Raw genomic sequence first — 72,089 nt, forward strand, 5'->3', positions numbered from 1 at the left:
ACTTTTTTTTTGTACAGATTAAGACTATACAAGTATAGGAATGCATACAAAACTCGATCTCGTCCCTTTTACAGCCTACATGAACAGAATCGTTTTCTGAGCCACGCACCCTGTGTATCGTAGCTGACCTGCCAGGATAGAAGTAGTGCCCATTAAGAATCTCTTACTAAGCGAGGAGAACCTACTACCCTACTCAAATCAAGCTCCAGAACACCAAGAACTGGAGGGAAGAGCATTTGTTTTATAACCGATACCACCAGAATCCATCCCGTGAGTACCTACACCAAGAGCTTTCACTACACTTACTTACTTAATTTACAGTCTTTTAAATTTGCTCTGCAAAATTGGCACGCACTTTTTTTTTTTTTTTAAAGGCCCCTTTAATTTTCTGAAGTTCAGCAGAAGCTTGAGGTCCTGCTTCAAAAGCTGTGCTTGCCTTCCCCAGGAGGGCCAGCCCCTCTGAGTTAGCAGGACAGCTCTGTGTAGTGAGCACATCTCCCACCACTTCTGTGAACAGCCAGGTTTCTAATTCAAAAATAATAAATTTGCACTGCTTGGTGAAAAAGGTCACTCGTGTTCCAACTCTAAAAATGGAATAAGGTGGTAAAAAGGAAAACAACCATGCAGTAATCATACACCCTTCCTTCACTGGAAGTTCCTTCACTGACTCACCCGGTGCCTGGTTGAAAAGCAAGGAAGCCCGTAGTTGGCACCAGCCCTTCCTGGTGAGGTCTCATCTCACTCCCTTGTGCCTTACCACGTATGTCTCCAGCCTCCTCTGACTACACCAACATGCCATCGCTGTCCACTGAGAAAAATACACAAGCATGCATACAAACACGCACACACACACACGCAAAACTTGATTCAGCAACTGTTGTATTTGTTACTGTGTCTGTGAAAGATCACAAACTGATTGCCCACTCCCCTCTCTTCCCCTACGGCCTGCAGAGAGCCATCATCTGCAGTACCACACCTATAGAAAGCCATGTCAACAATTTGCAAAAATACACTAAGGAAAAGCCACACCAGCCTTGTACTACTCGAAACAATCTAAAATGGTCAGCTATGGCCGCGGTTGTTTAGAGCAGACAGGAGGGTAGGGCTGCTGAGAAGAGGCACTGCCACGTGAGCCAGAAAGGGATGGTGGAAGGCCATTAGCAGCCGCTTGCCTTGCTCTCTTGTGCTAGGAGGACAGTCCAGAAACTCAACCAAAAATTCTTTTTCTGCTTAGGTCTTCAGTTGCATTTCCTCAAGTGTTCAGCTCGCTGAAGAGATGTATAGGATTTGTTGTAGTTTTGCCATGCAAGAACAGGCTTCCTTAAAACACTGCTGCACAGGTTAAGAATCAGTAACCAGTTAAGAGTTAGTTTTTGGGAAGGAAGGGAATGTAGGGAAAAAGCTTTTCATTCTGCAGCTCCTAATAAAGGCCTATTTTATTTTTTTTCTCCAAAGTTTATTCAACAGAATAGGACCCTAACCACTGGAAAACTGAATGCAAGGCATCTGGTATTGGATTTATGCATCAGGAGGCCGCTGCTGCCACCTCACAGTTCAGCAAAGTGAGAAAGGTTAAAAACCCTAAAATCTGGTAATAGCCAATTAATAAGAACCTAACTCACATTTCAGTTTCACTTTGAAGTGAAATTGTCATCTTAAGAAGATGACAACTCTGCCAACTATTAGTCTAGTCATTACTAAGGTAGGAAAAACGGCTTTTGGGTGTCAGGATTATGAAAGGAATTAATTGCTAGGGTGAATAAAATGCTTTAATTCTTGCAATGAGTGACAAGGAATTGAGCTTGTATGCTTCTTTTTGGCTGTTTTTAAGGCATTCCTCTTCAAAACCACCTGTTCTAATTTTATGTTAGTAGCAGGACATACACTGCTAAAAATAGGATTTAAGCACTTAAAATAGAGTCATGTGCATTACAGTTCAGCACATTTTCCATCACTTCTGGTCTTCATCACCTTCAGATCTATGGCCATGTAAAGAAAAAACAATAAGCAGTGGCGGAAAGTCTAAGTTACAAATTTCAGACAGTAATGATCTGCCCCTTCAGCCTCCTTTCTTTTAATTGAGTTGTAAGTAGGGGCCAGTTCAAGAACTCAATTTGCACCACCAGTATTATCAACACCTGCAACCGTACAAGAAAGCATTGCTATCCCCCTGTGTGCATGAAACTCCAACAAAAGGAGAAAAAGGAGGAGGAACGGTCATGTTACCATCATACATTTATAGAAAAAGAAACCCAAACCTAGCACCGGATTGATCACAAGAATTTCCTGCCTCTGCTGTCATGTGACATAGTGTAATTTAAATGTATGGTTATAGAAATATGGGACAGTGTAGGAGTCAGCTCTGAGCAATACCATGATACCATACTTCAAAGTAAGAGATGCACTGTACCTTTCAAACTTGAACCATCAGAGTAATGCAGCTCCTTCGGATTTGTGCTCTGTGATTGAGAGTGCAATGGCTGTTTTGCATACTGTTACCCTGACCCAGCAGAGGTGGGTCAAGCTGACTGCTTCGTTCAGCACCTTACCGTGACACTTCCCAGTGAAAGCCAGCGACTTTACATCTGGTGTCACCCACCGGAGCACAGCAGACCTGCACAAACCCCATGCCAATGCTCAGACAATGCATAGGATTTTTACTAGCTTTTGTTTGTTTACATGGAGAAGGGATTACAGGTACTGCTCATCTCTAAAGCTGAGCAAGAAGCAGTTGTAGTTCCATATTATAAATTACATTTGTGAAAAGAGATTACAAAACAGTGCATTTCTTGTGCTTTTCTTTAAGTATCAGAATTCAATGGAAAAATTTCAAGAAGCTAAATTCTCAGTACGGGTTTTTTTTGGATTAGCATTTATCTGTTCAGGAGACACACAGCTCTCATGTCCACCACATTTCAGCAGCATTCAGATTCTTCAACACAAAGTCAATGGTTTAAAAAAAAAAAGTACTGAGTTATGAAATAAGATCAATATCCAGTGTCCTGCTAATAAAGTCATATTTTAATATAAAATATTCATACAGCATACTCTACACCTCATTCTCTCTGCTAGCTGAATACTGTTACTGACTAGTCAAACAGAAAAACTTCAACCACTTTGCTCTTCAATGTTTTGGAGGGACAATATGGTTTCCAGCAGCTACTTTGATCACAGTAGTGGGGGGGGGAGGGGGGGAAGAAAGAGGGAAAGACAGGGGGTAAATGTTCCAAAACTCTATATTAGGTTACGAAGTCGGCTGAAAGAGGGGAAGTTTTTCAGAATGTAAGGACTGATCCCGCTCAGTGGAACACGAAACACCACACTCATTAGTGTTTCCATTAGAAAGTTCTCCTTCCTACACTGCAGCTCACCCTTGTGCTCTCTTCCTGCCCAGTACGAAACCTTTTTCCCCTCTAGAAACAAAACTTAGTCATTGCTCCCCTCTGTTGTCTTCTGCTCTTTCGGTTAGAGTTAAATAATAATTAATGTTGCTATAAAGATGAGTTAAAAACCCCAAATGCAGCCTTGGAGCCCGCTCATCAGGGTGTCATGTTTCAGGAAGCTGATTAATGTCCGTCAGTTTTGTGTCATTCAGGATTGCACGGATTCTCTCCAGGGAATCTGCCTGCCGGATCCGCTCCAGCTGCACCTACAGAAAACCAACAGATGCAATGAGCTAGTAAAACGTGCCGAGGCAAGACCATAGACCCATAACCAGAACTGAGTCAACAGGCCATGTTAGCAACCCCTAGTACCTGTGCAAGCAGAAGAGACACCAAATTATCATTGGCTGAAAAATGCAAGGCCTAAAGGAGCACAAGCTTAATTTAGAACCAAATGGGGGGAAGGAAGACACAAAGCAGTTGTGTTTTTACACTAAAAAGCCACTTTCTGGGGGGCTCAAGCAAGCTTTCATCATCACTCTACGTTTTGCCTAATAACCGGTCACTGACACCATACCGGCCAGGCAAACTGGAGATGTGCAAAGCAAAGTAAACTTTCACAGAAAGAATGTAAAGCAAGTACAGACCTGCGTAACATACGGCTTCAGGCCTCTCAACATCAAAGCTAAAATGCTCTTGGAGGAAACGTCCCATTGCCAAGCTGACTCCTGGTACTCACTTTTCTGATAATCTATCTTAAGCTATTTCTTACGTGCTGAAGAAGTGCCCAGCAGAACTGTGTTGAAATGAATGCAAAAAGATTTTTTTTTTTTTTTTTTTTTACATTCAAACTTTCACATTCTTTGTATTAGGATCTGGGCTTTCAGGTGTAAATTCCCAACTAGTGGTTAATTGATTTTTAGCCCTTCCTCTGCATTGCTGATACCTAACTTGGCCAATGGACACCTCACACAAGTCATACTCACCCAGGCTCTCCACTGACACAGTCAGGGAAGGAAATAACCCTGCCTGCCTATCAAGAAACCAAAATCCTCATTTGATGTTAATCTCTCATGATACGCAGCAGATCTTGTGCTATGCACGGTAGAGATGGCACAAACCACTGTTTAAACTGAAAGCAATAGCTGCTGAGAAACATCTTCAATGTTTCTGCACTAAAGAACTCCATAAACCAATGCATGTAGTACTTAAAAAAAAAAAAAAAAAAAAGAGGATGATGACAAGCAACTTCTCTAGCCAGGACAATTCAATAGTCTCCTTTGTCCTATACCTAATTCCTCCAGAAACAGCCAGAACAAAAGAAAAAAAAAAAAAAAAACAAACAAGAGGACAGTTCCCTATTGCCCATCCAGCAAAACTTTGTCTAGTAAACAATATCCTATATTCCTGTTTTAGTTTTCCAAATAAACCTGAGCACTTGACTCAAAAAATCTGTACTTTTAATTCTGCTGAATTTCACCAAGCAGACTGGCCAAGAACTCAAAGGAGACAGTGCTCAAATTCATTACCTATTTGTGAGCAAGATTTCTAGTAAGCTGAAATGTGAGGGGGGCGCAAATTCTAAAAATCACAGACACTGAAAGTGAGATCGATCTAGCCTGGCTCCCTGAGGAGACAGTTAGTCACCCTGCAAACACAAAAACTGCAGGTCCCTTCGCATTCTCTACAGTTAACAGAGAGATCAGCCTGACAAACTGGAATTAGCCTCGATGAACACCCCTGCCAAAACTCCTTCCTTCAGCCACCTCTCAGTAACTCATCACCAGCCACAGGTTCCACTGTTTGGAGGAAATGCAAGGATAGCAACAGTGACAATAGCAAGGATAAGGCTTTTAGACAGTATAAATAGAAAGCAGTAAATATAACATGAAGAACCATTTCATATATTCAGATCAAACAGTGCAAGTTCCTTACTTTGTCCTCAAATATTTGCACCCTAATGATTTGCTATGAAAAGTAACACACTGGAAAAACATCAGGAGATGGACAATGAAATGCTAGGGTCTAAAGGTATCATCGTTTATGGCCCTCTGCAGTTCCTTTTAGTATAATAATCGTGCATCTTTGCTGCTGAGAATTGGGTGGAATCAAGTAATCAGAATAAAATCCCCAATAGGCTTTAATACTAGTATTATACTAGGAATACTTGATCAGTTTATGTTACTAACAACTTTTAAAATAGTTCATAAACACCAACATAGGAAAATTTACAACAGCTACTTCTTATTTTACACAGCTCTGGAGAAGTAAAGAACCAAAGTAGCACCTTACAAATTGATTGCACTTCCCTTACCTGAAGCGTCTGAGAAAGCTTTACAAAATCTCTCTGCACTTGCTCACTGACATCTAATTCAGTCTGCAACCGCTGAGCTTTATTCTTCTCTTCAAACACCAGCTGTTCAAGGGTTGCCTGAAGAGAAGGAGATTCTTTATGCTATGCTTAAACTGAATAAAAAAGGAGAAGCTTGTATAAACTGATTAAAGCATGATACTAGAGCAAAGAGGCATGGTTATTCTCAGAATCCTGGCAAGAAATTAAACCACCCACTCTTTCTATACCTCCATTTTCCTAACTGCAAAATCAGGGGCTAATACCCATTAGACAAACATTCTTAGATTGGTTAAAGCATGAAAAAGCCCCATGTCTTTTAAAAGCACTATGTCCAAGGATCTCAAAATAAAAAACCAGATTTCTGAGTTTTAATGGAACATGTCCACAGATGAAAGGCAGTAATCTGCTGGTGAAAACAGAACTATCTTGCTGTCTCAAGTTTTAGTCAAAAAAGTCTTTGGTGGAGGGGGAAAAAAAAAACAAAGAAAAAAACCCAACAACAAACGAGAGAAAGAGAGAAAAATCAGATCACAATTAATTCACCTGACTGCCAAAGTAGGGCTCCTTCCTACAGCAACAACAAAACATTTATTCAAAAGTATTAAAGCATTCAAACCAAGGTTTGGTTAGTCAGGAAGCTTTCTATATGCAGAAATGTTACTGAAGCCTAACTTTGGATCCAAAAGAGATATTCAAGTTAGCAGCATTTCAGATCCACTGCTTTACAAATCCAAGTGCAAAGTGATTGGGATGAGGATTTAAACCACATCCAATGGACACTATTTCGCTGCCAGAATCTTACCAACATTCAAAAGCTTCCCTCTCCATTCTTATGTAGTGATACATTCTCTGACCACAGTTTGATCATCATAAAAGACGTATATATACTTCATATCCAGACATCATAGCTACCTTTGCTGCCGTCTCCTTCTTCAACTGTTCTTCTAGAGTGTTTTTTGTTTCCTGCAGACTCTCCAGCTGCTGCAGGTTTTCCTGCGAAGAACTTTCCAACTATATTATAATAATAATAAAAAGAAGTATTAACTAAACTCCTAACATTTCAATTACTCACAGTCCCTCCATACAGGAAGTATAGCCTAAGTGTCTTTCCCAGGACTCAGAAATGCTCCTCAATAATCTCTCCTAGGGACACAGAAAACACCTAAATAACACCTCTTTCTCTCCATTTATTTCCTTCTGGAGCTGGAGAGAAATGGTCAAACCTGACATTTAGGTTATTACTAGGTAGCCTAATATTAGTTAGGAATTAGTTAACCCAATATTTAGGTTACAGATTAATAAACAGACAAAACACCTTCTAAAGGAACCGAACTATAAACATGTCACAGTCCTACACTGGCATCAATACAGCTATTCTGTCCTTCAAAGTTCCAGGCGTGACTTTGTGTTTCCTTTGAAATGGTCACAGAAGCCACACAGGTGCAGTTCCAACACGGGTGCATCTACATTCTTAGTTGATACCAAGAGCTGCAATAGACAGAGTGTCCAGTACAGTGTCAGTGCCTTCAGTAAGAAAATTCATGTAAAGGCACAGGCTGGTTTTCCTTCTTACGGAAAGGAAAGGTTATCTATGCAAATAAGCCAGCCCTCAACCATCCCACAAGCAGGCTGAGATGAAGGAACAATAATGTTAGGTGTTTCAGAATTCTTTCCCTAGTTCAGCTCTCTTTCCCTCCCAATACTGGGAATACTAAACATCATACAAAAATATATTTAGAGTGTTACTGACATCTCAAAGACAGATGGCAAAAAAGTTCATTTTCTCTGATAAGAAGATGACACCAACACTGTGCCACCGATAGAACTAGCAGAAAAAAGAATCCTATTTTCTTTGTTTAAAAATAAAAACCCCACAGCAAAAGGGCTCCTTACCTGTTCCTTTTCCACTTTTATTCTTTCCAGTTCAGCTTTTAAACTGGAAATGGAAGCTGGAAAACAAGAATGTTACAGTTTAAATGCAAGAAAAGCACAGGAAACTGGACAGACCCTGTTTACTGCTGTTAATATTTAAAGGAGAATTAAGCACATGCGACATCAAAGGTACCTCAAAAGGTAAACAAATAATTGTACTTTTGTTTTCAGCTGCACAGCTTTGGTGTATCTGCTATCAAAAATGGACAGTTTTAAAAAAATTCAGGTAAGTCTACTTATCAAAAAATCAAGTCTTAATTTATCTTCATAATTTCCAATATTCCTATTTTGAGACTGTTTTACCCTGCTCACCTATTTCCTCTTTGCAATTTTCTATTTCCAGCTGTAGAGTTTCTTCTATATTTTCTTTCAAATATTGTTCAGCTTGAATCTGTTCTTTTAAGAATAAAATCTCTGCCTTAAGTTTCTCCTCAAGGTGATCTGCTGCTGTCCGCACACTAATTATGTCTTCACGGTATTTTAAAATCAGCTCACGGAGCTCCTGAATCAATGATTAACAAATATTTGTATTATGATCTTCAGATGCACACAGTACTGTATTCATCATCGTACAAGCCAAAGACAAAGTTATACTACCCCGAGGTTTGTCCCACCATACCAGATCTTGCATCCAGCAACGTATTAAAACAAAAATCACAAACAGTTTGCTTGGCCATAGAAAATGAAGAATGTGTAAAGATCCCTGTCTCCACAGACTTACTACCCTCTCCCCCTGCCCTTCACCCCCCACAATCTTTTAAGCTTTACATGCTTGAGCATAAGGGAGTGGCCATGAAAAGGCTTATCATTATTCAAGGCTCAGGATTATTACTGGTCTTAATGCCTGGACAGAAATTGAAGTGACTGACTTAGCTCAATTTATTGAATCAATACTTATGTTGGAGCCATGGTGACTGAACACTTGTGTGCCCATTTGCAAAATACAACTTAAACTTGCTGAACTGGGACAGGCCCACACTCTACTGACAACAGAGCAGCTGTCAGGCAATAGTTAACTCATTCTATTATTATTTATCCATATCCTGAAGCATGCTCATGGCACAGTGGGATCAGACTGCTAATTTTGTACATCACAGACTTACAGGGTTAAAATCCAGATTATTGTTCATTGTGCTATTTGAGTCAGTTTTTTGGTAAAGAAGATTCTTCCAGCGAGATCTAGTCACATGCATTATTTGTGTTTATGATTTAAAATTGTTCTACCTCTGCTGCTTCCGGTAGAATGAAATCTTCGGCTTGTTGTAAAGACACATGCAAGCTATGTTTTCCTTGAAGACTTTCATTATCTTTTTGCAGTCTCACCAACTCTTCTGAAACCTGCTCCCTTGACTGTGTCAGGACAGCCTCCAATGTAAAGAAAAGCATAAATTCTCACTTAGAGTCATGCTCAGATCCCTTCATGTCCCATTTACTATCATCTCTTTAAGTCTGGTGAATTGATATTCTTTGTAAAGAAGGGAAACAAAATGTTTGTGTCCATCAGCATGATCAGTCCTCTGCTGTCTGGCCTATGCACCAGAAATAAAGGCAAGATCAGTCTTAACTGTACAGGCAGACAGGAGGAAGCAAGTGATAAATGCAGCATTGTTAAGTCTCCCAGTTTTCTTCTGTATTTATCCATTAGCTCATGGCAGGGGAGGCGGGGAGAGAGAGATCACATGTGGTTTTGGGAACTGGCAGTGACGTTTATTAAAATCACCTAACAACCTAGCTGTAAGACCAGGTTATTCAAAAACCTTAAACATTCATCCTGAAACTTTCAATGGCAAGTGTCTGCCTCCCACTGTCTTTTTAAGGAAAACATCAAAACAGCCGATCCGATGCAAAGAAAAAGGATTAAGAAAACATAGTTTTGCTTGCATTACAAAAGAAAAAAATCCAGTGAACTTTTCTGAAAGGAATGATTGCTTCGGTATAGGGAAACAGGGACTTGAACTCTGACAGGGGCTGCCCTTTGTATTATAGGTGGACAGCATGAAAAGCTTATTCAGATCCATACATTTTCTGAATCTCCTGCATCTCCATTAGGCGTGCTCTCATGCAGAACATCAAACAGAACATTTCTGCAAGCGGTGTCCTGATGTCCCACAGACAACCCTGGGCCCTAGATATGCAATACAATTCATGAGAATGAATGCTCTTAGTCCCCACAATGCTGTGCAAGGGAGGAAAAGAGAAGACACTTGATTCTAATATAGAAGGGAATGAATTGCTCTAAGGAAGTTAGACTTTGTTCTGCCCTAGAAAATGAGGTCCTATTCCTGTTCTCTGGCTTAATTCCTACAAGATGCTCAAAATAGTTTCAAAAAAAAGTAAGTTCTCATACATATATATCTCTTCCAGGGTGTTGGGGCTGGTATTTTAAGTCTGACCTGTAAAAACATTGAGCATTCATCTCTAAAACTAAAGAAAATATTCACTAGTTACGGTACTCATAATGAATCCTAAAAAATTGTCTTGAGAAAGTCTATTTTGTCTTCAGATCTGAGGTGAAATAAGATCCTAAATGGGCATGGAATATGCATAATAAAAAAGGGGGAGAAGTAGTTGACTAGTGATCTCCGTATTAATCAATATGCATACACACAAGAAGTATGACAGACTGACCCTACAAACTGTTACAGGTCCAGCACTTCCTATGAGAGATGACTTGATCAGTAACTTTACATGTAAAGATGCACATCTCTCTCTAGCCAAGCTCTGCTGAGCAGCAAGACAAAGTCTTTTACAAACACACTGAGCTCCAAAAGGTTAGACAAACAGTGCTGTTCAAGTGATCTCTGGGTTTAAGCTGTCTTACCATTTGCTCCTGGACGCTTCTCTTTGCTTGCAAAAATGCCTGCTGCAGTTCGCTGAGGAAGTTCTCCGACTTTTGACATTTAGCCATAAGCAAAGAGATCTTAAAAAAAGAAAACCCGCACACGCAAAGATATAAAGCATGAAACAGGTTTTGAAGAAGAAATAATCATTGAAGTTCTCCGTTATCATTACTAACATATACTTTGAAATTTCAAACTAACCTACTAAAGTTTATTTTGTTAATTCCTTAATCAGTAAAGCAGTAACACAGCTCAAAAGTCAGTAAGAAGAGATGTTGTGCTTCTAGACAGTAGTATACTTACATTCTATTTACCAAACTCTGAACAACAAATAAACAGTTTATTCTAATCAAACTTGAATGTAAGCCAGTTCAGAGACACTGAAGGGAAACTGCAGAGCTACTACTTAAGTTTTCAGCATTTTTTTTAAGGTAAAGTAATTTTTTGTACCCCTCCCTGAAAGCACAGATCTTCAAAAACTTTACAATTAAATTATTCTACAACAACACATGCTTAAGAGTAAAATTAAGCATTACTTAATTAAGAGCATCCTGGTACAGCCAAAAGAAAGAATGTATAAACATATTCCTGTCATCTAAGATAGACTTTGTCTAATGACTACTGTTTCTTTAATAAGAAAAAAAAATACTAGGTGGGATGGAAGAAAGTCAGTCTTCCAGGCCAAGGGAGTCAAATTCAATGTCTTGTACACAGCATTTACCTAATATTGTAATCTTTAATAGGCCAAAGATGATGACTTTTTTTTTTTTTTAAAGCTATGATTACCACACATCCTATTTGGCTCTGTTGTTCCAGGAGAGTTATGTGCACGTCTCAGACTGAAAAATCTTTTCAGCAGGCTATTATTTTAAAGAAGTCTAGTGTGTATTTTGGACCAGCTATTGTTACTGCCTGCTTAGATACTCATTAACTGCATGTCTTCACCACAAGTCCGTTAACTGGGTGTCAAGTATTGATGAGAGCAAGTGGTATGAACAGTACCACTTTTCTACTACCAAGGACAGCGATCAAGAACACAGGGCTACTTTTGCATGTTTGGGTGATTTCATACACAGGTCACTTCAAAACTCAAACACTACTCAAATTCCAGTTATCACCTCTGTAATGGATTTCAAGATTAGAGATGAAACTTTAGGGCCAAAACTTGATAACATGGTATTGGAGACATGTCAGACTTATCTAGGAACTGTGGCAGGCTCAGGTGGAGCATAACTAACCCTAGAAATTCTTGTTACATACTTTTGAATAATATTGCATGATTCTACCATCTGGATTACAAAATGCTTGTACCTGGTTAGATGAGTCCTCAGCACTTTGTTTCATGTAATCCTCCAGTTCCTGTTTATCTTTCATTGTCTTTTCCAGCTGGTCATTAGCCTGTCTCAGCATCACCTGCAGCTTTTTCACCTGTGTTGTTACAACAAAGTAATTTCATTTTCCATTCTTTGGGGGAGTATTTACTTACTGAACACAAATATAACCCACCCCTTCCGCCCCAAACCACAAAACAAATCCCTCAAAACGCTATGCAACCCAGACATTCCTTTGCTGTTCTTCTGAAACACCCTGCATCACAGATTACCTATAGGGAAACACTGGACATCAAACTGCACTGGACCACCACCATATAATGAACTCAATCACTTATTTCAAGGCAGAATGTGACTCGTGCCTTCCGTACCCATCTGAAAATTCTTCTTCAGTATATGGCAGGAAACAAACATCCTCCAATACTTTAGTCATTTTATGCTGCTAGGAGGAGGTCCTCTAATTTTCACTTTGCTGTTAACAATTCTGGCAGTATCAAAGATAATAGAATTCAATGCATGAAAAGCATTTTAGAATATAAATTATGAAAGATGCTGACTTCAGCATGAGCACAACACTTTTTATAGAACAGTGCCTTTACTGCATGGTCTTATAGCATCGGATAAAGTGGTTCTCCAAGGTGAATCCTTAATAGGTACACGTGGTGCTCATGACCACACAAGAGTAACAAATCAGGTTATGTCAATAAAATGTCAAAAGTTGTCCAGATTTTAAGTATGCTGACATTGTTCAATTAAAACCAATGAATAAAACAGCAGATGGTTCACTGTTGCAACCTTAGCAGTACTAACAACTGCAAAAGTCTTGCTAAAGTTTGAAGAGAAATCCCACCTGGTCTCTGGTCTCAGCCTCCTGAATCTGGATACCTTGCAACTGCTTCTCGTAATTTGAGCACATATCACAGCGTCTACCCAGCTTGTTCCCTGCATTCTGCACCTGGAGAACACAGAGTTATCACCTGCCATAAAATTCTTCAAGGAATGCAGGAGTGCTACATACTCTAAGGTCTGTAGTGTGATCACAAAATACCACAGATAAAAGACAGTGGCAGAATCATGTAATAGCAAAGATTAAGTTGCTCTAAAAGTAAAGGATAATGTAAATCAGCTACAGGATATCAGCTTTTCCTGGCAAAAGACCCACTATCAGCACAAAAGCAATATGCCATGACATGCAAGAGTTCATCAAGTCATTCAGCATGTCCTTTTGAAATATATTACTTAATTACCTGTATATAAACAGACATCTCAGAGAAAAGGTTTCAACAGACCATAGCATTTTTTCATGCAATTATTTTGTATTGTAAATCAGATTATAAACACAATACTACGGTGTGTGGGGTTTTTGTTTTGGGGTTTTTTTGTTTTTTCTCTGTTTGTTGTGTTTTTGGTTTTTTTTTTTTTTTAAATCAACACAAAGCAATTAAAAAGCAAGTCAGTTCATCAGGTCAGGACTTCCTTAAATCTTTTTTCTCCTGTAACTCAGCTCTGAATACTTTTCAATGGCATGTACTAATTTTGTTTTACAACAGTCATCAAGCTTCATTTACTTTTTAATACCCTCCTCCAGTATTGCTCAGCATTGTTGTTCAGACTGAAAAAAAAAAAAAAGCATTGGGGTGTGCAGCAGGGAAACAAAGAGTAAACCAGCTGCCGTTTTGAAATTTTAATGGCTTTGGCCAAGGGGACAAATGGAAGTTTTATCAAAGCTGCAAGTCAGGTTTGAGCTGAAAATCTGTATTCGCTGCTCCATCTCCCACCCACACAGAGTGGCATTCACATACCCTGCCTTTACTCTTGCCTCCAGAAAAACGTGGGAAGCAGTGCATTTCTTTTCCGAATTCGAAGAAAGGGTTGGAGTAAAATGTCATCCAAATGTCAACAGGGTAAGGAAATACTCAAGAGTAGAGGATTTAACTCAGATCTGAGATCACGACACCGTAATTTCTCCAGATACTATAAATTAGTAGCAACACGAAAAATAGCAACTTTACAATAGGTTTGGAGAGACCTCTTAAGTAATGATTTGCAAATAAGTTCAATTCCAACAAATCGAGGAAAGAAAACAACACTAGTTCATTTCATCTGTCCTTTGCCTGGCCTCTTCTCTTTCACTGCATTCTTACATTCCTTTTTTTTAAGCCCCATCTTGTGTTCCTTTTCACCCATTATGGATTGTTATATCTCTCCCCCCCCGCTTTTCTTCCCCCTAATCTTGCTCCTTGGTCTCTCTTCTTCTGAAAGAGCAACCACAGGAGCCCCACAATACTCCTCTTTTCAGCAATAAGACAAATGCAAGCTTTGAAATGGCATCATATAAAGCTGCTGAAAAACTGACAGGCGGAACACCCAGAAGCAACAATTTCCTTGATCACCCATACTGAAACTGGCACAGCGTTAAGTCTAATCTGCTGCTTGTTGCTCTCAGAAATTGGTTTCTGATGATGCAAGTCCCCAACAATTTTCTGAAGTTTCCTTTGTGGTAGCTTTGTGTTTTATGCATCTCTTGGCTGCTCATTTCTAAATTGCACTCCATACACAATCCTCAGTAAAATTCCTTGGCATACAAAACCAGCACTGTTAGCTCTGCTTCTTTTGTTAATCTTTGCACTTCCCCAGTCACCCCCAGTTGCACTATAATGTCCTTTCCTCAGCTTCCCATTTTCTCCTTTTGAGTTCTCCCATCATTTTTCACCCTCTCACATATTTGTGAGATCAACAGCTACCTCTGCCAGACCCTCCCCTAAGTGCAAAAGTATCCTGTATTTAGTAAAGCTGACTTGCCCACAAACAGAGTCAGCCAATACGGTTTACATCAGATGTGCTTTACCCACAGAAGTATTCCAAAAGAGAAAAAGTAAATAGCTACATATGGTGCTACATACTTCCTTTCACACCTGACTCCATGTAAAGCAAATTAGGAAGAGCTTTCACCTAGCAGAGAGCCCATAACATGCAGGCAGCCTGTCACACAGGCAGCGGTCACAGCACATGCACACAGTGGGTACTCACCTCCTTCTGCAGTAGGTTCCACTCCGTCTCGCTAACCAAGCGGTAACCGCTAGGAGATACATAAGCACTTTCTACCCCTTGTGTAACACTGGAAAGAAGCGAAGCAGTCTCTTCTTGCTCTGGTGTCATTGCTTTGATTGCTTTTTCCTGATCTTTGGTTAACATGAACCCACTTGGCATTTGCAGAGACCCAAGGGAAGCTGTATCAAAGTTCTCAGATACTGAATCTGCTCCAACAAGTGGTCCAAAATCTGACTCATCCAGGTTCCCAGCAGATTTTGCTTTGTTGTTGTATCCTAAAGCTTTGGACTGTAAAGATCCGGATGTCCCCAGACTGTCTGTTGACTGTGCTCTCCGTAGTCCATCTTTAAACATATCATTATCCGATTTATTGAAAGATTCGCCAGAAGAAAGAAGCAAGTCTGCATCCAACGAATGAGCTGAGCCATGGGTGCTATTTACATGCACCTGGAATTGAAAAACAAGGTAGAAAAAATTATATTCTAGAAGCATTGTACAAGAGGAATGCTGGACACTAATTATCAGACATGGTGAAGGCAAGTTTAAATTGGCTTTAGCAAGAACATATAATCACTAAACTTAAGATGGCAGAGAAAAGCATAGAGAACTGAAATGTACCAGCTAGAATTAAAAAAACAAAACAAGCAAGCAAAAAGAGTCTTCTGTTAACAGAGAGCTTTTGTAAGTATCTGTGTTCCTGCCAGACAAGCAAGGACAGAGTCACCTTACATCCTCCAATATTTGAAACAAGGCGCATCTTCCAATAAAGAGATATACTTGCATTATCACTTCTAGAACTATAATCTACACGATAGAAGGCAAATATTCCACTTCCACAAATAAACTCAGAAGCTTTTTGCAAAACAAAAGAATTTACATTAACAAAAAAAATAAATGGAGAATTATATACTTAAAATCTACTCTACACTGAGAAGTGAATATTCTTCTATTTCTCGCTTCTGCTTTAAGTGTCTAACAAAATATTGTAAGAGAAATATTTTCTTTAAAAGATTATTTGTACATAAAATAAAATGAAAAGTGAAAAGGCTGGGCTTAAACAGAAAGGGATCTTGGGGAATGCCAATACCAAAAGCCACACTAACTGTCCTGTGACGTATATAAGGCATGTTAAGTCTCTTGATCTATTTTTATTCATTTGTAGCACTGAAAAGAGAGCAGTAATGCTTTATTTAAAAAGCATATGACTGCTTTCAAAATATCTTCCAATGTATTATGCACTTCTGCTTTGCCACTAGACATATAAAGAAAATAACACTGAAAACAAGCCTCTTGAGAAAAACAGTCATTTCCAAAATAGGTCCAGCAGAGACTAGCAGGCAGCTGGTACTTCCATATAGGTGTTTATAACTTCTAACTGTATATTATGTACTACTGTTTTTATGACTGTTGTAAATGCCTTCTTTTACTCATTTTCAGGCATATTTATATTTACATGTATATATATGAGTTCAAGTTCATAACAAAAAGTCAAGAGAATACAGATTTATATAAAATTGCATCTTCAGACACCAACTGCTCGGTGATACAGTTAACAAATCATTTGTTTGTACCGCAAACTGCTCAATAGAGAAGAGCTCAGAAGTCAAATTATGACAAGTTGCGAGACATGACTGATAACAGGTTTCATTACTACTTGTAAAACACATTCTGTACAGCTAAAAAAGGTCATAAATAGCAACAAAAAACAAATCCATAAAGAAAACCAAAACCACTCTGGATACTATACCCTTACTCAAAATGTAAAATTTTCCATTATGTATAATGGATTAATTAAGGATTAAGGAACTAAAAGTATCCCGGGAACTGAGACTAAAGAAAACATCAGAAGACAAAACTTTTGTTTTCCATCAATAGGTCTCACTTGCATATCTGGATACAGAAGTGTTAATACACAACATAGTATTGCAAATAAAAAAAGCTGTATCCTTTTAAATGTAGCTACATTTAGATGTTATGCTTCTGAACATCTTTCTGCATTCTGAACTGTTACCCATCATTGGTAACAGTAATGGGCAGACTCTAGAAGTTATACTTTTTTCCCTTCAAAAAGGATAAATAAAACAGGCAAAATACCAGCTCACACTGCAAATTATCAAGTCTCTTGAAGCTTACATAAACTTCTATAGCACAAAACTTGGTTTGTTTTTATTAATTTGTCTCTATTTTGACTTACAAAGCTAAAATGGAACCGTCAGACGATTAGATAAACAAAAGCAAAATGCAGTGGAAAAGAATAAGTAACTGCCGATTTTGATATTGTTTCCAAGTTGCAACCTGTGTGCTCATTGGACTTGTTTCTTCACAAGTGAAAAGCTTAGGCAATTTTCAAACACAATTTCAGCTTGTCCCAGTGTATGACTATCTACAACACACAAAAGGCTTGCTAACTAATGACATCCAGCAGCATCATTTTTTCTGGCTGTTATAACGAGTCTACTCATACAGCTCATACAGCTTCCGCAATAACTTAGTGCTGAGCCTCAGCTACTGGCTTGGCTAAAAAAGCTTATTTTTGGTTGCTGAACAGATGTGGCCAAAAACCTCTACTTGCACAGTTGGATGTAGCTTAATACATACAGACACACACATCATGCTATTTTGCACATGCTAAGCAGCTGGCTAACTTCACAATCCGTGATCTCAGACTTGTCTAACCAGGTTAAGTTTAATGCTGAATTCAACAAGTAGGTTAGCAAAGTAGCTACAATACACTTGCTGAATGTTCAGATATAACAGGTTTAATTCTGAAGATTTAGGTTTGTTAGAACGTGGTTATAAATCCCAAGAGAATTTAACAGCAGTTAACATCCATAATGCAAAAAGGTAAATTACAGTTTTTAACAGCACCGCTCAGAGGATTTTAAAGTATTGTCTTCCAATCTTTATTAGAATTTACGTATTCAAGTGCAACTCCAAATATTTTTCATTGCTTATTAAGGACTATAAGCTACAGAAAATGAAGGGCAACAAGTTTGCATTTGTAATCAACACCCTGAGGAATGCACGAGTGCTCAAAGTTGCTTTGAACTATCCAACTGTTTTACCTCTTCATTAGAGAGCTGGGTAAGGGTTTCCTCATGGGCTAGAGAACATGAAGCTTTCGTTTCATCATCTGAATCTTTTTGCTTCTGCTCCTTTCTCTTGCTAAGCCTTTGCTGATCATCTTCTTCCTAGAAATCAATGATCAATAGGGAATGCATATAAGTGGGATTCAATTTTGCCATAGTCGTCGTGACATTAGCTTTCATGATAAACTAAGCTACAAAGGCAGCACCGGAAAAGATTATTTTGGTTAAAAACCCAGTATTTATCATATAAGGATTCTTTTGGTTAAAAATCTAGGGTTCATTTCACAAGGCACCCAAACTGACTTAAACAAGAACTTACTTTTCAAGTTTATTGGCCAGTTCATGTTCTAGAACAATTTTATTTGAAGAACACATTACCGAGATAAAAATTCTAATAATAGGGATTACCAAATAAGTAACAAAACCAGCTGTTACACTGGCTATTGTATAGAACCTGATAACATAGTTGTACCACTTATGGCCCTGCTAACGGCCATTATACACGCACAAACATCAAGACAAAACATGAAAATAAGAAGTGCCTTGATCACTCATGAATGGAATATAACATATAGAAAAAGAATCAAAAGAAAGACATCATAGAACACTGTCATAAAGCATGTACACAATCACTTGCATAAGCTAATTTAAAATTAAGTTCTTAATTTATGCCTGAGCTACGTACTATATTGGAAAAAACCTAGAAAGAAGTGAAACTAACATCCTTAACCCAGCTGGTTTGCATCGCAGATGACTGTTTCTTCCTCTAAGATTAACTTCTGGATATTATTACTTTTTCATTTAACAATATTAGCAACATTACTTTTAAAGATACTGTATACATTAATATTAAAATATTCACACAAATTGAGTTTCTGTTATAACTGTTAGCTGTCATTCAAATTGAGAATTTCTATTAAAACTGTCAGCTATTATTTTTTGACATTATTAACACACTTAAATAACTTGTCTCCAACATGATTTTCATACCTGTTATACCACATTAAAACTACAGTATTTAAAAAAAAAAAAAAAGAAAGAAAGCAGCAAGTAACCTGATCCTTTTTTTTCAGTTCTTCAACTTGTCGGAGCTGCTCAGAGGTCAGAACAATTTCCATACGTTGCATGTCCCTCATCAGCAAACGCTGAGACTCCAAGAACTGGTCATTGGCTTTTTGCCATGTGTGTTTCAACTGGTTGTGCTGCTGTCGTTCTTGCTCTAAGAGACGGCAGACTATTCAAAAATAGAAAGCGTTGCTCTGAATCAGAATTTTTTTTAACCTCTTTTCCAAAGAGAAGCATTTTCACAAATAAAAGTAATTAATGTTCTAATGAAAACCAGTCAGGCTTTGTTCAGCAGCTATTTCGGATGAAGTAAGACATCTTCTTAATTCCCAAACTTGGCTTGTGATTAGGCATGCAATACTGACAGTTTAAGATTTCACAATTAAAAGACTAAAGCCTTAATTTCATTCATGAATTTTAATAGTTTATTTTTTTTAGTGCTGGTTTCAAAAGACTGTCTTCTACGCCCCTATTTATTTCAGACAGTTCCATTTTTCATTCCTCTACAGTGATTCTGTGCTGTACTCGCACGCACGTACATTTACACATCCATTCCACCACCAGGCATTCAGAATTGACATACCTCAGGGAGACACAGCAATACATTACGGAAATAATGCTCATAATTGTACACAAATAAAAGACACCAGTAAAATCACTTTAATAAGAAGGACGCTTGCAATACTAGAAGAACTTAGCAGAAATTCAGAAGCATCCCTCGAGAGAATGAATAGATTTGTTGTTTTTCTGTCATAAAAGAACTCCACAGTCAACTCTCCTGTAAAGATTTTAAGGGCTTTCACACTTAAAAATACTGCTTACTCCCCCCACAATTTCTTTAAATCCAATTCAAATAAGAAATCAGAAAAGAAGTAACAGCTATGTTGATTTTTGCATCCTTAGTGTAAAAGAGTAAGAAGGTTTATTATTAGATAGGTACCTTCGTGTAGTTCTTTCCGCAACTTCTCTGCATCTTCTTGCAGGACTGATTTTTGTGTATTGAGAACAGCCACGTACATCTCTAAGTCTGTCCTACATGACTTCTCAGCTTCCAAATAATGGTTCAGTTCTTTAACCTGAACAAAAAGAGAGAAATTCACCATCTCAGTGGGGGAACACTCTCAGGCATTTCCTTTTGTTAGAAGTTAATAGTGCTGCCTGTTTGGGTGACTTACAGGTGCTGAAGACAAGTTCATTTCTAGAAATCACAAATATTCAACTACCACTATGCAAATATTATTTGTATTTATTTCTGAATAAATTACTCATTAAAATTCTGCTAAGTCTAACATAAGTATATTTGGAGTTCCTACAGCTGGATCACAACAGCCGTGGCACTGAGCACACCGATGGTAAAGAGGCAAATACCCAAGAAGAGCAGACAACGAAGCAATCTTTTAATCAGCGCTGATAAGCCAACGACTAAGTAGGATGTGGAGATGTTCAAAATAGAGTAATAGTAGTAGTCAGAAAACGTGACTATGAGGCAAGTTTGAACTAAACCAGGGATAGTAAGGCAAGAAGAGAGAAAACGGGGACAGATAAGAAGAAAAACATTCAAACCCATGAGAGGCTGCTGCAAAAAGAAAAGAAAATCTGTCCATGGAGGATGGGATGAAAAGCAATTAGAGCAAGAACAACTAAAGAAATATATTAGGATTTTTTTCTTCTTTTTTGTTTTTTAAATAGCAAAGCTAACAACGAACTGGAAGCAGTGTCCCGCAGAGACTGGAGAATCTCCGGTGAGAACCTTTTAAGATAGGGTTACAAAAACATCTGTCAAGGTATGGAGCAACTTGGAGCAAGGAACGGGCCGAAAGATTTCTTTATGGCACTATTCAGTTTTATGGTTTGGTGAGTCAGGAATCACAGGACTTTTTATTTTAAAGGAAACAAAAGCCTTCAGGCAATTCCTGACTGGCTCCACAGAGCTGCTGTTTATCTTCCTCAACACAGTACAGGAGCCATAGACACAGAGTTCAAGACAGCCCTTCGGCTTTAACTTGCCATTGATGGTGGGGACAGCTTCTCCTGCCCTAGGATACCAAGTCTTCTGTCTGCAAGTCTTTTAGCCATTGAAATGGAGAAATCTGACTCCCATAGAACTACCCTTAGGAAGGATGGAACAGGTGAAAAAACCCAAAAAACCAGCAAAACAAAAAAAATGCATTGTTTTGCTAATCCAGCTAAATACTTGACAGTGAAAAACAAAATGACATGACTCAAGCAGATCTGAAGGATTTTATCCTGACCAACAGAAAGGCCAAATGTATCGCTCATTCTGCAGGTGTTAGTCCTCATACCAGTCTAGTAATGTAAATCATGTAAATAATACCTTGCATTTTTATAGCACTGTAGATTAAAATACTTTAACAACTTCGTAAGTTTGTGCTCAAACATCTCCTTGCTAGATACAAAATAGCAGTTCTTTCCAATTAGGCTAAAAAGGTGACTTGAAGTAGCACTGTCAGCAACTTCAGACAGAAGGAGTAATGAAGTGGAATAAATCACAGGTAAGAAATAAGGGCCTAAGTTATTTTTTTTTGTAAGAATCACCATCTAAAGTGAGACTTCTTTAAAAACAACCCCTCAATGACCTAGAGACATAGATGAAGTGATTCTTCTCTTGATTATTCTTTTTTTCAAGAGATGTGTTCTTGTGTTTTACTCATCCTATAGAATGACATGCTCAGATTTGAGAGGACTGACAGAGAAACCAACACAATTCCTGGTCCTGAAACACTATCAATTTTACTCGGGCCTTGTCTGTAAGGAAAGAGGGAGACAAGAATGACCGTGTGATTTTTATAACCAAACTCAGCAGAAAAGTTCTAAGAAAAGTTTTAGACTACTCTTAAGAAGAGAAGAAGAAGAAAAAAGGCAAAAAGCGCATTTTGAGAGTAAGCAAGAAGAGAAGGTTCACATTTCCTCATCTTCCCCAAATTCAGCCTGGCAATGAAAAGAAAGTATTATTTGCATCAAGAGAAAAAGCAGAACTACCTGGAGAACTATTATTCCTAGGAACATTTCAATCTCAAAAATTTGACCTATAAAGCAATACACAAGGAATCTATGAAGAAGGAAACACTCAAGCATAGACTCCCATTTGAGTAAAATTAAGACTGTTAGATCAATTGCAGTGCTCTCCCAAACCTCAGACAGACCTCCCAGTTGGACTGAAGGGGGGGGGCGGGGGGGGAAGAGAGAGAGAAAGAATTCCAGCAAGTGATGAGCATCTATTGAAAAGAAAATGCAAGTGATACAAATAAATACCTTCCTTGTCTTCTGTATGTCTTAAAAACATCCAAATGGTAAGTTATTTTGCAATTTCAGCCTATTTGACTTTCAAGATCAAATATTTGTTACAGAAGACAACATCTTCATTTCTGTATAAAACAGTACATTAAATGAAACTACGTTACACTGATGTAGAGATTATTTACCCTTCACAGCTAGTGAGAAAGTTTAATAGGGGTTCTGACATTTCTGACGAATACAGGATTGCTGGGTAAATCACTTGCATTGTCTTCTTGGCAGCAATGGCCAGTATCCCCTTCTATGAATCTGAGGTTTGCTTAAAGTTTAAGATATAAAAATTCTGGTGATATTGCCTCAGTTTTATGCCCAGGATTAGAAAATTAAATATAGCAGACACTGGATGGAAGTAGATTAAAAGAATTCTGACAAATGCAAATCTTTCTGTAGCTGCAAGCATGACATTAATCTAAAGGCCAGACTGTTGGAGCAGTGCAAAGCAGCTATTTTTCTAGAGGTTTTTCTTTTTCATTTCTAATAGAGCTGAAGCCACGCAATTTAAGCTAAGCACAGATAACACACACGTAACCCAACCCTCAAACCAGAAAGACAGGAAAACATATATAGGCCAAATAAGTTATTTGGGCTACAGCAGTAAAGATGTATTGTGCATGAAGAGTTTCACAATACACCTTTTTCTCTCTTACAAAATTTGCCTTTACTTGTCTGCATCAAACTAGCGCGATGCAAGATATAAATTAGGATACAGTTACAACGCCACCTCACCTTTGATGCTTCTAACTCTTTTATTTTTTCTTCAGCTCCTGTCAATTTCTCCTTGAGCGCCGCAATCTCTTTCTCCATAGGCATCACAACCGAACGCAGCTTCTCAGCATCTTCCTGGGCCTAAAATTAATGCAATAAATTATGAATAACACATTATCACAGTTTTCACCACAACACTTTCCATTATTGGAGACATTTGGAGAAAATCTCTATGCCAACAAAAAGAGCTGACTAAAGTTCCACTTTCAATACTTATCTTATTGCTATTTATTTAGTTCAGCAGTCATCTCTATGACAACAGGCCAATACTCCATTCACAGAAGGCAGCTAAATTTTAAATCCATGTATGGATTAGGCCATGAGTATAACGTTAGTAAATCTACTGCTCTCGATACTTGGGAGAAAATTTACAGATCAGGCATTTCAAAATACGTACACTTTTCTGTTATTCAAGGCCTAACTGTCTTGCAACTTGCTGCCACATAGCACACATCAAAAAAAGTGTACACAAGAACTGCGTGGTGAGATATTGACCATTCATTTACTTACTCATGAAGTTAAAAGAAAAAGGATCTGCACAGTAATGCATAGTGTAGCTTTGTTCTGTTGTGGAAGACCATTTTTCAACTTTAAATGACTACTGATGTAGCATCAGTTTTTGGTGTTACTGTACTAAATATTTCAAAACTATATAGCGACAATTTATCAAAAACCTCAGGATTTTTTCAAAAAGTAGTTCTGAAAAGGTCAAAGCAGGACAACAGAACGAAAAGATTGATACAAGGAAAAAAAAAAGAGAGCGCGCCAGGTAAAAATAGCAAGAATTGAAATGAGAAATAGCGTTCAGTGTTCAAATTCAGAATTACACATGTCAAAGGGTGGCCCTGACATCCCCATTTCTTAAATGCTCTGGCTTTCCTTCATGGATGCACTAAAAACTTTCCAAGTGAAAGTAACAGCCCCCATAGACTCCACAACAGCAAGCGGAACACTCAGAAATTCACCGCAGTAAAATTCGTCAAGCCACAAAGAATTTAAGCAACCTAATTTGGGTTGGTTTTATGTATAAAGACTCAGAATGTTCAATTGTTCTCTCTCTTCCACTGGAGGAATTCAGCTGGGGGGGGGGGGAAGGCAGAGAACTGTGTCCCAAAGCTGAAGTTTCAAAAGATGACACTTTTCCTAACCTGATCAAAGACAGCTGCTAAAAGATAACATTCATGTCTTGTTTTAAGTCTAGACTAGAATGCAGGTCTTACAGGGTACTCACTTGTCTTTCAGTTTCTGGTAAGCTTATTGACAACTGTATTCTGAGCAAGACTTTCAGGAAGAAAAATAGACAACATTTTTAACCACTGAAGTTTTCTAAACTTAAAATTAATAGACAAAATAAAATAATATTGCAATACCTGCCAATTATCCAAATGCTGCCAGGCCCTTGGGCTCTAAAAAGCTTTAAAGAAAACTCTGTAGACAAAACAAAATTAAATTTCTTCATGCTTCATTTTCTTCTGCTACATTTTGTCACTGCTAGTTTGTTTGTCCAAAGAATACAAATAAAATCTGTGAGGAAAGCGAGGGATATCACATGATGCAGTGAATTCAATAGCAGGGACATGTGACAGTGTCACACGTATGTACATACCCTATCACTCCCAGCCGGCAACTCATCAATCACATTTTTTGAACAGATGGGAGCAGGAGTTCAACTTCAAAGACTGCTTTACATTTCTATTTATTGTATCAGTTCTACTCATTTAATGCTACCTATAGCTGGCTCATGTGGACTAAAGATAGCCCAACATTTTTAGGATCGTTGAATAAGCTTTTTCCTAATTATTCATGATAACTGCAGGAACATTTCATCACCAGCCTGATTTCACACGGTTCAACACTGAATGTAGAACAACAAATGCATCCATGTTGGAGCCAGCCAGTTCAGAGAAACAGAAAGCTCCTTCAAAGCAAAATCAGACTGTTTAACAGCAACCAACTGGAAAGACAAAACCGTATCAAATTCCACATTACAGAAAAATTATTCTAGCTTTTACTACTTGGTAAACAGAGATGAAGTTTGACACTATGATTGCAACATATTGCAAATGTTTCTTTTTATAAAAAAAAAAGGGAGGGGGGGTGGGGGGGTGGGTCCGTATTAATGATCAGTGTGATACTGAGCTCAACACTCAGAATAGCCTGTATCTGCCAACAAAATGAGGGCTGGTCACTGGGTCTGCTTTTGAAGGTGAAGTATAATTACTGAGACTCCCAAATTGAGGTTAAAGTTCCCACTCAAACTTTTAATAAAATGAGGATATCTACCCTGTCAAAAAACGCTACATTAAGATACTGTCACATGTGGCAAGAGGTGCCACAGCATCACATTTCCTGTGTTAAAAGGCATTATTCAGACTCTTCCAGAAGTGTGATCATTAGAACATTTATTTCCTTTCAACTTTTTGCCATAACTTTACTGTCTGTCCAAGGCTCTACACATAATCAGCTTGTATTTATTCATCACCTAATCAAAAATAAAGCACCCAAGCCGCTTCTGCCCCAGCACAGCGGCTGAAGAACACGCTGAAAGGGGTCTGTAGACCACAGCATGAAGATGACTCCACAGACAGAACATGCTAAAAATTAGTCCAGGTCAACACATGAAACATTGCATTGCTAGCCTGACAGCTAGCTACAGCAATCCTGAATGTCCTTTACTGTTACTCCAACCAACATTTTCAGAAGAACAAAAACCTGGCTGAAGAAGTCTCAGGCATGTACTGCACCTGAATTTGTTCCTTAAAAATGAGACAAGCGGAAAACACAGACACAACTTCAGAATCTCTCTTTAAAATAGGAGTAAACCTTTTAAAGTTCATCTAAATCTATTCCACTGTTCTTTATCATTACCAATGAAAGCAGCTTACTGTATATCAGATTTTATGGCCAAGTCTGTCACAGAAATCAGATTACCCTCCCCTTCCAATTTCCCCTCTTCTGACTAATAAGCACACTTCATAACAGGAGGTTTGTCCTTTCTTGCTCTCTCTATATGCAAAATACCTGTTCTGCAGACTTCTGCTGCTCAAGAGATTGACACAACTGTGCTAGAAGAGTCTTTATATTCATCACAGCTCCAACAGAAAATCACATTATTTCCTGGACGGAAAATGAGGTTTGAATAAAAAGGACTAGCCAAATTTTGCCAGTGTGCAAGACTCATCCCCACCAAGTCATTGTCCACAGGGAGCCCAGTCATTACTGAGCAGAGAAGTTGCATGGAAGCACATGCCGCTATGGCTAGACTGCTTTTACCCTCTGTGATAACAAGAAACTCAAAACGTATCTGGTGTTACAAAGCCACGGGAAGATAGAGAGATTTTTTATAAACCACCAATACATTTTCTTAAAGATTAATCACTAAGTAAGCATGCTTGTCATTAGAACAAGGTATTTACCTTTTTTGAGATGAGAAGGGAGATTTATAGAATACACAAAGTTTTCAGCACAGATTTCTTAGAAATCATTGCTTTATGATAAAAATCACAGAACACACAAGTTTTCTACAGTGATTTGGCAATTTGCAACTCGAAATATATTTACATGGAAAAGCAAAACAGCTGCTTCCAGACAAGCGCATGTGTTCCACCAGACACGCTCTTTCAGACAAGAGGAAGCTCAAGAATGCCAAATGCCAGGTTTGCAGGCTAGAGTTGGATACCTCTGGCAAAGTAGTCACAATCTAGTAAATACAGCTCAAAATAGTATGCTTATGAGAACATTACCCACCCACTCTAACTGCTCCCAAAGCAAGATAAATAACATGCACACTGGCAGTCTAAGAGCACACATATGAAAACTGTACACTCAACCAAATATTTTAAATTCAAAGAGATATTTACAGAATTTGGAGCAACATTTGTTACCTACCCTTCACCTCTTTCAGGGGAAAAAGTATGCAGACAACAAGCATAATTGTTAGCAATTGTGTAGATGCAGTATTAAATTTCACAGATTTTCTTTGTTGTTTAAAATGGATTTTATAGCTAAATTGAACACAACTGAACTGATATATTATCCAGCCAAGAGAGCCAAGAAGGTTAGTGTCCTGGACTGAAACATATGGCTTGTAACCTTGTCTCTGCTCTGTCCATTCTCCTCACCTCACCTCTCATTGAGAATGCTGGACAATGGTAGGGTTTTCTGCTAGTTTTAAGAAATGTGATATATTATATGCTGGTACAGCACCTACTTACAACCCAGGGAGCACAGAGAGCAAAGTACTTTTTTTACTCCTTTGAGATTTTTGGAGATTCCTTAGAACTAGCTAGAAGATGAAAATATTTCTTAAAAACTCTTTCCAAGTTTAGGCCTAAAAATAAAATAAATCCATCCTTATAATGGAGCATATAAAGATGGGGGATGAATACAACACTGTTGGCTGGAAATATCATTTTGCGTGAGGAATTGATCACAAGTCTTCAAAGAGCACATCCCAAGTGATCAAGAAAATTCCTCCTTTTGTACTGACTGCTGATGTATGAATATTCATTATTTCACTAGCCAAACACAGCTTTTTGCGGGCTTGCGATTTGCTTGTTTGTTTTTGGGTGAAATGAATGTCCTTTTTCTAATTTTGATCTAATTCTTAGTCTCCTTGAGGAAAAATCTCACAGGTTTAATAACGAAGAAGATTAAAAAACCCATGCAAAGCAGTTTAAACAATTATTTCAAGCTGCACTCTGAAGACCAGATTTGCCTCTCCCCCTCGTATTACATAAAGTACACGTTCCTCTGCTTTACAGGCCTATAAAGCTTTCCAAGCTCCTATTAATCACAGATTAATAGACCTATCACCTTTTCCTTCAGTATTACAAGGGATATTTATTTCCTTTTCAAAGGAGTAGAGTTGAAAATGTTATTTATCTCCTATACTAAATTTAAATGTTAACTGGCACATTGTAAAGCCACTAAGTTCAGGTGAGCTGCTCTGTCATCTGAGCAACTTGCAACTCCAACTGTTACATGATCAGTACATTCAGATTAAAAAAATAAAGTGCTGAGATTTTAGTTATTGGAAAGACTCTCTCAGGCAAGAGAGATTGTTTTCTGAAAATTCTTACTGGCAGTTTGTTGGTAATGCGCTGCTAGGACTTTTACCCTATGAACTCTGCATCTTCCGGGTTGTTTCTATAAGACTCACCACACTGATCCGATTTTGAACCTTCCTGCTAGCTTCAGCCGAATTCTGAAGTCTTTAGCCCTTCTCTTAATACGGCTAAAGCCTTTTCCTAAAAACAGCTGATGTCTTAAAATTCCAGGGGCAGTAATTCTGTAGTCAGAACATCAGCAAGTAGGCTTTACTCTAACTTCCACCCTTATAAATCAGGACTATATGAAGAGCAGTCTCACTGAACACCAAACAGCAATTCGGCAACTACAACTAGCAATATTTACGAATCTCTTTGTAAGTCTCAGAAAAAGAATTCCTTTTTGCAACACTAATACTAACTGCTTATTACAACACAGTAAAAATAGGTAAAAATACGTGGAGTGTTTGTGATACTCAATACTGCGTTTCTTCTGCTGACAGCAAGCATAAACAAGGAAATGCAGTGATGAGGCAGATTATCATATGGTAGTCTACTCCTTTATTGAATATAGGGTCATTTATTACATTAAAATTGTCTTAGAATACCTTGAAGACTACTGTAAGCCTGCTGAGAAGATAAATTCATTTAAATGCAAGTTTTTATAATGTGATAAACAAAGATTCCAAAACATTGATCTATTATGACAGGTTCAATTTCCTTCCTGCCTGAAAGAGAAATACACCAAATCTTCAAACTCAACCAAAAAAAAAATATCCAAACTCAATACAAGGCACTACAATCTAAGTCACAGATCTTTGATGACAACAACATCTTTCCAAACTCCAGGGCAATTATCTTTCATCATCTAGAGCCTGTTGTTTTAGACAGCAAGGTTCTGTATTTCCTGGGAAGCCAGTACTACTATGTTGCACAAACACTGCTTACCTTAAAGAAAGACAAAAGACATTTTAGATGTAGTGCCCATTAAAAACCTCGAAAGAAATTTATAAGATCTGAGAAAAGGAATACAGGTGCTGAAGTGCAAAGGAAATTTTATAAATCTGCAGTCAATTGAGAAAAATTTAAAGGGGGCTTTACCTGAGTTCATTTGACATTATGACAATAGACTTTACAAGGCCTCCTGCTTTTACAAGCTGAAGGCCAAACCTTTCCATCTTCTTAAGTGCAATCCTCTTATTGAATCCACATAATCAGATACAACACCTTTACGGATTCAAACGCAGGATTAGGTCATGATGACTTCCATGAACAAAGAGCTGAAAGTTGGCAGAACGAGGCTATGTGTATTTCTGAGGAATTATAGCAGGGTGTAGAAATGAACTCATGCATAACACCACAAGTGTATCTTGAAGCAGAAATTGAAGAGCTAGACTTCAACGTACCTTTTTCATTTCATTTTCTAGGTTTTCTTCCTCTTGACCTTCAGACAGTCTCCTTCTTAACTCTGCTATTTCCCGTTCCACATTTTCTCGATATTGATTCCACTGAGCTCGCTCTTGCTCCAACCTGTGATGATACTGGAGCTCATAGTCACGAACGGTCTCTATAAAACAGTATTTTCAAAACTTATTTTCAAATGTAAGTTAAAAAACAGAGCTTTAAGAATTCCATCTCCAACCAGTCAATGATTTATCATAACTGATCTAGGACAACCGTGAACTGTCCCTTCCTCTCTCTTCCCTTTGACTCTTCCCCCCAAAACCAATACACAAGCAAAAGATTCAAAGTAACTGCATCTCAATTTGTACCATCACTAGAAAACAAACAAACAAGCCTCCAAAACTGTGTAACTCCTAATTTCAAAATAACGTACATGTTTAACACCCTATTTAGCAGCACAGTTTGTACCTCCAAGCATATCACCCATACTACCAAAACCCTACTTATTTACTCCAAAATGCAAAGGAACTAGAACTTCTCATATAGCTATCATTTCCCCATTATTAATATCACCCCTTCAGGTAAGACGCTGTCTTTGTTTACATATGTACAGCAGCTGGCACAACTAAGCCTTGATCTAGGTTCATGTTATCTATGTAGATCATAAATAAACAGAAATTTGTATACTCAATATACGTTCAGATTTGTGTTCTCTGGGGCAAAAGCATAATCAGGTGATGGAAAAACTGCCTACAGCCAACAGGCTGTAGGCTCAGGATATTGTGATTCTGTTTGTGAACCTTTAAGAAAACAGCCAGTTATGGCAACAGTCTGTGCCCAGTTTACATCCTGCATTTTGTTCCTTGCACACAGTTTGTCTCAAACATCAACAGCTGTGCAATATGCAAACATAGGAAAAGATAGCCCAGAACTATCAAGAAAAAAAAAAGATGCATGACTGATAAAAAGCAGCAAGTTCAGTCACTAGCCTGGGGAAAGTCCATGCAATAGTACTTGAGGGGCCCTTAACTGTCTGAGAGCAGAACTATGTTTACACAGAAGGAGAGAAGAGAATCATGCTGTCAGCCTAAAGCTGTTTTCAGACTTGTCAAATTACATGCATTATACTTACCTTCATGGAAGGATCAAGTATCACATTCATAGTCCCTCAAAAATGCTTTGCATATATGTGGGAGTTCTCATTGCCATGATTCCTTCTAAATTCTATCCTTATATTATCAGAAAAGAACCACCAAGCTCCTTTTCACAAACTTAGGAACAAGACTTCATCCGTCACTTCTGCAGCCCAGTTTTACCAAGCCATGAAAAGCAGCTACCCATATTCCGTGCAAGAGCAGGCACAAATCACTAAACACATACTAAAGAGGTGTCTGATCTCAGCAGCACCAGCTTGTCTGGTTGTTACCTTTCATAATAGCTTGTAGTGAAGCTACTTCTTCTTGCCATTGCCTCTTCACCTCATCGATAGCTTCCTGCTTTGTATTCTCAGATACTGTAGCTATAGCTTTGATGTTCTCCATTTCAGCATGAGCTTCCATCAGCTGGGTCCGCAATTGTCCCAGATCATCTTGGGCTGCTTGCAGCACTGCATTTTGTCTTTTCAGATCCTCTGAAAAGAAGCATTATTTACATTTAGCTTGATTAATAAATTCAATCTGAAGAGTATCCATAGTTGCTGTCAAAAAACAGTGCTCTGACAAGGGGGTGAAAGAAGCACTGATATTAAAGCATCTACCCCTAACAACTGAACAAACATTAGCAGGTATCTTTAGGGAACATTATTTCTTGACTTCGCTTGCCCTTGCCTTTTATTAAAAAAGTACCTTCTCATGGATGCAGCCACAAAGCAGACACTGTAGATATAACATATGAATCAATATACCAGATGAAAGTGAACTCTGCTTTTAATTAGTTCATTGTTATTTAACTCATTCTGGTAATTAATCTGGAAAACATAAGAACAACAGACGGGAAGACAGTTCTTCCCCCAGTTTTGGCACCAACTTGGTCCTGAATTTGGATAGAACACTACATATTTCTTGAACAGAAACACTCTGTGACCACTACGTGGAGCCCACGTAAGAAAACTATGCAGCCTAATTTGCTCTTTACCCTGGCTTTGCTAAAACTGAGCTTCTACTAAAAAAAGGGATACATTCAATGGAACATCGACTACTTCTCTAATTGTTGCAACTATAAACAGAAATTAAACCGATTTCACATTATCCTCCTGAGTTTTCAGTTAGTCTGAAGCAAAAAGCTCTGGAAGATACGTATTATAAAATTCATTCCAAAAGCACTAACACAAAATACAGTTTTATGCCCACATAGCCTATTTCAATGGCAATCACTTTTAGCAGAAACATCTGGCCAGTGTAACACAAACAGCAAGCTATCTCCATGTATTCCCCTCAATACCAAAAAGCTTAATCAATCCCAGTGCCCAACACCTTACCCCTTGATAGAGAATATGGAATCCTGAGCTAATTAGTTACTCAAAAGGGCATTAACCATGTAAAAAAAGAAAAAATCCACGATCCTGTAGCATTTATATTACTTAGTTCTCAAACGACAGTATTAAGGATGGGTTGCGATAGTCCCAATGTACATTTAGGAAAGGGTCTTGGAGAATGGGGAGGTAAAAAAGCTTGGGGGGGGGAAGAAAAGTAATTGCTTGTATATTCTCCTCTCGTGTCCTTTCACTTCAGTACATGTGAAAGTTGGGTATTTTTTTTCCCCTCGTCACAATTTATTTTTATTTTCTATTTTTTGACTGTTCTGAAAAGGGAGAATTATTGCTGATCTCATCAGCAGTGTCTTGTATCTTAAATTTCCTTTCATCCAGCTGCTTGAAGCACAAAGAAATAGGCCTTCTGTATGATCTGATCTTCATTATGCCTGTTGTATTTCTGCTCTCATAAGCTTATACAAGCAGCTGCAGTCTTAATGCATTATTTTTTGGCTCTGCTTTCATATGTTAAGGACAGGAAAATCATCAGGATTAGAAATAAATCAATTTGGCTTTCGGAACAACAGCTATCTCTACTCTGCAATTCTTCATCAGATATTTGAGCTCATATGGTTCAAATTCTCCTATAAAGAGTGTTATTGAAATAGATGCCCTTGGCTGGTATTAAAACTTTTATAATGTTTGTCTGCTTACATTCAACCTCAGATGGAAATTTAAGACAAATTAACACTACATAAAAAAAGCTAGCCACAAAGTACAAGCAGCACACCATCTAGACTATGCCTTTCCACTTACCAGATCAGCTGCTGTTCAGCGAGAACGAGCACACCATGACTTCAGAAAGTTAGTATTAAAACTCAGTGGTGGTGTTTCTCCATGTGCATTGAATTGCCCTGATGACTCCTATCCATGCAGGCAAATCTTTAAATTTAAATCTAAAAATTCATTCTAGGAAGTTAAATAGCCACCTACTGAATTTTACTCTCTGCTTGTCTCTTATGTTCTTATTACATCTGTTTAAAAGACTGCTGCCACTTTTCCATTTTTGGCAGATCAGACACGACAACAATGCTTTATCCCACTAACCATGCTGGATATGCAGCCGACTATCCCAGTAGAAAACCCCCTTAAATCCTAATTATCCTTAACAAAAACAAAAAAAAAAAAGCAAGCACGTCATGTGCATAGGTAAATGGGGAGTAGTAGTTGGCATTACAAAGGTTATTCTTCACATAGGGATTATTTGAAGATGAAGTTTAATAAACTTTAGAATAATTCCGAGAATTGAGAACTTACCTTCCTTAGCCAAGTATAACTCCTTAAATTTTGCTCTCTTTTGATTAAATTCTTGCTCAAGTTGCTGCTTTGTGCGCAGAAATTCTGCATTGACCTTTTCCAATTCTGCTACCCGTTGTAGAAGAGCAACTAAAAATAAAATAGAAGGTAAGGTACATAACTAAGGTATCCCATTCTGCAAGTTTGAGGTTTGGGGTTTATTCTTTTTAAAATATCTTTACTCATTAGCTCAGCTGTTGTCCTATGATACATCAGGACAACTAGTCAGAGTCCTTTAAGCAACAAAGGAAGATAAGTTTTCTTAGATTGTAGCACCAAATTGTAATTAGACATCTTCACAGCACTAGAGATGCATGCAGCAGGGAATTCTGTAGAAAACAATCAATCTCCCAAAGAAAACCACCATTTTCTATATACAATGAAGGAAGAAACAGAAAAAAACAGCACCAGAATTATTTCCATTGGTGCTTCTTTCCAAAACACTGGGACTCTAGTCACGAGGCACAGAACAGTGTGTGAAGGTTGAGCAACAAAGCACCAAGTTCTCAAAGGCTGAGGTCAAAGAAAACAAAATGACAGCTGCTCAGCTAACAACTTTGGAAGAACAAAGCACAGAAAAACCCGTAAGCTAAAAATTAGGCGCCATTATCTTGCCTGCCTTCAGTTCTGCACGTTCACCAAAAGAAGGTGAACCAGACTATACTTGGAGAAGCTTGCCAGAAGATGACCACAATCTATGGAGAAAACTCATCATAAGATCAAACTCTCCTCATTTCCAGCAGGTAAAAATGTTCAAGGGCGCACACACATCACACTATTTTCCAGTATTTAGCACATCAGCAGTTGATACGGTGGTACAACAAAAGAGGAAACCGTAGGAAGTCCACAAAGCACCTAAAGATTGTTGCAATGCAGTTATTACTGAAAAAAAATGATACCATTGTATGATGCTATAAAGATCCCACACAACCACTGACCTTGTAATATTGACCTTCATGTGCAATATTAACTTCTTTGCACCTCAAGAAGAATAGGTCTTGTTTAGGTGCCAGACAGTTTCATATTGCACACCTCAGAGTTCAAATATGAAACAAACAAAAGACAGACGAGCTAGAACAAAATCCATCTCTATGCTGCAATGCACTGCGCAAATAATGTTCCTCTACACAATTCTCTATCTGTTCTGCAAAAGCATTTTATGGACATGTTCCAACTCTGTCCTGCAAAGCTGAATCACTTCTTTTCAGTTATAGCCTCTATACAGCACAGACTAGACACATAAAATATTGATCCATCAGAAGTGTTTACATATCACACCCAACACACTTCCCACCAAAAGAAAGTAGCGAAAACACAGTACAAAGGCTACATGACTTCAGCATCAAACATTTAGACTTACAGACAGCCAGAATCAGATCTAGAGCTTACAGTGGTAAAACACTGGATAGTCAATGCCACTGAGATTGGGTGAGTTCTACTTATTTTTAGTACTGGATGACTTAGAGTAAGAGCAGACACAAACAAAAGGACCTTTTAAAAGCACAGGTATGTTTTACTGCTTGCTGGTTATGAGGGCTTATGGTGTTACAAAATACAGCACTTAATCTGTTCAACTCTGTATCAGATAAAAGGTATCTGTAGATACAGGACTGAAGAAATTTTAATGTTGCTTTTTTATTGAAATCCTCATTTTCTTTTTTATCCTCTTAAATATCAACACATCAGTTCTTCTGGCCAGCAACCCCTACTTGGATTGTCCAAAGCCAACTGCACAAGGGTACTCTCCAGAAAAATGAAAGGAATCTGTAGCAAAGATGACACACCGAGAGCAAAGCTTCGAGTGAGTTAGGAAAGCGGCTGGATCAAAACCAGGAAAGAAATAGCACACATGGAGCCAGGCCCAGGTAGCAAAAACGCTTCCCAAGGCTAAAGAGTTGCCTTTGATCTTTTGCTGAAGTCTTCCAAAGGGAAAGGGTTTGCCTACATTTCCACTCCCCGCTGACTTCTGAGAGAGGGTGATGCTGCCAGCAAAGCTGCTTCCTGCGGCCCGGGGGAGAGCGGCTCGCTTGCTGGCCATGGCCAGAGCCCCCGCGCAGCCCGCTGCTGCAACGCCTGCCTCACGCCTCTGAGGAATGAAAAGCGATGCTTGGCTCTAAGGAGGTGGTTTTGATCTCACAGTTTCAGCTCTTGAAAGTAAACTATTAGAAGCGCTAAAGGCTAAGTGAGCTGTATGGTGTGGTTAGGGGCAGGTCGCTAAACCCTATGGGTCCAGCCAGGCAGCTCTGCACCTGCAGTTACGGGCCAGAAGGCCCAAAGCCACACACACACGTTCAAAAGAAACCAAGGAGGAATCTGGACGTCGCTCACCTTACAAACACCATTTTGAAGACCATACAAGAAATTGTTTAATTCTACAACTACTAATTCTGAAAGTTAACAAATCAACTGCAGACATCAGTTAACTCCCCCCCCAAGACTCAGGCACTCCTTGTTTACTTGCTTCCCTTTCCATCTTTCTTTTGCAGAGAGACAGCAGCAGCTGTGCTACTGCTCCCATCAGAAAGCTGTTGTGCAAAGCAACTGAGTTGTATTTCTTCCAAAGGTGAGAGTTGCCTCTGCTGAGGATGGAAGGAAGAGAGGACACCACAACAGCAGACACTTCCTCTGCTTTAAGCTGGGGGAACAACAGACTCATCCTTTTTAAATCCTCCTGCCCAAACGGAAAGAGGGACAACAGAGTCACCAAGCAAGAAATGCAATTTAAACTTCCAATATTTACATTTACAGTATTCCCCTTCTCTACAGCTTGGCAGTTATGTATTAAAGAAGAAATAAATAATTAACCCCCACCACAACAGAACTCTGGCCACTGTCACAACCAGCTGCAGGCGTCCAAAAAACCAAACAGTTTAAGATCTCAACTGCAGGTCACGCATCACTGCAACTGTGTATTAACATCATTCTTTTTAATCAGATACTAAGTTTAAAGTGTTTTTACCACCTGTACTATGTACGTGGCTCAGGACAGACCTTGCCATTCCTCACACAGGAGAGGAGTTTGTCCACACTACTGCTACCCACATTGCAGTGATACAAGGCACAAACCTGAGAACAATAAGCTGTGTAATACATCAGCCCCCTGAAACACACGTGCATAAAGAGTAAAAGCAAAGGAATTATTATTTTCTAAAACAGCATGACAACTACCTTCTTTCTACTAAGTATGAATGATTAAATTTTCACAAAAACTACTTTCTTCTCTGGGGGTATGACTTGTACAACGGCCGTACAGACACTTCACTTTCCAAAATGAAAATGTGAACCCAAATCCAAACTGCCAGATGCAGGTAACCGCAGGCTACGTAACACAGATTAAAGTCCACCTAGAAACGCACTGAAATCAATGGCAGGAAATGGACTCATTCATAGATTTTCAATTAGGCCTTTGCCATTTATAGCTGACTTATTGCACTGAATTTAGGTCCAACTCACCCCAGGTCTGTAACAGAGCTGAAAAAGAAAACTGTATTCACCGTCACAGGCTATCAACCCACACCTGACCAAAAAATAAAAAAAAGAATCCCAAAACCAAAACATGCGTTTTGCAATGACAGCATTCATTAACTTGCCAGAGTCCCTGTCCCTATGCTCCCACTGCCGTGCACAGAAATGCAGTTATCAATGTTTAACAACACCGATGAAGTATATAGTCAACAAAGCCTGACAGACGGTCAGCTCTTGTGGAGCTATGCCCGACTGAAACAGGATCTTGTGTTACAGATGAGATCAGAACAGGCACAGGACATGCTGTATTTCATAACAGCAGTAGTGTGGAAGACCTAATTCCCTAATTAGGGCCCTAACTCATCAAGAAAAAAACCCAAAAACCCTAAAGTCCCCGATTTCTTAACTCCTGAAATAGCACTGAGAAGAATTTAAATTAAAATTGATATGCCAAACTGAAAAACAAACAAGAAGTCCCTTTGGCCAACAATTTATTAGCTGTAAATAGCACTTTTCCCCAGAGTATTGGGGCACATAGACTACTGATGACATAGTTCATCATGCCAATTAAATTACTAGCTTTGTTTCTAACGAACAATACTGATTTTGCACAGACCCTTCAGGTCCAATGCAGGGATCACCATCTCCGTGTTTAACACTAACATTATAGCAGAGTACAGGGTATTCTATTACATGGCTTAACCAGGTAGAAGAACTCAGAAGGGCAGCAAAATTCATTTCCGAGTGGAGTCACCAATTTACAGGAGAATCATGAAACTACTGGCGTACACAAAGAGAAACTCCAGTGAAAAAGATACAACTTTCCCTTAACCCACTACACAGCAAAATTTCAATTCAAGGAAAACGCAGGAGCAAACACACATTGATTAGTTACTTAAATGCTGTTTCACAGATCAGCTCCCAAAAGGATTAAATTTTATGTATGACAAAGCTTCCAGTTACACAAACGTAGTGACCATTCCAGAACTAAGACAAACAAAGCTGATTATCAATGAGACTATTTTTGACTACTGGGTCTATTTATAAAATTAATGCCACAAAGCTTTCTACTTGATATTTAAAGTGTCAAACATGACATCAAGAGTTCAGTCATACATAACTGAAATCTGAAAAACAGATCAGAAAAAAAACCCCTATATATATACAATAAACTTTTTGGAGAAAAAAATTTAAAAAAAAATCACTTCTGTCATACTTGTGTCATTTTCTACCTCTTTCTTTTCCTGTCATGATTGCTTGAGACAGAAGTAGGGAAAAATAAAAACATATGGCTCTCCATTTTTCTTCATGCTTATTTCTTAAAAGTACTAATTTTCATCTATCATGACATCATATTGGAGCCACAATTATATTACTATACAAATTTTAATCTAAGAGTCTGCCACCAGAACATGTATTTAGACTGCAAAAAGCTTTCCTTTATTTTCTTCAAACAGGATTTGATTAAAAAAAGCCAAACAAACCACAACAACCAAACTAAAAAAAAAAAAACCCCACCACCAAAACGAAAACCCCCAAACTCTTAAAATATACTCCAATAGAGGTGTTCTGTAACAGGCACCCAGAAGTAAAGGAATAGATTATGGTTCTTTTAATAAGCATGTTGAACAGAAATAATTCTGAACTTATGAAATGGAGGTTGCTTTATTTTCAAGGAACAAAATTTGCCCTTACACACAGATATTCAGCAGTGGCAGACCAAACTGAAGGAAAAAAAAAAAAAAAAGGACGAAAAGAATTACTTGCTTTTCCCTAGCTTACACGAATAGCTAAAGCTTGCTGGTCAGCATATACTTTTCTAGTTTTATTTGAGGACAGAGAATTGCACCAGACTTCTCATTTGCCACCTTCGTTTTCAGAGTGGCAACAAATCCCTCTGGATTGTCACACCTCTCCTTTCCAGAGTACTTCACTGCATGTGAGATGATAACTAAGCTACAGAAAGGGAATTAAAAAAAAAAGGAAAAGATTCAACCCTGCAGCTGTGCAATGGAAGACATGCTGTTGCTTGCCCATATTACCACCAGTAAGTAGCTCTGCAGAAGTAACTCTTAACGCAGTTCCCCATTTTGGGCAGCGTGGCTTTCGGAGACATTTTTGCATTCATCCAACAATTTCTAATTTACTGTAAAGTTGAAGGTTATTTGATATCCACAATTTGTTCTCTATTGACTAAACATTCACAAGCAAACAATCCAGTACAAATTTAATGCTATATACATAAAAACTTGGTGTTGCTGACAAATGCAGACATCACTTAAGATGCAGAATTGAGCCTTGCTGCATCATATCTACTATAATATCTTCTTATTCACTGCAGTACATCAATAACTGCAGGATCAAAAATATTCAACTGAGCACTGCATGTTACAAACATCTAACCACATTATAAATATTATAGTAACATCAAGTGGAAGTCTGCAATATACTATTAAAGTTTGAAAGTAATACTACTTTTTCATTGAAGTTGAATGACTAAAACACACCTTTCCACCATAACATGTAGGCTCAACAGTGCCTATTCATACTCTCTATTTTCCTTTTTTATGTTAAATACCGTATGACATGCTACATTGAGGATCTCAGAAAAAAGAAAAGCCACCACTGAATGCAAATAATTTAAAGAAATGGAGGTGTTTGGATAAATGGGAAGATTCTCTTCTATAATACAATCAAGAAGAGAACAAAAACAAACGACGAGAAAACAGGGTCCTTTAAATAACTTCATTAATCCTGCACAGTTGAATAGCCACACACAATAACAACTAAGTAATGTTTGGCACAATACTGTAAAAACTTGCATAGCTGTTTATATGACCATCTTCATGGCATTTTACATGAGTTGCTTCCATTTCACAGGTGCATCATCTCTAAAAAGCTTGTTCCTGCTTCCACCAGCTGGGGTGTCTGCTATTCACTATGAAGCGCTGTTCAAGATCAGCACCAAAGCTACATCTGGTGCTGCTGTTTTAAATCGATGCAGAAGCATACAGCAGGCAAATGAACATGAGAGCATTTCCAGGTACAGGTCAAACACTGCTTACCAGAAATGTCACTTAGTACTTGTTCGTAAGACAATGTCTTGTCCTGTATCTTTGATGTGCAACCATTTTTACTGCAATCTTCCATAAAGTTGTTTGTACAGCAAACATCTTCATGCAGAATTACAAGGAAAAAAAACCAACATACTGTTTCTCCTTCCCCATTTTTTTCCACATCCCACTTTTTCTCCCTTTTCACAGCACTCACAACACGTTAACTGCTTCCTTGCCTTGTTATTGCCTCCCTCATCTTCATTCTTGAACACAAAAACAGAGAGTTACTCTTCTGGGGTCCAAATCTCTATCCCCTGACACTCCATTCGCCCTCAGTAAAGGGGAATCACACCTGACTTGCTCCCAGTTTCAATAAAACCACTTCATGAGATAAGTAATGCTCCTCACCTCTTCTACACATTCAGTCATTCTGGCCGCAGGTAACTTAAGTCTAGTTTTAATTTAAACAGTGTTTGACTAAGCATAAATTTACAGTGAAATGGAACAGTGTTCACTCACATCAAGTATTACAGGAATGCAGTTAATCACAGATGTCCACATTGATGGAAGCAGGCTTGAACTTTTTCCCAGCGATTTATCGTTCATTTCTTAAAAGCACCATTTCTTCCCAAGGATAGTCCACTACCCCCATGATTATAGCCTGGCTTTTCCTACATCCTTTATCATAGTAGCTGGTTCTTTCCTTCACTATTTAACTAGCACTGCCATCAGACCTCTCAGTTTTGTGCACACGCTTAATTTTCTCCATGGAAGTTTCAACTTGATGCGCGAGGGGTTTTGCCATCATTAGTTTTTACTCCATTTCATTTCTGCCATTGATGTTTTGGTGGGGAGGAGAACAATCCTTCATAAAATCTCAGGAAAACACTATTTGTTAGCATTTTCTCAAGAGAATCAACCACGCTTTCTGACTCATGGATTCAGTGAGAAGTAGGGCAGCAGTGGATGAATCAGTGTTGGAAAAGTCAAATGGACATCACATTAGATGGTATCCTATAGAAAGCATTTTGCTTGCATCCTGCTGCTACCATCAGTGAATCTTCTCAGAATCGCAGTGTTGGTAAGCTTGAATGCATATCAGAGTATCTCAAAAGTCAACAGCAAGCTACAGTCTGGTGAACACAGACACTCTGAATTCATCTATAGCAACACAAAACAGAGAGAACTGCGTTACCAGTCTCATCACAATCATCAACATTTTCCCTGCTCTCTCATAGCTTCTATTTTATTCCCCTGGCTTTAACAATTTTTCATTTTTATAACCTCTCTTTACAAGGGGATCAATTTTAAAAAAGAGTGCAGGAAAAAAGCTCAATGACTTCTTGGGTATATGAAGGGTCTATTTACTCTACAGGCTGTGTACATTTACTCAAACTAGTCACCGCTTGAGCAGACGAGCATGGTGATGGCAGCACAAAACTCAGCAAAGGTTAAGTATCCAAGTATTGGTCAAATTTCTCTAAAGGGGTTCACAGCTTGCGTTGTCATTGCTGCTACAATTACACCACTATCAGCTCAAAGCTAGCCTAGGTAGATCTACATACCCTGCAGTCACAGCCTGACTTGATCCCCTTGAGCGTTTAATGCAGCTAAGCTTAAACAATGCAGCTGTCAAACATGTCAGCATTCACACACACTTTCACCACTCCTTTTATTTCATCAGTCTGTCCTACCTCAGTAACTGGTAAGCTAAACATTCAACATCAGGTATTCTAAGCAGAGGCACAGAGGAGGGTCCTTCAGCCTGTAACAAGACCTCCAACAGATCCACCTATTCCCCTTCCACAGTATTTTACAGCAAGTCCCCAAAAACTGTCAAGTCACTTAATTGTTCTTGACCAAAGCAACACTGAAAATATGAATGACTCTTCATATTCACCCAGGAATGTTTCTGCCAAGCTTTTCCACACTACCACATCTCATTATTTGTATGATATAACCACAAAATCCAGAACAGGATTAAACTAATTCACGTGGCAATTACACTTGACAGTGAGGTTTTCAGTGTATCTTGTCTTGCAAGAAAAACAAAATTTAAATAGAGGATATCGTCTGTTTCAGTAAACCATCAGAAATCTGCTGTTCTGATCAAATAAAAATACTTCAGATTGACAGACATTTAGCGACAGATTCTGACATGCACTTCACTATACAGGAGACCACTTACACAATTTATCACTCTGAAGACCACTATGAAAAATGTTTTCTTAAAATGTACACATTTGCTAAACCCAGACAACCAACTCAGTACTGGTTTTCTTTCAAGATAATTTAATTGCTGACTCATTTTCAGTGGGAGGGGAAAAAAAAATCCCTTTGACTCCTTGTAATATGTTTATCACTTCGCCTACAGATTTATTAAAGGCTGTCCTCTTTTGGGAAAAAAGTAAATAAAGTATGACTCAGCTCTCAGAAAAAAAGAACAAAACAACACTACTGCATTGTTCTCTTTGATGAAGTAATTTAATATATAAAACAAAACCATTCCATTAATTCAAAAATTCCCTCAGATACCACTCATCTTGCTGTCTTGCCATTTGTCCTAGGGACAGTAATTGAAGTGTAGCTTTGAGAGCATTCAGGCTACAGACCACCCCAAATTCCCAATTTCTGAGCAGAAAGAACAAATTAATGATGACCTAACACACTTAAAAATTCAAAGGTAGGTAACAAAAGTGAAATAGTCAACTGGAGAGATAAGCACATAGCTAGACCAAGAAAATGATGCAGAGGAAAACAAAAAGAAGTCACTGTTTGTGAAATTTATATAGACAATGGCTACTCTAGTTTACCATTGCTACAGGTATGAGGAGACCGGCATTTAAAGCGAATCAGCATCTTTGTGGACATTTTCAAAAGCTGACATAATCAACAATGGCATGCAAACTCACCTCCATGTGTGCAGCTACCAGACAGCACTACTGGGGGTTTTTTTGTTTTTTTTTTGTTTTTTACAGGTAGCAGAAAAGGTTCAGAAATACCAGTAATTCATACACAACTCAAGAGTTATGAATGTGAACAAGGACCACAAAAGGGAGTTAACACCAGATTTCTTTCCCTCTGTGGTTCCCTATCCCTTCCTACGTGATTTGGCCACCCAAATTGGTAGACAGAGAATAAACTGAGAAAGGGAACAGGTGAAGACTTACTTTCAAGGATCGGTAATATAAAAGTATTAGTTGTCTGAAAAACAGGTTGCAGGCATGAAAACATAGTGCCTTAGAGTAACCACTTAAATGATATAAATCTTAATAAATGGCCTGGAAAATATGGTTGCCAGATGTATTTATGGAGACACTGTGGTGATAAATACAGTATGACAAATAATAAAAGATGATTAAATCTTTATTTGATAAGGAACAGGATACAGTTCCTGTAATTTGGAGTAAGGTTTCTCCAGCAATTTAATAGTTTCCCTGAGAACAATATACTAATCCCCCAAGCCTCTATAATCTATTTCTTGACAGATAACATTGCCATCATTCTATATATTCATATTTTTTGCTACCACTTGTCAACCAAATGAATTCCTGAACAGTTAAAAAGGAAGAAAAATCCTCCTCCAGAATGAAATCTTAAAAAAAATTAAATATGCCTAGGGTATAAGCAATATAGAACACAAAGACTTTACTAAGCCTGCAGTTATAATCAGTTTAAAATGCTTTAAATACTGGCGGTCATCTGAAAGGGTAACTCGGCACTCCCACCTCACCCTGACCACACATGCCTTTTATCCCCATCACGCTACAAGCACCTTTGAGGCCGTACAGTGACGGGATCAGAGAAGTGATACAGCAAAAAGTTGGGGGGTGGGGGAGAGTCAGTCAAATGAATTTTCAGCCAAACCAGGTCCCTCATCATGCTCATCACTGGCTCAGCATATACCAGAACTGGCACAAACATGACAGCGAGGATGTAGACTGGTTTATACTGTGAAAAAGAGTCTGAACTATACCCTTGGACACTCATATTAGTACTGTGTGGTCTCCACCCCTTCCTTTATGGCAGCTCTAACGCTCATCAGGTCTTTCGCTAAATCAATTAAAGTCATTAATCCAGCAGTGAGTAGTTCTCAACTGGGTGACTGAGCTGAACTGGCTCAGCCATGGGTCCGATGCGCAGAGCTGGCACAAAGGAAAATGATGGGAACACGATAGTGGAAGCAGGGAGAGCAGGATCACTCCTTTCAGCAGCAGCAGCCTTCTAGACTGGCTTAGCTGTCACATGAAACCACAGCCTATGGGTACACTCTGATAATCAGTTTAAACCTAAGTGATGCCGCCTGCCAAAAGCAAGAGCCTGGCCTTCCTTCTGTCCTGCATTCTCCCTTGTGGCAACTGAGATTGTGTAGTCACGCAGGAGAGCTTACTTTTTAAGACTTGATGGCTGTCATTTGTAAGTGATAAATGACCTTCCTCCTATCCTGATGTCCATTCAGACTCTCCAGGGGAAGCTTACAAACTTAATCTGTATCAGAAAGCAAACTCCAAAGCTCAGATTTCCCATCAGTGTTTGTATACACACAGGCTTTGAACAAATGCAACTGAAAGGGTGTCTCCAATACGGATGCATTTAGACTGGTACAAAACCTAGAGCTGTATATAAAAATATATCAGAAAACACTTGTATTCCAGAGTAAGGTTAGGCTTGCATTTACTCTTACTTGAAAGCAAATACGCTAGTACAAAACTGCAGTTAGATAAGACCCTATAATGTGACATTATAACCCTTCCTGATGTCTCATCAGGTAAATTTAAGCCTCAGTGTCTTAAATGAACGTAACCTTTGCAACATCAGGAGTTTCTACACCATTTAGAGATTTAGCATCTTTATCTCCAGTTTTATCTAAAACTCAGACAGAAGCTGTGAAGACCAGACAGACAGCTATAATATGTTCACAGTTAGAAGTGTCAGTCAAGCATAGAATCCAGAGTTTGGCTAATTGCTTTCCCGTTAATTTAGCACGCATCTCTAGATACAGCACAAGGAAGAAGATATAAACAGATATTGCGAGCTGACAATTAAAAAAACCTTACTAGAAACCAATCTTTAAAAGAAAATTTAAAAGATGTAGCATATAACATGCCAGCTTGTCAGATGATTTGAACTAACACAGCCAAATTTATGCGTCATATTTCACCAAAATAAACCAAGTAACACCACAGCTAAATTATATCACAGTGATTTTGGTGCAGACTACTGTTAATGTAAGATGAATGTTCTAATTCCTGTGTCTGAAGTCAATGGGAGTCTAATATGAACTTCAGTAGGCCTTAAGAAAGACAATTTTCTTAAAGGGTACCAGACATGAAAATTTATAGTGGATGGTTAACATAATTATTGCTTGAGCAGTAACTTCTAGCACTCATCTGTGTTTCTTCCTATGTAGATTAAGCCAATGACACTGAAAACACAGATGTAAGGATTGTTTTATACTCTGTGGTTGTATTCAAGTTACTGTATTTTTTTTTTTCAAAGTAACCAACCATGGTGCTAGTCTAATTACTTTGCATAGCACTGATATAGCATAGATTAAAATATAACACAAAAATTACTTATGTTGGGGAGTATTTTAACGGTAACCACCCATGCAAATACAAAAAGTTACCCTACCAAAGCATGGGTGTGGTGGGTAAACAGTTGTACATGGAAACACTTAGACAAAAAAGGTGAAAGAGAGCATGTTCTTCTTTCGTTTTGCACATTTCTCTCTTTTGTTGCCATTTAAATAGCATTTCAAGAGTTGCTGCAATTATCTGTAAGTTAAAAACATGTATCAACAAAAGATGCAATAAAAACTATAGTCTATTCAGGTCACTTTCTTAAAGGCATGGGCAACACTGCTATGATCAGCAAAGCTAGTCTGGTTTGATCCTCAGTTAATCCTTTTCTCTGACCTACTGGCCATTCCCTCTGCAGCACCACACAGTTAATGCTCTGTTGTCTTCCATTTATTGATTCCGATTCACTTTGCCATGTATAACTTCTATCTGTTATTGTATTGTTGCTCCACAGGTTTACTAAAAAACATTTTCAGAAACCACAAAATGTAACAAGAAGATAAATATTAACAAAAAATTCCCACCTGAATTTAAATTTCTTCTCTCAGTGTGACTCACCACAGTAAGGCAAGCCTCTTCTGCTTATTAAGTAATTAAATCAGGCTGTTTTGTTTTGTTTTTAAGATCTTAGTTATTTTTCAGTTCTTAATGCTGCCAGACATGCAAGACAAGGCAGGGCTCTTAACTGCACGCAGAACAAAACGAGCAAATCACTGCAATGTGGGTTTCCTGCCCTGCTCTCTATTGATAGCAATTTTCAGAACTGCTCTGATAGCCAGAAGATGGAACTCTCATATTTTTCTGCCTTTCCAAGAGGCATAAATTAACTTCCAGCAATTAATTTTCACAGTCCGTGAGGCACATAACTGCTTTGGTTTACAAATACAGATACCAAGGTATTAAAGAATTAGATGTCAGCCAACCTCATGATAAATAGGTGAGTAACTTAAGTCCATTGCCTGCAAAATACTATAACCTGTTCTGAGAAAACTGAGAACCTGAAGATGTATAAGGTGGCGTTGACAAGCAGATGAGTACGTGCTCTATATCAAGAGTAAAGCAGGAGATCCTCCCTTTTTATTAAAAGAAACTGGAGAGATCTTAAATAAAGAAAAAGATATTAAAAAACCAGCAAACAAGCAGAGATTCAACATGGTTAGGGGGCAACACTGTTTGGAAAAGAAAAGAGAAGACATTTTTCACAGAGGAAGTTTACATGGTCATGCGATTTTTCTCTAGAAAAAGAAGAATGGAGGCATGGAGGAAACGGAGAGTGAGGGTGTGCCAACTGCAGAGCAGAGCAAGCAAAGACCAGAGCAGCCAAAACAAGGGCAAGGTACACGGGACGCCCACAGAGTGGAGGTTGCAAAAGGCCTGCGAGAGGGAGAGCAATATTTGAAGAAGATGAGGTGATGGCTGGGAAGGAGGACTGAGGAAACCGGAGGATTAGCTGAAGAGCAGCAGTTGCCTAAGACAAGGTCAAATGACTGGCTGTTTGACCAGAGAGGAAAAATCTGTGACCAAAGGTCAAGTAAGGCCACATTTCTGCCGCTAAACTGTGTGGAAGCAGAAATTGCCAGGGAAGATGGAAACAGATGTGAAGGGTGATTCGAAAGCTTTTATTTTTCCTCTTTGTTGTAACTGGAGGAGTCAGGCCAGGGAAGACAAGCACAGAACGGGGACAGGAAGGAGAGAAGCACCACCACGAGTCAGCTGAATGCCAACAGGAGTGGTGGCTGACAGAAGCAGACATGAATGGGAAAATAGATACATAAATAGATAAACACAGCAATTCCTCATTATATTAACAGTCATGCTGCAGTTCTGCATTCTTCAGGTACTATAGGCACTGCTAATAAAGCAACAGGACAACCCAGAACTTTTCTCAAGCACCAGGTATACTTCAGTGAAGAGCTAAAAAACAATTCTCTTCTTGAAAGACAGAAATATTAACTAAGGGTACACTACTCACTGGTTCCTCCTATGCCAATTTATGTAAAGATATCAAATGATTTACATTTTTCCAGAGATAATTCATCATCATGCTTAACTGACTATAACATGACTAAAATTACACAATGCTTACACTATTTATAGAATAACTTGCAGAGGCTAGTACCATTAACTCAGACACCACAAATCAGATACTAAAACCAATTCTGCAAGTAAAGACTATGAACCACTCAGAAGCACTAGACCTTTGGAGTGAAGGATGTTCCTCTTAAATACACACACATAATGGCATTTACAGCTAGTCATCTTTTTTTCCAACCTTGCTGTCAGAGACTGCTCAGAAGTCTGCTTAGTAAGTGCTGCTTATCAATGTTACCAGTTCTTATCTTGGAAGACTTCAGTCAGAGTAAAGCCATAACCTCATGCTTCTTTTTTTTTTTAACCTACAAACTTTTATTTTTAAAAAATACCAAATATAATAAAATACCTAAATATAATATAGAAGACGTCACATCTTAGAAGTATTTTTTAATAAAGTGCCTGGAGTGAAAACCCAGGAAGTCTGCCATTCAACCATCACACGTTATGAAGCCTATGGGATTTGGTCCACTCCCATGCTGAGAGACGTTGTTTGTTTCAGCTTCTTAAAAGTTTTAAAACAAAATTCCTTCTTCAATCACTTTCAAGGGAGTGCACACAAACTAGTTCCACAGTGGGAATCCGCTCCACCCACAAAAGGCTATGGGAAAGCAACTAAGCATCTTGAGGCATCAAGCCAGGAAGGGAAGAAAACATTTGCTAAGGCCATCTTCTCTGTGACGACGGTGAACTGGCCAAGAAGCAATACAAATGGGCAAAGAATTTATATTTTCCAGTGTTCAAAATGCAAGAGAGAGTCAGTCAGTCCACGTGTTAAAGCATATTCATTGTGCCTTCAGGCGAGTCAACAGCTAATTATGAAGAACAGGGTCACGGTATTTTTCAAAATTAAGAGAGAGATTTGGGACTTGGCTTCAACAGGAAAACAGACACCCTCAACGTGCATATTTCCACTCTGGAGCAAAATGACCTGCTGAGCGGGTCAAAACTTCCTTAGAAATTCTAAAAGGTGGAAACATGTACATTCAAGGTGTCTGTTTTGCTTTTGAAGCCAAATCGCAGATTTGTCCACTGAACTGACATGGAAAAACATACAGCTTAAAAAACCCAAATGTGTGAATGTTTGTGGTTTTTAATTAAAAATGTATTTGTTTAATAATATTAGTAACTATTAAATAATAATAAAACAAAGACCAAGCAAAATGAAACTGAGGGAAGAATTTTTTGGCTCTTGGAAAGTACCAACAATTTTGAAGTCACTCCCCAAGAGAAGAGAGTTTAACATTTGACAGTTACATCAACAACGACACAGAGCTGCACTTCAGTGCTCAAAACCAGTCCCCTACCAACCACAGGTAGCTTTTGAGATGAGTAATAGCATTTTTAGATACTTCAATTCCTTTTAAAAGTGATACTTATAAGCATTTAAGGTTTAAGTTTTGTTCGTTAATTTTCTATGTGACATCCCAGACTCCTGCACTAGGAATGTTCAGCCTCTGGGATACGTGAAAAGTACGGTGACAGCAAGTCTCAGCTCTTTTCAGGATCCCGCATTATTGCCACAGGGAAACAATGCAGCTCTTGGTGCCGTTAGTGGTACTAAAATCAATATGGCAACGTCCTCCAATCTTCTATATACAGCTGAGCAGTTCTCTCCACTGAGAGCTGGCATAATCTCTGACCACAAAAAAGAGACACCATTTTTACTGGCCAAAGCACAGGCGTAAGAACAAGTTACTCCAATACTGTACAAATTCCTTCTGCCAGCAAATTCTTATTAAAATATTTGTTAGACTGTGCCATTAACAGTTTCCTTTATCATAGAATAGTATCAACAGGTATGCTATTTATCTGTCTGACTGTACTAATAGTGCAGTAAGAAGAGTTTAATAATTTACATATCATTGTAATTAATTTTAGTCTTGAAGAATTAGTGGTTTATATAACTGCAGTTTCTTCATTGAAGCATTTGCCAGATATGAGAAGGGGAATAATACTAAAGCCTAAGCATTCCGATAGGGAAAAACTATGCCAAAATATTTTGTTTGGTAACCTTATTTTCAGAGATGGCAAGCATCCAGATCTGAATTAAACCCAGGGAGGCTGAGAATACACCATCTTCAAAAATAAAAAATATTTTTAAAAATTAGGCCTTACTGTTCCAGTCATGCTATCTAGACAACACGTGTATTATTTAAAATCTCAAAAAAAGCACCCTTACCAGGATCAATAAGAAGCACACACCTACTTGCAACACAGGTTGACATCATTAGCTAACAGTTCATGGCACAGTGCACAAAGCTTCACCAGCAGCCAAAGGACTCTGCACTTAGCCTTTCTGCGATTGTTATCATATGGAAACTCTACTACCCCACACAAAAGACTTAGAGGGTTATTAATGTCTATACTAAGCCAAAGTACAAAAACGGGGTAGGATCTAACGTCTGTTCTTTTCCTATTTCTTTGTGCTATTCCTTTCCCCTCTTCTTGGGCCCATTTTCATGGGCATTAGAATAGAATATACATTTTATATTATATTCCTCTCATGTTGTTCCATATATGTTATTTCTACTCAGTAGAAATAGTAGTTCTTTTATACTTCCTTTCAACAAAAAAATCATAGCTCGTGTGTCCTGCACAAGTAAAGAACGCATGAGGTATTTATAATCAATATAAGCAATTATAAAAAGCCATTATTTTTCCTTAGGGGAACATACTAATCCAGTTCTATTTGGTCACACGTAATCTTAAATCATAGGTTACACTACTCCTTGAAACAATAAATTCAGTGCAGACAACTAAAAATATATAACAATTCCTTTCTTCAATATTTTCTCCACATTAAAATACAACGAAGAAGTTTCAAGGCACACTTTTGGCAGGTTACTTAAAAATAAAACCAACACACATGAGAACAATAGTATAGCAATCAAAGTGGATAAAAACACCAAACTGGTCCTATTACTGCCAAAGGAGGATGGGAGAGAGGAGCCATTTTAGAAGCTCTAATTCTTTAGTGCAAGAACACAGCAACCACTTTCAGAATCCATCCAACCTGCAGCCAGTTCCCCCCGCCATGTGTCTTATTTACAGCATCCTCATCTTCCCACAGCTAGAAAGCATGAGAAAGGCAGCAATCCATACCTCCTACAAGAAAGACTTCATCAACCTGTCAAATTACTAAATTTTATTTGCACCTTTTTGACTGTTTTTTAAACAACAAAAAAATAAAATCCATCCAACTTGTAACTTTTAATGTATTACTAACATAGAACTACCTTTCCTGGTCAAGAGGCAGCAAAAATTTGTACAATGCGCAGTTCCACTGCACACGTGCAGTCAGATAGTCTGCAAGAGCCAAGAGGAAAATTTGTTGGAAGTTGTTCTGTAGCTCTCAGAAGAAAAGGCTAAAGAACAATAAACAATGGTTATTCACCAGAAAGTACACCAGAGCAACCCATACCAACACCGATCCTACAAGCGTGACAGAAAGTAAATTCCCCTTCCCCTTAGTGCTCTAGAAGGACAAGCGTGCAATCATTGACCTTAATGTAGGAAAAATACCTGCAATCTAAGCGCCTTCATCATTATAACTTTGAAAAGGTAGACTGAAATGCTGAAATCCCTGAGGATGAGCACTTTCTCATGTAACTCCACAAGAAAAAAAAAAGCACCCACACAATTCCCTAGGTATGCATAATTAAGAATACATCATTGCCCTTTTCTAACAGAGTGCTTTCCCAGGGAAACTCATCTGCTCTCTAAAAAAAGAGAGCTCTGGCATAGTCCCATGGCTGGGTAAGCACCTATCCTTCAAGATTCTGCACATGTCTCTAGGCTTCCAATTTCTACATTATGAGCAGCCTCAACTTAAATTTCTTGCTCTCTCACCCCTTCCCATACATCCCATACACTAAACAATGTCCCTTCAATCCCATCTTCCAAGCTAAGCGTTACCTACAGTTTTTCTGATATGCATACAGTTCTGGAACCTATTCCAAGGGAAAAAAAAACCTCCTTGTCTGTAATTCCTCCCAAACCAGAAACAAATAACCTTTCCACAACAAGAACCTTCAGGGAAAGCTTAGCTTCCTTCTGCACAGGTAAATACCATCTCGAGATAAGAGCTGTCATTTTCTTTTGTCTTTTCCAGCACAGGAACGAACTGTCCACAACAAGCATCCTGACCTCAACCTCTCGAAGTCCCTTTACGCCACACGCACACGACGAATAGAGCCCTACAACACCTGCCGTGGCCAAACCAATGGCGAAGTCCTGCCCTGCCACGAAATGTCTACCTGGATACAAGCATCACCACCCGATTCCTCCCCTTTCCCAGGGCGGGGAGGCCTTCCTCGCCCCACCGCACACCCAGGCTGAGAGCCCCTTTCCTGGCACCAGCGAGCAGCGCGTCCTCTGAAGCACTACCCTCCCTCCTAGTGCGCGCTGGGGAGCCGCCCTTGCTCCACATTAAGCACCCTTACAGGCTAATAACCACCTGCGATGCCCCCTTCGTCCCCGCAAGGCCTTCCCGACCCACCTCTCCCAGCCAAGCTCCCCCCTGGGTGCTCACCGCTCGCCCTCCCCTCACACGGCGGCTCCCACCGCCGCGCCACCGTCCGGGCACGGCTGCCTCCCGGCACCCCAGGCCTCTCCGCGGGTCTCCCCTTCGTGCACACCCCCGCCCTCGCCGCTGCCCCACGCATCCTGTCCCGGCGGATCCCACCTCCCCGCCGCCGTCACCACCCACCGCCGCGGCCCGGCAAGGCCGCCTCGCCCAGGCCGCTGCCCCCCGCCCCCCGGCCGGCGCGGCTCCGCAGGCGAGCCCGGGGCTGGGCAGGCCGCGGCCGCCCGGCTCCGCGGAGCGAGGCCGCCTCCCCCTTTACCGTCCGTCGGGGGACTCGGGCCGGGCTGGGCCATGGCTCCGGCGGGCGGGCGGCGCCGCCGCGGCCTCCTCCGCCTCCAGCCGCGACGTCGGAGCGGGAACCGCTACGCCAGGGGGCCCCGGCGAGAGACGGGAGCTGCCGGCCTGGGCCTCCGCCTCCTCCGCCTCATCCTGACAGCGGCCGCCGCCGGCAGGAGGAGGAGGAGGAGGAGGAGGAGGAGCGCCGCGCAGGCGCCCACGGTGAGACCACGGGACCGGCTGCCGCCACCGGCGCTGGGAGGGCTGGGGCCGCGCCGGCCGCCGCCGCGGCGGGGTCAGGGTGGGTTCTCCCGGGCCGGCCGCCGCCGCCCGGCCCCATGCTGAGGTGCTTTGTCACCCAACGGCCGAGAGGGGAGGCAGACCCGGCCCCGGCGGGAGCCGGGCCGAAGCCTCCGCCTGTGACGGGCAGGGCCGGGGCGGCGGCGGGCTGACGGAGGAGCTGGTGGGGCTGAAGGCGCCTGAGGGCGTTCCTGCCGCCCCGGGTTCGCCTTAGGGCCCGGTCGTGGCGCGGGCCAGGCCGGGCGGTGCGGAGCCGCCGCCCGCCCCCTCCGCCGGGCCTGTCCCCACGGCCTCGGCCTCGCCTGCGGGCCCGAGTGGTCTCCCGGGCCGCAGCAAGGCCCTGCCCCCGGGCTTCCGGGCCGGGGAGGCATCCCTGGGACTGCTCGCAGTTAGGCTAGCCTAAAAGTATAGTTAGGTTTTATCGTTAAGGGCACTGGTTAAAGTGACACCAACAAAGTACTATTCTGCTGCATAATCTAGGGAGGGAAGCAGGTGTGACCGGGATGGGTGGCGGAAGGAGCCTGTCCAGCTACGGGATCTCTTCCCGGCCACCCATGGTGCGTCGGTCTGTATTGGTGGAGGAGGTGTTAATCCTTCCGCCTAACTGGAAGATCGTGTTTAAACTCCAGGTTTTTACCAATAAAAAAGTAGATTTACATCCTTTGGGCACATGTAAAACTATAGAAAGCAGTGTTGGAGTGGATAGTACGATACCAAGTCCTGTCAAGGGCAGGATCTGTTATGGCTTGCCTTTCTTATGGCTTGCATACCCTAAAAATCAGTCATTTTTAAACTGGGTCTCACAGGACTTCACCTTTCCCCTCACAGTTTATCAGGCCTTGCTATCAAAATAGGTGATATGGCAAGACATGGGATTCTGCATTTCATATTACGTTTTTGCTCAGTTAAACCAAATACAAACTTGAAATTGGGAGTCTTTGAAAATTAATCCTTTACATTTTGCCTATCTTGATCAATTGAGGTAAATCTTCTCAGCCTCGCTGTTGTAAAAAGCGGGTTTAAACTAAAGACCTAACTTTTCAGTGTTCCCAACTTGAGGCACTGAGAGCTTCCATTTCATAGGTATTTCGAGAACCCAGAGCTGTAGATTGCTCACAGAATTGCTGGCTTAGTGACAAAATGATCAAAGGACTAAATATCACTTGAGGTACATTTCCAAATTTCTTAGCTCCTGCTTAGGCTTTTTTAGAAGTAGCTGGATATTACAAGCATTCAACACATAAATCCTTTTGAAAACCTAGCCCTAACTGTGGGAACTGAGCTCTTGAAACTCTGTCCTCGTGTGTGTTCATATGGGTACCCCAAACCACCCATATTAGCAGCTACTTTCATCTTGTTCAGGTCAAGGCAAAACTCCCACGTGTTTTGATCAGTCCAGGATCAAACCCTTATGCATCACTCCTGCTGCAAACAGAAAGTAAGATAATATCAAGCTTGGTATCTATTGTACCTACAAGTACTTATTAAGGGATGAATATCGTATCCCTTCCATCACTTCCATTGCCAAAATATTGACTATTGGAATTGCAACATTTCAAAATCTGCATCAGAACTCCTGAGCTTACATATTAAATGTGATTTATACAGTAGTTTGAAGAATAGGAAAACTCTCAAGGGGCTCGTACTTTTTTTTTTTTTCTTGTTCTCCAGTGTAAAGCCGTACTAGCTTTATAGGTATGGTTCTTACTTAATATTTCCTTCTTTTTCTGGACAGTAATTGGACTTGACAGAGGCAAAGGTTTATGTAGTATCTATTCACAAAGTCTTGGAACCTGGAATAAATGGGTAACTTCCTATGTGCTTCCCAAAATGTCCCAGTTAATTCTGATCACTTGTGGTTCTTATAGTGTTGATGTCAAAGGATTTTCCAACAGGACTCAGCTAAACCTTAAAAGAAGTAAGCAAAGTTTAACCGCGGTTTGCAGTCATAGAAACAGGTCTATTGCAGCGGCAGAATCAGCAGAGACCAAAAGTCCTGAATTCCAGTCCCTGTGCTGTAAATGTTGGACAAGCAGTGTTAATGAATCAGTGAGACATGGGTCAGATCTAGAGAGCTGTAGGTGAGCAGAGACTATTTCTGGAATAAGCTCTCCAGAAATAACAGCGCTCCTAGAATCCCATGTATTTTTATCAAATATATTTGGCCTAGAAGTCTAACATGGGCGTTTTCAGCAGCGGTAGTGCAAGCAGCAAACACAAGTTAATGGAAGATGCATCTTCCTGGAGGGTGTGTGCTGCATTAGTACAAGCTGGAGGAGTAGCTGTCACCTTGCAGTCTGCCTGAAATTTAATCTTGCAGGCTTACTGAAAAAGATAAGTTTGCAGCTTTTGTTTAAACAGTAACATCCAGTGACAAGCAGTAAGTGTGTACACTCGGTGGTTGTCTGGAGACCAGGAGTAAACTGAGGGGGACTGTGGTTATTTGGTTGCAAAGAGCATAGTGAAGTAATTTACATAACACATCCAGGAGAGAAGTAGTATTTTCTTTTTGCCTGAGGAAAATAAAATAAGCAAGTAGCCAAAGAGCTAATTAAATCTATTTTCCTAATAGATCTGTCTTGTGGTTGACTGACTTCAGTGCTTATGAATACCCAAGTTCCACATGAAACTTTTCCTACTTTTCTTTTTTAAGCATGTAGAAGGATTTTTCTCTTTGTGTAGATTTGCCTTTTCTTCCCCCCCCCCCCCCCCCCCTAATTGGGGCACTTTGACCTCAGCTAAAGCATCTATTTTCATTAGACTTTGAAGAATGTAATGATCGCTGTCTTTATCTGTGAAAATAGTCCCAGATCCTAAGTCTAGTTGAGTTACCCTGGCTATGTCCCAACTCCGTGTCAGGACAAGACCCAATTACATACATTGTACTACCACCTCCAGCAAAGTACACAGCTTTGGGGGAAGTCACTGCACACTCCAGCAAGTCCCTTGATCTGGATGATCAGAGGGCCAGGGCTGTGATCAGACCGATGAAGAGTATGATCACAAAAGCTTTGTAGTCGTAGGAAGTGAGGCTAATAAAATACAGAGCTCATTCCTTTAGTTTTGAATGGTACAAGATACTGTTATTTTATACGACAGCTAAGCCGATTCTACAAAAAACAGAGTCTTTAAAAAGATAAACTAAAGTTCTGGACTTGCAAGGCCAAGTCTACATCTGGTGTGAATTCAGTGGAAACAGGCTGATGTGTGGGAAATGAGAAGCTGGCCTGTAGCACACAATCAAAATGGAGATCAAAAAGACCCTCTGAAGTGTGCTGTTTCCCATTTATGTTGCTTTACTGGCCTACTGGCCACAAAGAAGTTTGATTCCATTGTGCCCTGTATGGTGGGAGCATGCAGTGAATTACAGGCCCTCCTCCCCAGTGTAGTTCATCTCATAAACCACCCACTGTTTAATTCAATTCATCCAAGAATGCTGAGTAACAAGGTAGATTTGGGAAGCGGCTTTGTGGGTTGCCAAGACTAGGCTCCACTGCACTCATAGAGGAACACAATTGCAGAACTGAGGAGCCTCTGCCTGAGCAAATAGGAGAACTAATTTCAAGAGCAACATCTCATCTATCCCAGATGACTCTACCTGTAGGTGTTACACACTAAGGATTTTGGTTACAGTCTCCTTCATTGGACAAACCATGAAATGACATTGTCTTTAGATGAATGCAACAAGAATGGTTTGAATGTGGAGAGTAAACATATGACCAGAAAAAATTGTGTGTTCTTAACTCCAGGTGAAGCCCAGGGAAACAGAAGTTGCACACATCTTTAAGGAGGGACTCGGCTGCACCCGACAGCAAGCCCTGGGTTCATTCAAAAGGCAAGTAACAAACTTGTCCTTCTAGCAAAAGAGGAAAACCAGAATTTATTGCTTGCACTTTATGTATTTCTAGGTTTGCCAGAGTTTGTCTACTGTTTTTCTCACTTCTTTATTTGTTTAAAATAAAAAAGTGTTCAGAGTTTCCTAATGTTTAAACGTTTATTTTCCTTTTGTTGAGATTGATGGGTCGTTAGCATTAAGTATTAGTTCTGCAGATATGAGTGTTTGTAGGCTTTGGTCCTTTCTTTTTAATGCAAAGCTTTTGGAGAAAATTTGCATTCGGCTAAGTATTACCATAAAGAGGTTGGTTAAAAATCCCAAACCAGTCATGCTCTTTGCTTCAAAAGTTATTCTGGAATGCAAGGAATTCAGTCTGGAACAATTACATTATTTGCAATGGTAACTTCTTAGCGAACCCTGGAATAGTTTATGTGGTTAAAAACCTTTTCAAGAGCAATTGAAAAATTATGTTATCCCATCTATTGTTTAAAGGATTCCATGTGGTATAGTTCTTTGAATATATGGGAAGAGACTGAAGCCAAAAATGAAAATTTGGCAGGCAAAAATTGAAGTGCTTGCATTGGCCCTAAATCTAGATATATGCACATTAATGATCTCATTTGAAAGATGTCTATATTAAGATTTGAAAGCTCTCCGGGTTCCCAAGGGACAAGCTCATTGAATATTGTGATGTACCATGAAACTGTACAATTTTTTCTTACTGCAAAATAACCAAGGAATCAGAAACTCATTCTCTATGCATAACAAAGGGCACATTAAGAGCATAGTCTTTTGGGTAACCTTGCTCAGCAATACTTCATTAGAATTGTCATTGCAGGGAGGCACAGAACCAACACTGCTTTGTGCTTACACACTCCTTCATTGGAAGACCTAAAAATATGCCATAACCCATTCAGGCTCACTATACCTGTATTAACAGTTACCTGCACCTGCCTACAGACACACACAGAAGGATGCAAAGGGGTTCAGCAAATATTCTGACAAACCTTCCCATAGTGGTTTAAACTACTAGTGCCGTATAGCCTGCTCTGCCTTTGTGTTAGAGATAACTGTTGTAGTGAAGCAGAGAGTGGAGTGTAGGATTGTGCTTAGCCATGTAGTGCTTAGCCTTAGCCCAAATCTGCCTTTGTCAGTCATTTCAGTAGAGATGCTGGACTTCGTATTGCAGTAGTTGAAGTGTGGATGCACACAGTCCTCCTGCCAGCTCCGTTATTGTAGCAGGATTTGGTAATAGAGGAGAGCGGGCACCAGCAAGGCCCATGTCAGTCACCGCACATTCATCAGACCTCACCCAGCAAAGCCCAACATGATCCAGCAGCAGAGACAACAAGGGTGAAGGGACCCCAGAGAGAACTCTCTTGTTTTTCACTCTGTTCATGAGATTATACTTTTATTTAAAAAACCTAAAATAACAACAGGGGGTTCTGCTTTTTGAGGCTGTTTTGCATGTAAGTATTGCATGTAGTAGTATTTTTCAAAACAACAGACCATGTTAGCAGTAGCGTCTTGTGCATTCAACGTCCTAATCTTGAGAAGACCAGTTCATTAACATCAATAAGGTGAGTCACATCAGATCTGCAGGATTGGGCCATTTATCCCGTTTTCTTCCTCTGAGGCATAAGCAGATCAGATCCCATAAATTCTAATGATTGCAATGCCCACTTGCCAAGAGAAGGAGGGAGTGTTGCAAGTACTGTAAAATTCATTGTCCCATGTGTGTTGAATTAAATGGTGTAGCCAAAGATTTCCGTGTTAAGACTTCAACAGCAGTGCTCATTTTGGAGTGTTTTATTCATCCAACTCTTAACTCTCGGTATATCCTTTTCAGAACTGTCTTTGGAGATATTTAGAACATGATACTCAAGAAGACTGAGCAGTCTTTGTGTAAACAATGGACGGGGCAGCTGAAGAGATGCCATAGGATTTCAGAGGATCACCAAATCTTTTCAGATCCTTAAGCTGAACAAGCCCACTCTTCTGAACAGTCTAATCCAGGTAGGATTGCTGGAAGCTCCACAAGCGTAGCTTGAGGTCTTCCTCCAGGTGGGACTCTTCAGTGATTGCTGAGATTTTTCTGGGGCTCTGCCTATGCCTGTATGTCCAGAGGCGGACCAACCCAAATACTTGTTAATACAGGTTTAAATCCCACATCTTAGGTCAGTGGGTAGACCCAGCTAGACCAGCTGTTTCTAATTAATGCCATCCCATCCTTATGAATCCTTTTATTCCCTATTTTCCCTGATTTCTCCTAGGTGTTACAGTGGTCTCTCTATTTGCATCTTTATTTTACTAGAGTGCCTTTTCCCGATCTATGTCCCTTAGATGCAGACAGGCAAAATATTTTGTACTTCTATGGCACCTTCCACAGGAGAAAGAGCCTTTCAGTAGAGCCAGAAGAGAAGAAATTATCTCAGATTTACAGGCTGGGAAGACCCAGAGAGATAGCCTGATTTGCCTGGGGATACACAAAAGTCAGCAGTAGGGGGGAAAAACCCCAAACATGTATTTCCTATCTCCCTATAGCTTTTTCGCCATAAAGTATATTTCCTTTGCTTATTCATCACACCTTTGAAAATATCAAAAAGCTTCTGACCTTCTTTGAAAAATAGCTGGAGACAAACATCTGTTGTAAAATGAATATTTCTTAGCAGGTGAAAAGATCAAATTAACTCATTTTCTATAGAATCTCAGTCTGATTGTCTCAAAAATGCTAGCTGCTGAGATATGCTTTCCTGCCTTACTCTTTCACCATTCAGGCAGCATGAAGAAGCTCCCTTCTCCTCTGAGACCACAGGAGGTTTCACATTGTTAACCTCCTTCAGATCACCTCCTCCATGCACAATCCGAGTTACATTTACATGCAGACATAATGTCATTCAGCCCACTTTATGCCACTTACATCTCTTTTGTTGCCATGGGGAACATTGATAAGGAACGAGTTAGCAAATAAAAAATTTGAGGAGGAATGTGGAAGCCACTACTTGGTGGATTTGTATGTAATAGGCAGTGACATTTTATTTGGCATTTGTCCTTACCTAGCTGAGCTTCTTCCACTGCAGCTTCAGCTACATTCTGTGTAGTCAAAACATGCTCTTCCCATAGGATTTAGAGACTTAGACATGTAACTGTATCTGACCCTGGGGAATTTTTACAATTCTCATGAGAAGAGGGAGTTTGCTTGCTTTGAAAGTGCTTTTGCTGGCATGAAAGTGCAAAGAGCACCATCCAGTGTCTAATCAGAGTAAATGCAGAAAAACTCAATGGCATTGGTACAAAGGCATCTCTGCGTATCTCATAGTCAAGCTACACCTGGTGGGGCACATGATGATCTAAATAAAAAGAGGCTACAGTCAGTTATAGAAGGAACTTCTAAGGGAAGACTGGCAAAGTTGTCAACCTTTCAGGAAGCCATGAGACAACCTGGAAGATCACGTCTTTTAAAGAAGTCCTGTATTCTGAGTTGGAATTGCTGATGATTGAGGGAGCAAAAGACACAAGCAGGAGGAAGTGGAGGTGGCAATAGGTGGGGCTGGTCAAGAAAAGTATGCATATTAAATCCATGAAGGGAAGGAGCTACAGCAGAGAGAAAATTGTGCCAGGTCCTTACCCTGCAATCCTTCCCCTTTGCAGAGTGGAATCAGCAAAAAGAGGCTAGGAAGTTGCACTGGAGGCTAAGAAAATAAGGGAGAAGTGACTTCAGCTGCCACTGCCCAGTCTCAACAGCCTTGTATTGCTTGACAAATGTAGGTAGTCCTGGATTTCAAGAAAGAAAATGATTTAGAAAAAGATTTTGCACAGAAGCATGCAGTAAGTAGTAATTCTTCTTATTACATATGGCTACAGACTTTTGTGGGCTAGAGGGTAGGAACTAATAGGAGAACAAGGAGTCCATGGGGCTAAAAATGGGCACAGGCAAAAATTAATATTATCTGCAAAGAAGTGATACCCAAATAGATGTCCAAGAAAAAGCATGCAACTTTTCCATGGACTAGTAGTTGTGCAACAATCTATTGAAACTCTATGTAAACAAGGAAACAGGAATGTTTGGTACATTAGGAACAGGATATTTATTAATCAAAGATACAGAGTGCTTCAGTTTAGCACAATGTTTGTAGTAATATATCGCTAATATATCGTCCCTAAAATTAGACTTTGGGCTGGCATAAATTAGAAATGCCATAATCCAAGATAGCGCCTCTGTTGTGTTTAGCATTCCCAGGAACAACTTAGCATGTGTTTGCTCTTACTCTTTTTATATTGGACTTGCAGAGCAGAACTCACTTCTTGGATTAATATTAAGCAGTGTTTTGTTTGTGCCCTGTGGCAGAAGTGCCCAGATGGAGTGCTTTGAATACTGAAAACATGAGAAGCATTTCATGTTCTATGGAGCTCTGTTAAAGTTGTCTGAATAGAACATCTGGTATCAAATCTTTGGATAAATCAGTTTCTGCAAGTATTTGGACCTGCTATGGGTCTGTGCTTTGTTCCAGCTTTACATTCCCTCTCTTGCTTCCCTGTTTCTAGAGCCAATAGAGGATGGTTTATTGCCTGGTGCAACCCATTAAAGTCCCTTTGTTGGGGCTTGGCAATTGGTTGAGCAGAAAGAGTATAAAAATCACTTTGGCATCTGCGGGGTTGAAATGGCAACAATGACTTAAGATCTCCCTGAAAGGCTTTTTATCTGTTCTCAAGGTGATGGAGAAAGAAGAAAGAGTGGTCATCCGGAGACTTAGGGAAGATACTATCTTATGTGTCTGCAGAGTGTGACGCTGCTGGAGAGTATAAAATGTCTCTGCCCCCCTGTAGGGAACTAGTGTGGATACATCCATGCAAGACCTCCCTGCCAGGGGAAGTGAATGGTATCCCACTGCTCAGCACTGACAGATCCCACTGCCAGTCCTGCTTTCTGTGCAAGAAAAAGTCCTGCAGAGCTGCAGATTGAGAAGGGGAAATGGGAGCTGTTGTCATGTTGTATGACTGATACCGTACAACAGATGAAGGTGCCCGTACTTAAGAGATCCACAGCCCCAGCCTTCCAAATCACATGCCACTGCTGGGCACAGTGAGGAAGGGCAGGCTCACATGTTTTTCACTTCAATAACTGAGGCAGCAGAGGCAAATCAAGGGCTGATGCATATGGACCACCTAATTTAGAGGTGTTTGAGATTAACTCCTTTCACTTTAGGAAGTGTTTCAGCTAAGAAAGGCTGAAGAGTTCCCATTAGCCTTCCTGGGACTTAGGACACTTGGCTCCACTCCTGGGCAGATTTTCAGATGAGTGGTGTTGCAAATAGCCCAAATTTACCCATGCAGAGGCTCTGACTCCTGGAGCTATGACCAAAGCCATGAAAGAGCATCAAATGGGAATTCCTAAGTTGGATTCAGAATATTGTGAAGCAACTGTTTCACATGTAGTAACCAAGAAAAACGTCTCACAATGTAACATTTTATGCTATTGAGGAAATAAGATATTTTGAGTTATATTCCTTTAAAATGTCTTGCTATGTTTAAAGGGCTAATTTTCTTCTCTTTTGTCTTGTTTTCAGGCTTGGTACCTCAAGCAAACTTCAGTAGAGTTATTCTTGCCTCACACCAATGGTAAGAGGAAAGAGAAGCAAGTTATTCATGTTTAATGTTGTTTTGTGCCAGATGTTTGCTGGTAGAAATCCATAGCTCCACAGGCACCAATTTCTTCAGGATCTGGAATGTCTGGCTCAATTTCTTTCTTCGTTCTGGATGGTCTGTGAAGGAAACTGCTTTATTTTGCAATATTGAATATTCATGCTGGGAAGTTATAAGCAAAAACAAAATAATGAGAGACAGGGTCTCTAATAAGCTTCCTGTCACATGAGGCTCTGGTTCTGTTGAAGCAGATGTGGTTGCTGACTTGTTTCCAAAATGTTTGCTGAGTGGTGATTAGATTCTGTCATACTGATGTTATCTCTCTGTGATCTCATTCAATACAAGTAGTTCTGCAAACAGTGAAATCTTTTTTCCTATGGATTTATACCTTGGATTGTGTTTCGGCATGGATTCTCTGGTGTTTAATGGAGATTGAGTTCATTTTAGCCTGTTTCTTCACTGAGGGATGAATAATCTGTCTTTTTTACTTGGCCATCTACTTTCATAAAGCTTGCAGAAGTTAAATATCTCAAGTATGTCAAATTTGAGTGGGAAGTATGAACCAGTTCCAAAGTTATTTGGGGCCAACTTATGTAAACAAACATGAACACAAGTCTCATTTTCTTACAAAAGCAAAAGTTAAGAATCAAATTTTTAATATTTTGTCCTTGTATATGACCTGCTTGAGTCTATTCTGTTTATTTGTGATCAATCCTATAAGATATGCTTTATTTGTAAAGCTGTATGAAATATGGGAAATTTTTTGCCACATTGAATGCATATTAAAACATCATTAATTTATACTTGTTATGGGCCACATAGGAGATTAAATTTGTTTTTTATTGTCCTTGCTTGAGCATGGGAAAGAGGTGATATGCATTTTAACTTATGTATTTGCACAGGCAAGTGCAGAGAAAGAACAGATTGTTTTTCCTTTAGAATTAGACCTCACCAGTTCTGGTTTGGAAAGGAAGACAGGAAAACTAGAATTGAAAATTACCTTTTGAGTTGCTGAGTCCAGTCTTCTGCTTCTGCAGTGAGTCAAGTTCCCAATCTTTTTCATAAACAGATTGTGCTATTCAAAAATATGCTGTGTCCTCCTTGTCGTCTCTTCTGTCCTCCCAGTTTCCTACTTGATTTGGACGTTTGCTTCAGAATTTCCTTCTTTTGATAGGAAGAAACCTTCTAATTTCCATGGTCAGTTTATGCATGTTTGTTCTTGTTCCAGGAATGTCCCTTAGGTTGCTTAGTTCTTTTCTACACCATCTAACTAAACTCAGACTGTGCACGTGCTCTGCTGTGCCAAGTCCGGTAAAGGAGGCAGGAGTTAGTCTTCATAGCCAGCCCTTCACTTATTTCCCTCATACTTTAGCTGTTTAGAGCAAATTCTTCATGCATTTTTCATGATATGTCACATTAAGCAAAGTTCCTGTGGATCATAGATAATTTGAGGAACTGGTCAAGTGAGAAGGGTGGTAGGAAGGTTCGCAGCAGTCTCAGTTCGGTGAGTACAGGAGGATGATCTCTTGCAGACCCTAAGGGGGTCATATGAAAATTAAGGAAACCATGAAAAAAGTGAGGAAATCATAGCCGTTTTAGATCGTTTGTACTAAATAAGAGGCCTGAAGTCTTTCCCTGTTCCTTTGATGTTGATCTTTCAAATGTTGATAACATCCAGTCAAGGCTTCATGTGGTTTGACAGGGGTTTCTTGGGGCCTGACCTGGGAAATTGTAAGCTGCTTAGAGTTTCATGTGAAGGGTCCAGGGTTCTGTACCTTCAGCAAAGCTGACTTTTCTTTCACGTCCTTCTCAGTGACAGTGAAAGTCCATCCTGATTTTATTCATTTTACTTGTATAACATGTCTGATTAACCTTGTCATCATCTTTCTGATTAATAACCCTACTAGCCATTCAAACTCTCTGCTTATTTTTTACATTAGAAATGTAACTTTTGCTTCTTCTAGATTAAGAAATGGTTATATAGCTATTACAAAACATCAGCAGGATTTAAGAAAAAAGCTTTGAAAAAATCACAGTTGCTTCTTTCAAACATCGTTGATACATTTTAAGTTACAAAGAGTAAAGAAAAACGACATCTATCCAATTTTCTGCTTACATCTTGAGATCAGTACTGTAAGTAAGACAACTCTGGAAGTCTCTCTCACTGTCTTTAATCTTCTGCAAGGTTAGTTTAGTTTGCTTAACATAAATGAACAATTAATTTAAAAATGAAAAGCACGAAGAGGGAGGGCAGTAATTCAAGAGGTAGAAGAAGTAGATAAGACAAGAAGGCAAGAAGTAGATCGGACAAAATTTCATGTGTTCAGCTTCACTTGCGCCAGTGTAAAAGGTGGCATCTGTTTATAGTTAAAGAGGAGCTATCATGTGGAAACAGAACAAGAGCTAGAGATCAGGGCTCACTCATCTTCTATTGCAAAGTAGCCAGATTTCTTCATTATATTTAATAATGGCAGATTAAGCCCTTGAATCTGAGTTGGATCTCTAAAAGGTCCCAAGAAAGATGGCAAAAGAAATTTTAAACCCAAATTTGGGGACTGTGATTGTTCTTGCTGTGGAGCTTTTCCTTTAGGAGACCTTGTCAGCTGGAACCAGTGTCTGTATTATGAAGTGACCCACATGTCAGTGCTAAGCAGCCATGCTTGGATGCTGGGTGCGGAGGCCTGCGTCAGATTCTTTAGATGTGAGTGATTTCTGAACAATGCTCATCCTGGTCCCCAAGAAAACATATTGGCAGCCAAAGATAACTGGAGTGGAATCTGGCTAAACTCATCATCTTCCACATTGGTCCCCTTCCTCCTCTGAGCCTCACCCTGTCCCAGGGGTCTGCAAGGGTGTGTGGCAGGCAGCCATCACCCAGGAATCTCCCCTGTGCCTGGCAGACTAAGATTGGGAGGGATCCTTCCTGTTTTCTGGCCCGTTTCAGGACTGACAAAAGGAAGCCAGACACAGCCTGGAACTTGTGCCAAAGTCTTCCAAGTCTTTGTTAACTGGCAGGATGGTGGATACTGGCCAGTGGTGTCTGGGTGTAAAAGAAAAAGGAAATCAGATGGAATCTAAGAGGCTAAGGGAACTGCAAATGTTTGGGGATGAATGTCCTGACTTTCTTTTTTTTTGGAATATTAAACTTTAACAAATGATGTAACAAAGAGCAATCCACAAGCCACATAGCATATGCTCGTATCACCAGAACAGGAGCACGCACGCATTCCTGCTCACCACACAAGTGCTGTTAGTGATCTCTTTGCCATCTTATTCCACCTTCATACTTAACTTTGATTGTTAGCTTGGCTATGAGAATATACTGCCTACCTGTGTGTTAGCTTGTTTATCTCACCTGTCCCTTCTTAAGCCATTGACCATATTCAACCACATCTGATAGAATGAGAGAAATCTCAAAGTTATGAAATTCCTAAAAAATTCATTACTATAGGTAGCCATGTCTGTATAGAGAATAAGGGAGGAAGACCCTTCTAAGAGGATAGAAAACCTACATTTGGGTAAATCCTTAAGACACAAGTCTGTTGGAAACTGGGCTTCAACAGCACTTAGCATAAAATGTTTGTTTATCTAATATGACTAGATTTTTCTGGGACTGGCAAATGAATTACTTAGTAATGGAAACTGCATACAGCCATCTGTTTGGCTTCTGTGGGTTCATGTTATAGAAAACTGTAGGAGTGTCTGTAGGGATCACAACTGCCCAACTTTGCGTCATAGACCTTGTGTCTTAACAGGACACAGAAATTCCCATTTAGCTGAGTAGAGAAGAAAGCACAGAGTGGCAAGTTTTAGCTTTTATTGCTAACGCTTTGTAAAATAACCTTTATGGTTTGCAGACTCAGACCTGTACAGGTCTGTGTGACCTAACATTTATTACACTACTACCATATTTGTACATCTCTCTCCAGTTCCTGGACGTGAAAGAAATTAAAGGTCCAAAAGTTCAGGTTTATGTTAATAGATCCAGATATACCCAATATTTAACTTCTCTGGACAAAGGAACTGCATCAAGGGTTGGCTTGTCCTGTTATGTTGTGAAGGTGTCAGCACTGTGTGCTGCAAAGCTTCATGCAACCTTAGGGAAAAAAAGGAAAAAAAAGCCAAGTGTATGCTCAATGGAAAACAGATGGAGTTTTCATTAGATATTACTTTTAATGATCTGCTTTAAAAGTAAAGATACACCATTCTGAGCAGAAGAAGGGCCTCCTAATAGCTTTGTTTAGGTCCCAGGGTCATTATCTTACCACAGATAGGATCACAAGGTTGTTGTATCATTGGGAGTTCCAGTCAAACTTGCCTACCATTATTAGAATTCCAAACACAGCAAAACAATTTTGGGGCCTTAACAATATTTTTCCCTAAGATGTATCTTTATTTAATGATTCAGAGTTATTATTATGGGCCTGGCAGTTGGTTGCTCAGTTTCTGGAGTATTACCATTTAAACTATGTCAGAATAAAAATCCTGGAATATTAATTGCAGGGCAGACCTTTTGCTTCTTCGAGGGCCTGGTCTTCACAGTCAGCTTTGGTGTGACTCCTCCAAGGGGTCTTACTGGCTGTGAGAGGTGATCCCAGCAGTCTAGAAAGCCTGAAGATCCTTCCTAAAAAGATGAACCCTGCAATCTGTGCCTGTAGGTACTAAATCAGCTTTTGACAAGTGAAGAACAATGCAGTCCCAGGGTTTTAGGAATAGGTCGCTGCTGCCAAACCACAATAAATGCTTTTGTCTGGAACTCATGGAACAGTAACATAGCAATGGAGGGTGTACCCTTGTCTATTATTCCCTCTGAGCAAATTCTCAGAGACATGTTACCAGGATTCAGATAGATTTCATGGAACTAGTAGAGAAATAGGCTTTCATTTCCTTACAAAGGGAGGAAGAGACAATGGAACTCAGCATAACATATGGCATTTTTTTTGTTCCTGTCTGAGAGTTATGCAAGCAAAACCCAGTGCCTATCCTCAGACAGTCCTCTCTAAAGTGAGACTCACGTGAGAAAATGTGGGTTACCTTTCTTCTGTTAGGAGTTGACAAAATTGCTTTACTTCCTCTGCATATGTATAAATACAACCTATGTCTTCAACTGATCTGCAGCTGGAGAGCATGAATCAGAATCCAAGCTCCTCAAAATTCAAGGAAGTTTGGAGCTGATGTTCTGGTTCACTGTCACCTCTGTAGAAAATACCTACATAAAAATAAAAAATACATGCATGAATAAAAAAGAAATAAGCCTCTTGTTTTCATAAGAGAGGGAACAGAAGGATCAAGTCCAGTGACACTCTATCACAAACTATTAATTACTGTTCTGAAACCAGGTAGGTTTTTCCCACTCTGTTAGAAACCTTCTTCAATTTCCAGGCTAGAGTTATTAATGACTAGTTTGTTCACATACTGTCTTTTAGTTTAGATTCTACACAAATAGAATGTGAGCCTGAATATTAGGTTTCTCCTGCTTTTTGTCTCTTTCAGGGGAAAAAAAAGAGAGCTTAAATATAATGTCACCTTGTATTCAGGGTCAAATGATTTCCTCCTTCAATTCAAGGTGTGGGGGAGAATAAGCAAAAGGAGCAGATGATTAGAGAGTGCTTTATACTTAGGCTTGTGTAACTTAGTTGGAATGGTCCAGTCTTTTAGCAACAGCATCCCTGCTCTGATGATTGCTCCTGTTATCTTATGTCCAGGTAAATACAGTCAATTTTATTTCTTTGTGATATATTTGCAGAAATCGAGCATGTGCCCTCTCTCTCTATGTTGTGAGATGAAAAAACCAAACTCTTCTCATACAATTGTTTCTTTCTTCTCCAGCCACTCAGGTGGCCCTTTTCTGATTCAGTGTAGCTTTCGGAGCATGGGTGACCAAACCTGTACACCATTTGCACAAAGCCAGTTCCATCAGGCTGGTGATTACAACAAGAGGGAAGAGGTTTCCAGATGCTGTTGTTTGTGAAGAGGACTGATTTTCTGAGGATGAATTCTCAGCAAATTCTAAGGAGGCGCCTCTAAGAGGTATGTAGTTATGTAAACCTCAGTCACTCATGGGGGAATTTTGTCCTAAGCAAATAACATAAGATGGATCAATGCAAAAATATACACCTGAACTGACAACAGGCCTGCTTCGTACGCGTGAATTAACTCCCTGAACTGCTTGGAGTAGTAGCATATGGTATCTTTTATTCACAAGTGCGATAGTGTCTGTGTGTGCATGAAGAGCACTGACTAAAGCTATGTGAGTTACTGTTAGAGGGTTTCTAGAATCTCAGGAAAGACAACTTCTCAACAAGGTAAATTGATCTTTGGGGAATCTTTGCTGCACTGCTGAAGTATTCCACCGGTGAAGACTTCTGGAGAAGTGGTAAGAGGAAATACTCACAAGTGACCTCCAGAGCAAGGTACTTCCGTTGAGAAGTTCAGTAGCTTAAGATCTGATTTTAAGATGTCCTGGTTACCTTCTAGAAGTTTCTTCCTAAAGTGTCTGCACATTGGCATCCTACATATTTTAAACTAAGCATGCAAAAACACAGCATGGATGGGCACTCTTAAATGTGGTGGCCTACGTGACTTCTTCATCGTTGCTTTGCAGTTCAAGAATAGAAATAGGAACACAGGGTTTCTTATGTCTATTGTGTCCATTAGAACAATACTGCTGAGAGCAATGGAGACCAAAGGCCTGGCCTTCAAAATATATGACTTGAAAGGAAAGCTGCATTTTTTTGGTAAGGTCCAAATGTATTTCATTCGGCTTTGCTGCTACTCCCAAAGTTTGGTTGTAAACAAGTATGATTTTTACCCTGGAAGCCACACATCTGGATTGCAGTGCCTGTAACTGTTTTCATCATCACAAGTAGTTACTGGCTTCATAATGTTCTGCGTGTGCAGAAAACAGCTTGTAAGAGGTAACCTGAGCAAACTCTATTTTATAATTGAAGAGCTTAAATGTCCTAAATCACCAGTCTGCAAGATAGCCACAGCCATTAACTTTCTATATATGACCATGAAGTCTTAAAATTCTTCATTTCTAGCCCTGCAGACGACTTCTGAGTCTAACTGCTCCCTATGAAATTTCCATGCTGACTCTTTGTCCAGGTAGGTCACCTGTCCAAAGCAATGATATACCAACTACTTTAATGGGAGATGAGTGTGAACTTGAGTAGAGCTCACCTATAGCTATAAACCTTTTTGTAGCTATACAGCAATAAAACTTTGAAATATAAATCATAAATATAGTGATGTAAGTTGTCAGGATTATCAATACTCAATGCCAAGTGACAAAATAATGTTGCACCTGAATAACTTCCATTTAAGTAACAGGTTGTTTTCTCACTGCACAGCTGGCATATCCTGGAGTCTTTGGATTCTGCACTGTGGAGGCTGAATGTATTTGAATGAATTAATATTTAAAATGTTTTATGCCCGTTGCCAGCCTCAGTTCCCCAAACCACGGCAATGCAGGTGATTACAGAAAAGCCGCTGGAGCAAATAGCCACTGAATTCCAGTATGGACAAGGAACCACCGAAAGGGACGGGGAACTTGGAGACATCCAATTTGTGCACAGTTCATACAAAGCAGGGGTTTGGAGGTACGTGGCTGCTGACAGAATGAGGAGGGGACATGAACTGTTCAGTCTAAGGGACTGAGGACACCTAGAGAAGGCTACATTTGTTTGGAGGAATTGACAGGTTTCACTGGTTCTCTGCCTTCCCTTGCACTTCTTGGAAAGGTCATTCAAAAAGCCTTTCCAGACTTCCGAGCATGGTGGTAAGGTCCTGGGTGTGGAAGAGTAGAGTAGAGTGCTTTTGCTGCAAATTTGCTGTTGTCTTCTGCTCCTAAATTGTTCCTACTCCTAGTTAAACCTGTGGCTTGCCAACTGACTTCTGTGTAACTTGTGGCTGATTACCTCATGTTCCCAGTTTTCTTCACGCTTGTCTGGGCAATTCTTTGCTCTCACAAGCAGAAGTATGGACAGAGCCCTGGAACAGTCACTTACTAACCGCATTGCTTCAAGCAAACAAGTAGGGCTGCACACCCCCAGTCTGGGTAACGCTGTGATGTGATGGTGTTTGAAGCTCTGCACACTTACAGATAGCACAGGAAAGGCAGGCTGTAAAGGGCAGAGACAGAGACCTAACATACGTTTTTCTGGCATTCTCGTACCCCTCTGCTAACTGGGTGTCTCTGTTAACCTGTTTCATAAATCACCAATAAATTATACTTCTGAACAAATACTTTCTCTGTATCTTCTCCAATACTAAGGATTAATTTTGCATGGGTCTGTGCATTTACTCTGTTCTTCAGCAGTCACAGAAATCAATCTCTTGGCCAGATTTTATGAATTATGTCCCACATTTATGATGTATTATGACCTTTCTGGATGATATAAAGTCAAGTCTAGGGGTCTGTCTTTGGTTCTGTCTAACAGTATTTTTCTTCTCTAATGAACAATATGTTGCATTATATAGATACCTGTAATTTACATCCTTTTTTTGAGTTTAAACTAAGATCATGATTAACATTTTATATGAAGCAAGGTGGTGAATAGGAAAGTTCATTGACTTTTGAACCCTGGAATCACCCAAACGCTGGTTTACGTTCCAAATAAAATATTTGGTGGGTTTCACACCAGTCTTTACCAGTGCGTATCACAATGTTGCTGTTGGGAAAAACTGAATTTATTAAGGCAGTATATTTTAAAAATTGGCTCCAGCACCACACAGCTGGCAACAAGGAAAAAATAATCTAAGGCAGCATGTAAAAAACTTGTTCTCTAGTTAGACTGAATTTTCCAATAACTGCCTCCAACAGACCACCCTATGACACTGATTGCAAACATATAAAGCCTGATTGTTTCAAAAGTCATATAAATAAAATGTAGATGTTGAAATGCCAACCTCCCACTATTCACCTCCAACCTTTTCATCTCTTACTGCTTATTTTGCTTTTTCCTTTCCTGGTGTCCTTCCTCTCACTGATGTTTTCTTTCAGTACCCCCCCTTTTTTTTTTCTCAGAACTGAGTGGAGCTTTTAGCTTTAATGGCAGAATGGGAGCCAGCAGACAATGAAAAGAAGCTGGGGCAGCAAATTCTGTGGGCACACCAAGCTCCCAAGAAAGAAACAGTGCAGGTTATTTGTGTGTGCACACAACTTCACATGCCACACACCTGCACCAACCTGAGCAAACCAGCGTATCATTGGAACAGTCATTCTCTGAAGTATGAGCCTAGCTCAGTGTGTTTTGTTGTTTGTAGCCATTAGTTTTACAACTTGGAACTCTTCTAAGATCTTCCTTTAATCTTTCACCTTACATGCCTTTGTTTTAAATAAAAAGGGCTTAATAATCAAAGAGAAAAATACCTGGGGAAGTACAAAACACAACTGTGATGAAGAGGCTTTCAGACTCTAGCAATGTGTTTGTTGATTTTGAGCATGATGGTGTAGAAGCGCTTCAAGCACTATATGAAAATAACTGAAAAATCTTTCCTACCTGAAAGCAACAATAAAAGTAACTTATTTTGAGCTGCTACAGCCAATCATTGTTACACCACTACAATGAGTCCCATTGAAGGGGACTGACAAAAGAAAGGGAGTGCCAATTTTTTGCCAAGAGACCTGTGGGCATTTTGAGGAGGCCAGGACAAGACCTGAGCTACTGCCAACAGCAGCCGGCGGCAGCGCACCCCACCCTGACCGCTCTCTGCTCTCCCTGAAGCTTCCCAGAGAAAACCCTGGAGAAAGCCCTGACTGCACACTGTTTGAAGGCCAGGAGACAGATGTGTAAACAACTGAGTAGATTTTTGAGGCATCTTTTCTTGGCATCTTGGAAAACAGAGTA

The 72,089-nt window shown here is 39.7% G+C and overlaps 1 protein-coding gene across 1 annotated transcript; it reads right to left on the reverse strand.

The window, feature by feature from the left end:
- Window positions 1-3,000: 3,000 nt before the first annotated feature.
- On the reverse strand, window positions 3,001-52,490 carry RABEP1 (rabaptin, RAB GTPase binding effector protein 1). The gene is made up of 18 exons (XM_059829243.1): window positions 52,444-52,490; window positions 33,364-33,492; window positions 31,003-31,206; window positions 29,579-29,739; window positions 23,086-23,205; window positions 19,985-20,120; window positions 19,035-19,213; window positions 17,956-18,081; window positions 14,870-15,337; window positions 12,690-12,794; window positions 11,820-11,936; window positions 10,490-10,588; window positions 8,893-9,033; window positions 7,981-8,170; window positions 7,630-7,685; window positions 6,649-6,747; window positions 5,698-5,814; window positions 3,001-3,649 (listed from the first exon to the last, which is right to left on the reverse strand). The coding sequence occupies exons 1-18, from the start codon at window positions 52,475-52,477 to the stop codon at window positions 3,548-3,550; spliced, it is 2,583 nt and encodes an 860-aa protein (XP_059685226.1). The 5' UTR covers window positions 52,478-52,490; the 3' UTR covers window positions 3,001-3,547.
- Between the last annotated feature and the right edge of the window lie 19,599 nt (window positions 52,491-72,089).

Source organism: Gavia stellata, chromosome 25 (genome assembly GCF_030936135.1).
Source record: "Gavia stellata isolate bGavSte3 chromosome 25, bGavSte3.hap2, whole genome shotgun sequence".
Lineage (NCBI taxonomy): Eukaryota > Metazoa > Chordata > Aves > Gaviiformes > Gaviidae > Gavia > Gavia stellata.

Bases quoted from the DNA above. Each gene is read 5' to 3' on its own strand.
- RABEP1 (XM_059829243.1), bottom strand. From the start codon at position 52,477: ATGGCCCAGCCCGGCCCGAGTCCCCCGACGGACG. The intron at 33,493-52,443 runs GTAAAGGGGGAG...TTTTATTTTTAG, and splicing joins CCCGAGTCCCCCGACGGACG to TTGCTCTTCTACAACGGGTA. The intron at 19,214-19,984 runs GTACCTATCTAA...ATTTTTGAATAG, and splicing joins GCGGAAAGAACTACACGAAG to TCTGCCGTCTCTTAGAGCAA.